We start from the raw sequence: 72,089 nt of genomic DNA, 5'->3' as shown, positions 1-72,089 counted from the left end.
AGACGGGAAAACCACTTTCTTAAATTTTGCCGGTTTCAAATTCTGTAATGGGAAAAAAAGGAAGGTATGGGCGATAATTTGGCTCACCATTATCTGGTCTATTATGGAACTGGATAGCAACCAGTTGGTATTTCACTCATGCAGCCTAAATGTGAAGGATATTTTAGAAATTAAAAAAAAAATTCAGCTCATGATTGTGAAGGCAAGCTAAAGTTCCAGAATATTTTCCGTCTTTTTTACAGTTAGAACTTAAATCCTTATGGTTATGGGTGCTTGAACTGTTTAGGTCACAGCTCTTGGTACTTTGCTCTTACTGATCTACTGGTTAATATTTAAATTGCGGACCAATAATTGCGGGCAGCAATTCGAAAGTTTTCAAAAAAAAATTTATAATCCAAGAAATATATTGAAAAGAAGTATAAACCCATTAATATAAGGAGAAAAGATAAACAGAGTCATACAAATCATAAATATCTTTACACAAAGGATGCTCCTAAAAGATGAAACTTTAGAAAAGATGTCTCATTAAAATCTTATTAAAATCATTCAATTTAGAAGTTATGTAACGGTTTTAGGACTGCAATTACGGCCGAATCAACATTTCTTTGTGACATAGCCGCAATCATAACCGCGACCGCAATTTAACAAACTTGTTGCACATATGGAAAATACAAGAAGTTGCTGATCTTCTTTTGTTGGTCCCTTACAGTTTCATGCATAAATTATTCAAGTGTATAGGGGGTTTGGTGTGGGTGGCGGATTATATGGTGTTTGGCCTTGTCTTTCTCTTGTCAACTTGTTATTGTTTACATGGTCAAATATGTTTAAAATATGTTCGAAATATAACTATTCATATTCATGTGACATTTACTTAACAGTATAAATTTTTGGAATATATATGATTGGATTTAAGAAATGTTGGTGTTGTTTTTACTCAACATGTGCTCCTCCCTCCGTTCCATAAATATTGTTGTTTAAGATTGTGACACAAACAGTAAGAATGTAAGATAATAATTATTGATAATATAGTGTTACTAAAGTACTCTTATTTAATCTTACCAGTTCCATGTGCTATTATTAAATTATACGTAAAGAGAGAAGATTAATGTAGTTGATAGAGAAGAGTTGTAATTGATTAATATTTTTTTTTCAAAAATGAAAGATATATATAAATATAAAGTTGAGAATTAACCCCTTTCAACATAGGTATAGTGACCTAAAACTCAGCCGCTACAACAAAAAATCCCTCCCAATGACCTCTTAAAAAACCCCCACAAAGATGCTTTAAAGTCAAACCAAAACCCTTGCATCTGCAAAACTGGGACATCTATTTGAAGTCGAAAAAACAGTGACAAGAACAAATCCTATCAGCCGCATGACACCCGCAAAACGGAGACTCAGCCGCGCAAAACAAAAGACCCAACACCCAAAACCCACAATAACGGTATAGAGCTGAGATACAAAACCTTAAAGAAAGCAAAAACGAACAAGACAAAAAGCCGAACAGATAACCAACACACAACATTGCCCACAACGACATCAAACCATCGGTCCTGCAGCACCATCCGCCGAGGAGAAGACGTTGAGGCCGGAAGGGGACCATAGCCTCAATACCCATCAAACCATCGATCCTGCATCAGCATCTGCCAAAGAGAAGTCATTGAGGCCGGAAGGTGACCGTAGCCTCAACAACCATCACTGAGACGAGAAACAACACCAGGAATCATAACCGCACCGCATCCAACGTCTAACAATCAACACCATAGCCTCGTCCTCAAACACCCAAACCTGAATCAACATCCGCAGAAGAAAACCCCAACCACCATAAAAAACCCACCAGACATGCCAGCCACAGATTTGATCACAGCATGAAGAAAGAAGCTCCAGAGCACCACCGATTAAAGGGCTTCAGGCGATCATGTACGACAGTACGAGCATCCTGATTGATTAATATAAAAGGTGATAAGTGAGATAAAATTTATTAAATTAAGGTATAGGTGGAAAATTAGCAAAAAAATCAATTGACTTTGTAAAACAATAAACATTTTGGAACATTGAAAGAATGCTAAAATGAAGGGAGTATTATTTGGTCAGGTAGGTTGAGACCTGAGACTAACCAGCAGTTTAACTGTTATGTTTCAATCAAGGTTGTTTAGAGTGTTCTTAGTGTTTGTTCATTCATTGTTTTGTTCTGACTTTTAGAAGTTTAAATCCGATGTTAGCTTTCTACTTTATGTTGTATTAGAAAATTTATCTGAGTTTGTTCATTTTGCACTTTGACTTTATTATAAAAAATTAAAAATAGATAAATTGTGGACGATACTGTCCGTTTTGGAAATAATTACCAACGGCTTTTTCATTAATTTCTCAATGGCTACAATGGTTGGTAAGTTATCGATGATCAATGTCCTCCGTAATTTTAATATATTATATTGAATGAATTTTTTTTTCTTGTGAATGATACGTTAGTTAACCAATATGATCTTAGATGTATGATAATATGGAAACCACTTCCTAAAATGTGATCAAATCCATTTGTACAGAATATAAATCTTGACAAATCAATCTATCAAAAATGTGAAAAAAGTCTCATGCTCTACTTAACTTTCATTATCATTAGATGCATCATTCCATAAGTCAAGGGTGAAGCATTTCATGATGAATGAAAGGTAATTGAAACGTGCAACTTTTTTTAAATACAAGATGTCAAGATTTGTGTTTCCGCAAACATATTTGACACCATTCGAATACTTACCGAGGGATTTGTGGTCATCGATAATAGGTCTTCTGTAAATGACTTATTTCTTGTATTGGCATTGACACGAAGTTTATACTAAAAAAATGCAATATGCATAGAACAAGAGTAAAAAAGCGAAAAAAGATCGAAGAATTACCAAAATCGAAGACAGATCAAAGTCTTGGAGTAGAAAATTGCTCGTGCGCCCTGAAACAATGACTGACTACAATTTCCAAAAAGAGATACTTAGAAAATATGGAAAAAGTTGAAGGAGAAATGAAGCTCAATCTCCAAATTTAAAGAATGTAAATCGGGCGTAAAGACAACTTGCTTCCCAAGCGAAGGCAAAAATGGACATTTTGTCCTTGCGGCTAATCGTTACGTGTTAATTGAGAATTCAAGTGTGAGTAAAAAGTCTCACATTGGATGATTAGAGGAATGATGAACACTTTATAAGTGAGATAACCCATACATATAATGTCTTAAGGTTTTGGGTGAAAGATGTGGTGTCCAATCCACTTGTGTTTTGCTCATGTTAGCCCAATGTGGATGATCCCCCAGAGTTTTAAGCCTCTTGCGGCCCAACAGTGTTATCAGAGCCGATGGTTAGTGCGACCATGATGAAGACTCCTTGTGTTGAAATCCTTCCTAGTAATGGTGGCTATGCAGCGTGTCCTGTTGATGTTGATCCAACAGCGATGCAAGTAATTAGAGGCTTCCGCTTGAGATGGAATCACACTTGAGGGGGAGATTGTTAATTGAGAATTCAAGTGTGAGTAAGAAGTCTCACATTGGATGATTAGATAAGTGAGATGACTCATACACTTAATGGCTTAAGGTTTTAGGTGAAAGATGTGGTGTCCAATCCACTTGTGGTGTGCTCTTGTTAGCCCAATGTGATGATTCCATGGTTTATCCTCTTGCGGCCCAACATTACGCTACCTTTGAAAAGACGCGCCAAATCAATCTTCGCTAATCGTGTTAGGAAATAACACATCTGAAGAAATAAAATAAACCAGGAGCACAATCAACAACACAAGAATATAACGTGGAAACTTCAAAATCGGGGAAAAAACCACGGCCGTTGTCAAAACCGACAACTAGAGAATAAACACTATGTGAAAATTGTTACAACACATAAACTTCACTCTCAACCAACCCATGCCCTCAGTACACCCACACTCTCCAAAGTAATATTTGAACTACATCTCACAATACTCTAAAACAAGAGCATAAGAGAAAAAGAAAACAAAGTGTATGAGTCATCTCACTTAAAAAGAAAATGAGCGATCGGGGCCCCCGTGTTTAAACGTAACGGTCAGGCACCCCAACGTTTCAAAAACGTGCGTTCCAAGTCCTTATGTTAAGTGCCGTTAGTTTCACCAAACAGAGCCAGTGACGTGGATTTTCTTTTTCATTTTAACACTATCTTTTTTACCCCAAAATTTCCCCCCAATTCACAAACAAGATTCTCCCCAATTTTTACCCTAATTTCATCTTAATTTAGCAAGAGAAGAGAGATTGAGAGGATATTGTTGGTGCGGCTTCAACCCCTGAAGTTCTTGGGTTTCTTCGAGCTTCGAATCCAACGGTGCTCAGCCAAAGATGGTGCGCGTGGCATGGAGAGGGAGAGGTCGTGGACGGGGAGGATCTTCTGTCGCAGGGAATCCAAGGCAAACGCTCCCTGTAGCTCCTGTTGTGGTCCACCAAGTCACTCCTCCGAGGTACCTTTATGGCATTTTCTCTGTCGTTTTCTACATAGAATATGTTGGTGGTGTTAATTTATTGAAGGTCTTTACTGTGGTTGTTGGATTCTAGGTACTTACCTGTAAATATTTTTCATGGAGGGAAGTTTGTGACTCACCCTAGGTCTGAATATATTGATGGGGAATGTGTGAAGCTCGAAAAATGTGATATTGATACCCTAAACTCAATTGGGTTGAACAATATTGCCAAGGATCTAGGTTATAGCTCATTTAAAGTCTGGTACCTTCAACCTGGGTTTGGGCTTCAAAATGGTTTGAGACTCTTTGTAGATGATGCAGATGTGTTGAGGTTCTTCAAAGAGCACAGTGGGAGTGATATTGTCAATTTCTACATTGAGAAACTCACTGATGTTCCTAGATCTTTAGATAACCTGGTAATTGATGATGATGTGGTGTATGATGAGGTTGAGATAGTTTCTTGCTCTGTTGCTCAACCTAGTCATCTTGAGCCTGAATCTGAACCAATATCTCATGCCCCACCTGAACCTGAACCTCAAAGTGAACCTGAAGCTGTGCTAGCTGAACCTCAAATTGATGTTGAACCTGTGTTAGCTGAACCTCAAATTGATGTTGAACTTGTGCTAGCTGAACCTGAAGCTGAACATGTGCCAGTTGATGCTGAACCTGTGTTAGCTGAACCTTGATAAGTGTCATATTTACCATGTTTTACATTATATTCTAGGCACTTATTTATTTTAATAATGAGAAATTTCTTATAAGTAACTCTCTTTTAAGTTGATTATGCAGAAAATGATTCCAATCTCAATTTGAGTTGTAGGTTGAAGAGTATTTGAGAAAGTGCATGATTTGGATGAAAGAAAGCTTGTAAATGAAGAAATACACTTAGCCTTGAAGAATCCCACTCAAGAACTTTAAAAAACCACAAGAAAATCAAGCTTGTTGTTCCAATCATGCTTAGCATGTGTTCCAGGGTGCTAAGCATCATCTGGCAATGAAGACTCCTTCAGCATGAAGTAACAGGATGCTAAGCGTTTAAAGTGGAGTGCTTAGCATCATCTGGCGGTGGAGAATCCTTCATAATGAAGAAACAGGGCGCTAAGCACCAAAAGTGGAGTGCTAAGCACCCTGTAACAGATCTGCAATGCTATAAAACTCAAAGTTCAGCACAGAAACAGGGAGAACGAGAAAGAGGACAAAAAACTCGAGAAAAGGAAGAGGGATAGAGAGATTGGGAGCTTTGTTACCTTCCGTCGAGCTGGGAACACTCCGACGATGGCAAATATCATCCATTTCTTCTCTTTAACTCTTGTAAGCGTGAAAGCTTCCATGGAAATGGATAGCTAAACCCTTTTTGTGTTGGGATTGGATGTAATCTTTTGATTTCTATGTATTCATCTTGATTCTCATATATGAATTCATGTTTTATGTGATGATTTCAATGGGTTATCTTGCTCTTAATGCTAGTTTTAGATTGATCAACTAGAGCTTGATAATTGATTTGATTGCTTAGTGGAAACTTTGTTCTTGAATCTGAAATAGATAAACCCATCTCTTGAATCTAAGTTCTAGGAATAGAGTTAGTTCAAGAGTCAAAGAACACCTAATTTTAATGCTTATTGCTTTCTAATTTATTCAAGGAATTGATGGTTAGGAAGTGATTTGATAATCTTTGTCATTAGGGAACTATGATGAAGTTAGGAAATGGTGTGATGAAATCAATCATAAATCATGGTTTGCATATGAAATCATATAATACAGCGAAGTTGATTGATGAAACCCGATCCCAACCATTTTCTCAACTTGTTTACAATCCTTTTTACTATTGTTTGTTGTGTTTTTCCATATTGATCGGTAATCAAAACAACCCACAATCAACATTTAATCCATTGTTCAAGTAACTCAACTAGAGAACGACGCTGTATTTTCAATTCCATGAGGACGATAAAAACCCTTGTTGTACTACAATCGAATTTTGAGGGATTTGAAAGTGGTTCGGTAAAAATCCTTTCAACAAACCTGAATGTGAAAATCCATCAAGTGAAGATGAAGATTACCCTGGTAATTCAGATGATGAGGATGACAATGAAGTTAGCCTTGATGACAGTGATTATGAAGAAGGCTATAACTGGAGTCCAGTTCTTCCTGTGAATTACAAAGCTCCTCCTGCTGTTTGCCCAAGCAAAACTGTTCTTTATTTTGAAGATGAGAATGAGAGTTCTGAAGACCTAGAAAGTCCATATGACAGTGATGAGGATTGTGAGAAGCTAAGAAGGAGGAAATTTCCAAAATTCAAGGTAGGGATAATGGTTTTGTGATCAAATTTGAGGTGGGCCATGTATTTACTAATCCAAATTTGTTTAGAAAAGCTGTGAGAGACTATATCCTGCAAAATAAGAAGGATATTGTGTTTAAAAAAATGAACCTAAGAGGATTGTAATCAAATGTCAGGAAGGGTGTCCATTTTATTTGAGGGCTTCCAATTGTCACATTAAAGGATGAGCACACATGCTACTTGAGTAATAAAAACAGACAAGCAAGGCCTTCCTTTGTTGCTAAGAAATTTGTTCCCATTCTAAGGCATACCCCTCACATGAGATTAAAAGCATTGGGTGAGGAAGCTAGAAATAAGTGGGGTGTGAGACTAAGTAGGTTTCAGTTATCTAGAGCTAGAGTCAAGGCTCTGAAGATGATTGAAGGGGCAACCTTAGAGCAATACAAGCATCTCAGAAGTTATGGTGAAGAATTGAGAAGAAGTAATCCAGGGAGCACAGTGGTGATCAAAACCATGGCAGGGGCTGGTGTAGCTGTATTTGAGAGGATATATGTATGTCTAACTGCATGTAAAAGAGCTTTTGCCACCACATGTAGACCTCTAATTGGTTTAGATGGATGTTTTCTCAAAGGTGTTTATGGTGGGCAACTCTTAACTACAGTTGGAAAGGATGGTAACAATCAGATGTATCCTATAGCTTATGCAGTTGTGGAGGCAGAGACAAAAGACTCTTGGGACTGGTTTCTGGATTTGTTACTGTTTGACTTAAACAGTATTCAGAACAAGAGATGGTGCTTCATCTCTAATCAACAGAAGGTGCTTATTTTACCATATTTAAATTTTATTATCCCTACTGTTATTGTTATTCCTTACTGTTATTGTTAAGTCTTACTGTTTCTTGATTGATTGTTTTTTAAGGGACTTGTTCCTACACTAGCAGAAATGGATGAGAATGTTGATCACAGATTCTGTGTTAAACATCCGTATGCAAACTTCAGGAAGAAATACCCGGGGGATGAAATGAAATGAGCACTGTGGAATGCTGCAAGGGCATGTACTGTCACATGGTGGGAAAATGCCATGCTCAAAATCAAAGAATTGAATGAGGATGCTTGGAATGACCTAAAGCAGGTCTCTATGAAACAATGGAGCATAGCTGACTATAACACATACCCTGTATGTGACTTGCATGTTAATAACATGTGCGAAGCCTTCAACAGAGCAATCCTAGAGTATAGGGATAAACCTATAATCAACCTACTCGAAGGATTAAAGTTCTATCTCATAAATAGGATTGTGAAGCAAAGAGATGTGGTTCTTAGGTACCAGGGAGAGCTATGTACATCCATTCATAAGAAGTTAGAGGTGTCTAAGAGAGACTCTGCTGCCTGGCTTCCAGTGAATGTTGGTGATCAAAACAATGCTTTGTTTGAGGTGACAAATGACACATGGAAGTATGCTGTGAACTTGGCTGCAAAGACTTGTGCATGCAGAAGGTGAGACCTAACTGACATCCCTTGCTGCCATGTTGTTGCCTGCTCATGGTATAACAACACTAGGCCTGAGGAATATGTTGACTCCTATTACTGGTATATGCATTCATTTTGCTGCCATGTTGTTTTGCAATTTGTACTTGGAGATGCATACATTTTGTCTTGTCTAATCTGAGAATACATTCATATGTAGGAAAAGTACATTTTTTAGGACATATGAGAATATCATATTGTCATGCAATGGTCCTGACTTGTGGCCTAGCCCAGGGGACAATGTCTTGCCAATTGTACCACCACAAATAAGAAGGGCACCAGCAAGGCCAAAGAAAAAAAGGGTCAAGGCAGCTGAGGAGCCAAGAGATCCACATAAGCTTAGTAGAATTCAATCCACAATATTATGTGGAAACTATAGAAGGTCAGGCCACAACATCAGATCATGCAGGGCTAAAACAGCTGCTGATATTGTTATTCCACCAGGAGGGAATAAGGTAATCTTTGGTTCAGTCTTTCATCTTTAGTTCATTCATCTTGTTAATCTATTTAACCTTGATTTGCATGTTCACAGAAAAGCAAGAAGAAAACTAATGGGGCAAGTGGCAGTGGAACTGCTCCGGGAGCACAAGAAGGACAACCTCAGCAAGGACCAAATCAAGCATCACCTCAGCCACCAAACCAAGGAGAATCTCAGCCACCAAACCAAGGAGGAAATAAGGTAATGGATTTATCTTGGTGCACTTTATTTAACATTGGTTTAATTTTATTCAATGTTTTGAACCTTGGTGGTTGCATGTTCACAGAAAAATAAGAAGAAAAGTAAGGGGGCAAGTGGCAGTGGAACTCAGGGAGCAAATGAAGGAGGATCTCAGCCACCAAATCAGCCACCAACTCAGGGTTCTGTGTTCAATGATGGTGTATTGAGTAACCAAAGATCATCACAAGCAGGAAGTGCAATAACTGAGGGTGGAAATGAAGGGGAAACTGGAGCATTAAGGACCAGAAAGAGGACAAGAACATCATTGGCTGCTGTGGGAACTCAATTAAGTCTGACTTCAAGAGCATCATTTGTCTAAGAACCTATTTTTTTGTCTAAGAACTTGCAATTTATTTTGTAGTTTGAACCTATGTGTATTGACTGAGAAGTTACTCATGTTGCGACAATGTCTAAGAACCTGTGTGATGTTTTGAACCTATGTGATGTTCTGAACCTATGTGATGTTCTAAACCTATTTTGTTGTGTTGTATTGAATGATGAGTTAAGTCAGGTTGATGTTATAATTGTTGTAATGTCTAGTTTGTGTTCAATTGTCCTGATGTCTTAATTGTGACATATTGCATTATGTGAAAGGAGAAAGAAAGGAAAGCAAAGCAGGGATAGATAACATCATAACATTAGATGGCAAACAACCTTTCTCATTGCATTAGAAAATGGACCCATAAAACATAACATATTCTTTCTCATTCTCCTTACATTTCATCATTCTCTTTCATTCCTAGCCTATGTCCTATAAATTTTCACCAACAACATTACAATGACAAGCAACAAAGCTGCACAAAGTCCTCACCCAATTACACAACACCTAGTCAAATACATCTCATTCTTCTTATGCACTTCAATCTTGCGGATTAGGCCAGAAATAACCTTCATTTCACATGCATTGCCTTCCCCATCATACCACTGAAAAAATCCGCACATCCTCCTCCCATAAACCTGAAAATTAAACCCAGTGAACCAAACTCAGCGAATAAAATGGAAGATGTGAAGAAAATGACAGTGAAGAAAATGTCAGTGAAGAAATTGACACTGGAATTCTTAGTCTACTCACATGATATTTGCCACAACCATATAATCGACGCCCAGCATTATCACCCACCCAACATGTAACCAGCTTCGACTCGACACCACAATCACAGTACCTTGTTCGAACAGAGCCATGGGTGTTGGAGCTTCCACTTGCACTTGACATTTGAATCGAACGAGCTTCTTCTTCGTTTCTTACTCTTCGCGCTTCTTGTCCCCTTCTCTTCGAGCTTCTTCTTCTTCCTTTCTCTTTCTTCTTCTTCTTCTTCCTTTCTCTTTCTTAAATTAGGTTAAAATTGGGGGGGGGGGAATCGTGTTTCTGATTTGGAGGGGGGAAATGATTTTGGGAAAAAAATGTTAAATGAAAATAAAAAGTCACGTCAACTAATGAAAGTGGCTCTGTTTAGTCAAACTAACGACACTTAACAGAAGGACTTGAAACACACGTTTTTGAAACGTTCAGGTGCCTGACCGCTACGTTTAAACACGGGGGTCCTCGATCGCTCATTTTTGAAAGATCAGGGGCCCAAAATAAAATTAAGCCAAATATTTATTTCCCTTTAGTCTAGAGTGCTCTTCAGTGCCCAAATTAGAAAGAAAGAAATCACTTGAGGAATGAGCATCTCAAATCATTGTAAACATATCAGACTCAAGTTCAAGTTCGATGTTCCCTTACACTAACATTAGAGTATAACTTCAAAATTATATTTCAATCAACTTGAAGGGATTAAATGCTAGTACTGTACTATAACAAATAATTTTCCCACCATACTAAGGATACCGACTTCCTTTAGAAGTATTCGAGAATTATCATTGCAAACCAATTTTTAGACACTTCAATAATAATAACACCTTATATATTTAACACTGAATCCTCCACAGCATCTCTATCGAACCTCCCTCAACATCCTTTTAGCCACTGATATGTGTATCAAGTGGTTGAGATGATTGCGATTGAATCCTTAAAAAACCAATAAATTTATTTAAATACTACCTAGTTATTTATAGCAACAATGATATATACACACCTCATTTTCTAAACACTTCATTTCCACACATTTTTTATTTTCTCTCTCTTACTTTTTCTTTTCTTTCTATCTTTCTCCTCATCCACCTCTCTCTACCTCATATTAGAGGTGTGAACATAAGATTATCCTATTTATAGTGCTTGGACCCTCGTTCAGTGTAGCTTTATATACACTTTATTCTTCTTAATTATCTCTTATTTCGTATCCCATTTTATTATTTATACAATGTTTAAATTCACGTTTAAATCTTCTAACTTTTGTCTCTTATCTCTTCTTATTTATCTATAGATGTGAGTACTGAGTATACTAGCCATGTGAAGATATAATTTTTCAAAATCACAAAAAATTTACTTATCGTTATTAAAAAATAAAGTATTATTGGACCTCACAAGCGGCGCCTTGCATTTCCTTTTTTGATTTTTTGTTTGTCCCTGGTAGCACCCTTTCTGATGGGCTCACTACTCCAGCTCTCTCTAGGCTCAAGAGAACAGTAACAAGGCCCAAGTGGTGGAACCATTACATAGTTCCAGAATAATAGATTTAAAAGAGAGCATAGGATTATGACAAGTGTAAGGCCAGTAGTAGCCATAGTAAACACTCATATATGAGCTGTAATAGAGATTCCAAAAATCAATGAATATTCTCAAGTTTATCTTCTTTCTTGCTTAGCATTTATTTATCTGATAGGGTTTTAGTAGAATAGAACAGTAAATTGTAGAATTAGCCACCATTTTGGTGCTTTCATCTTGCTCCTCATGCCTCCTACTGACTCTTCACTTTCCCCTGAGGTGTTGGCTGCCATTGATGGCAAGCTAGCTTCTATTGCATCTTCTCTCCAACCTGATATGAAGACAGCAATGGATGGGTTATTTGAAAGGGTTTCCCAGCTCAACATTCATCAACCCCAACCACCACCACCACCACCACCACCCCCTCCCCCTACTTCACCCTTTCTCACAACCTCCACTCACGCCATTTTGCAGCAACCACCACCACCACATTTCCCTCAACCACAAACCCTACCATTTCCCCACACACAACCCCTTCCCTTCCCACACCCGCAACCTCATTTCTCATCCTTCTCACATTCTTCTCCTACCTTCACCACCCCCACGCCAGTGGGTTTCATTCCCCCTCCTACTGGGTTTAACGCCCCCCCACAAACCAACCCACAAACCCTTCCCAAAAGCCTTAAACTACAACTTACCTCTTTTGATGGTTCAAACCCTTTGGAATGACTTTTCCATGCTGAACAGTTTTTTCAGCTTCATCAAACACCTCCAGCACAACGTTTGGAGTTGGTTTCTTTCTATATGCACGGAGATGCTCTTAGTCGGTACCGTTGGATGCACAACAATTACCAACTCTCATCTTGGGAAGCTTTTACTCGTGCTTTGGCTGTCCGTTTAGGCCCTTCTTCTTATGAGAATCACCAACAAGAGCTCTTCAAGCTCCAGCAAACTTCAACCGTGGCTGATTACCAAACCAGATTCGAGCGGATCTCCAATCAGGTTGTTGGGTTGTCACCGGAAGCTGTGTTGGACTGCTTCGTATCCGGTTTGTCACCTGCAATCAAAAGGGAATTAGCAATACTCAAACCTTATTCGGTTTCACAGGCTATTGGCATAGCAAAGCAAATAGAAGCAAAAATAAATGAGTCAAAGGGTTTTCCACAGCGGGTTTATCGTCCAAACCCTTCCACATTTACCCATTCTCCAACCCCACACGTGCCCACAACACCCCCCATTCGACCTCAAGCTTCCTCCTCTCAACCACCCAGACCCACGACCCCTTCCACTCTCCCTATTAAACGGCTCAACGCTACCCAAATGCAAGAGCGTCGAGCTTTGGGTCTTTGCTTCAATTGTGATGAGAAGTACACCTTCGGTCTCAAGTGCCAACCCCGATTATTCTTACTCATGGGTGATGATACCCCCGAGGGTCAAGATGTCATTGATTCTTCTACTGTAGAATCCGTGTCTATTGTGGAGGAGCCGGTTCCCGAGGAAGCAGTGCATTTTCAGCTCTCTGATCAGGCCTTAAAGGGTGAGCCTTCCCCCAAAACTTTCAAATTCATGGCCACGGTCAAGGGCCAACCTGTTGTGATTTTGATTGATACGGGTAGCTCCAACAATTTTGTTCCCCCTCACACGGTGTCCTACTTGTGTTTGCCAGTAATTCCCATCCCCACATTTCCGGTGATGGTTGGCAACGACGCACACTTATCTTGCTCGGGTTATTGCCCACAAACAGATGTATCATTTTCTGGGCATACTTTCCACATTCCTTTCTATGTGATGGACCTCCATGGGGCAGATTTGGTGCTCGGCTTGGATTGGCTAAAAACCCTGGGTAAGGTCATTTATGATTACAGTATTCCTTCCATGTCATTTCAAGTTAATGGTTCCACTTGCACCATCCAAGGAGAGGCCCTAAACCCTCCTTCCCATGCCTCATTCCACCACATCCAACGCCTACTACACACAAATTCCATTGCTGAATTTCACACTATCACCTTCATTACACCACCCACGACCCCATCCCTTCCCCAATTTTTATCCATAGATAACCTAAACACTTCCCCACCTGAATTTGATTCTTCCCTATGGGAGCTTCTCCAACGCTATGACATTGTTTTCTCCACTCCCCACGGCCTACGCCCAATACGCTCCTATGACCACCACATCACCCTTCTCCCTAATTCCCCGCCGGTGAACGTAAGGCCTTACCGGTACCCACATTCCCAAAAGGAAGCCATGACAACTATCCTTACCGACATGTTGCAAGAAGGCATAGTTGTGCCTAGCACAAGTCCTTATTCTTCACCGGTGCTTCTTATTAAAAAGAAGGATGGCTCTTGGCGTTTTTGTGTGGATTTCCGGAGCCTCAACTCCATTACTATTAAGGATCGGCTTCCAATACCAACAATTGACGAATTGTTGGATGAACTTGGTGGTGCCACACACTTCTCAAAGCTGGATCTTCGCTCGGGCTTTCACCAAATAAGATTGGCCTCCGAAGACACCCACAAGACAGCTTTTCGTACTGTTGATGGGCATTACGAGTTCTTAGTGATGCCTTTCGGCCTCACCAACGCACCATCAACCTTCCAAGCGGCCATGAATGACCTCTTGCGACCCTTCTTACGCCGCTTTGTCCTTGTGTTCTTCGATGATATTCTAATTTACAGCCCCTCCTTCTCATCACACTTGGAACACCTTAGGGCAGTTTTGGCCGTGCTCCTTGACCACCAATTTTATGCCAAGTTGTCAAAATGCATTTTTGGGGTGACATCGGTGAATTATTTGGGTCACATCATTTCAGCCTCAGGTGTAGAACCTGACCCTTCCAAGGTGCAAGCGATAGTGGATTGGCCAGCCCCTAAAAACCTCACGGAATTGCGTGGTTTCTTGGGACTAACTGGTTTTTATTGCCGATTCATCAAGAACTACGCTGCACAAGCTTCACATCTTACTGATCTGTTAAAGCAAGGGTACACCGACAAGCATACCTTGCTGCCATGGACTCCTTCGGCTGCTGCCTCCTTCCAGAAATTGAAGGATTTAATTGCTTCAGCTCCTGTTTTGGTGCTGCCAGATTTCTCATCAGTGTTTGATATTGAGACGGATGCATCCGGAGTTGTAGTGGGTGTCGTGCTCTCCCAAAAGGGTCATCCCATATCGTTTTTCAGCAAGAAATTGACCCTGCAAATGCAACATCAGTCCACTTACGTGCGAGAGATGTATGCGGTAACCGAAGCAGTAAAAAAGTGGCGCCAATATCTGATCGGACACAAGTTCCGTATTTTCACAGATCAACAAAGTCTCAAACATTTGATGACTCAAAGGTTTCAGACTCCAGATCAAATCAAATGGGCAACCAAGCTTCTGGGTTTTGACTATGAGATATTTTACAAACCTGGGGCGGAAAATAGAGTTGCTGATGCTTTATCTCGCCGCCATTTTTCTGAGATACCACTACTGGCTGCCATTTCCTCACCAGTCCCGGATATCATATCTCAGCTCCGCAAGTATTACACCACTCCTGAGGGTACTCAGCTCATTGTGGACAAGTCTTCTCTCCAACATTTCAGTATCAATCATGGTATTCTTTATTTCATGGGGGGGTTATTTATGCCTGACCAAGAAAACTGGCGTGCCGCCATCATCTCCGAATACCATGATACACCAACAGCAGGTCATTCCGGTTTGAAACCAACCTTGGCCAGAATAATGTCATCCTTCAATTGGCCTGGAATTCATTCAGACACAAAGGCTTTCATTCAAAGGTGTCTTCCATGTCAATACAACAAATATGTTCCAGCAAAGAAAGGAGGGTTGTTACAGCCTTTGCCTACACCGGCACAAATTTGGGAAGACATTTCAATGGACTTTATCACAGGGCTCCCTCCATCTCATGGGCACACGGTGGCCTGGGTCATTGTTGATCGGTTGTCCAAATATGCTCACTTTGTCGCTCTACCCACCAACTTCACAGCAACTTCTCTGGCTAACCGGTTCTCCAGCGAAATCTATCGCCTCCACGGCATACCACGCTCCATAGTCTCTGACCGCGACAAAATTTTTCTAAGTCACTTCTGGCGTGATTTGTTTCGCGTGTACGGCACCAAACTGCGATTCAGCACCGCATATCACCCAGAGACTGACGGGCAAACTGAGGTAGTAAACCGTGGGCTCGAAACTTATCTCTGTTGCTTTGCCGGTGAGCAACCTCGATCGTGGTTCAAGTTCTTACACCTTGCAGAGCTGTGGTACAATACTAGTTACCATTCTTCTGCAGGAATGACTCCGTTTCAAGCGGTATACGGTCGACCCCCACCGTCTCTCATAGCTTACGTCCCTGGTAGCTCTGCCATTCAGTCCTTGGACGAGTCCTTGCAACAGCGAACACAAATATTAGAGTCCTTGAAGGCCAACCTCCACAGAGCTCAAGCGAGGATGAAATTACAAAAAGACAAGGGAAGGAGAGAAATTACCTTTGAGGTTGATGCCTGGGTCCTTCTCCGTCTTCAGCCTTACCGTCAACACAGCCTTGCCCTCCGCCTGAGCAACAAGCTAGCCAAGCGGTTCTATGGCCCTTTCCGCGTGCTCCGCCGCATCGGACCTGTCGCCTACGAGCTGGAATTGCCTCCAACAAGCCGCTTGCACAATGTCTTCCATGTCTCCCTGTTAAAGGCTTTCCATGGAGACCCATCAGCACACTTTGCCCCTCTTCCCCCACTGGCTCGAGACATACTCGTTGAAGTACCAGCCGCTGTCGCCTTGCCACCGCCCCTAGAGGTGCCTTCCCCATCGCGCTCGCCGCCCACCACCACAGTGACACTCCCCGAGGCTATGCTCCCACCGCCTGTGGACCATCACGTCGGATTTGAAGTTGAGTTAGGAGAGGACGGTGCTCTCTCTACGCTACCAGCACAAAAGGAAAGGAAAGGTGTTATTCAATCTAAAGGGAAGGCAATTATGATGGCACATGAAGACTCTGACGTTGAGACCAGCTTTAAAAGCCCTTGTCTCATTCAATCAGACACACCTTCCCAGCAATCCACCCCCACGCGCGCGCCAATTCCAAACCCCTCTAGCTCACCCGCGCGTGCCTGCCAAACTCCAACGACTCCACTTAGTCCCCTGGTCAAAGACACTACTCAGCATAGGGCTCTTCCCCAAGCCACGTTGGAGTCCTCTCGACCACCCCTTTTACCCCACGTGATTTCACCAAGACTTGAGGACAAGTCTCCTCTTGAGGATCAAGGGATTGGTAGCACCCTTTCTGATGGGCTCACTACTCCAGCTCTCTCTAGGCCCAAGAGAACAGTAACAAGGGAGAGCCTAGGATTATGACAAGTGTAAGGCCAGTAGTAGCCATAGTAAACACTCATATATGAGCTGTAATAGAGATTCCAAAAATCAATGAATATTCTCAAGTTTATCTTCTTTCTTGCTTAGCATTTATTTCTCTGCTAGGGTTTTAGTAGAATAGAATAATAAATTGTAGAATTAGCCACCAGTCCCTTATTCAATTCATTTCTTGATTGCTATTATTTTGAAATTGTGATTGTATCGTTTATAGCTAGGCTAATCTATTGTTGAAGGCCACAACAAGAAGAGGGGAAGGATGGAGGAGGTGACCGTTTGGAAAATCGAGTGGGCTTGTGAGGGCAGGAAATTAAGTTCCTTTTATTTGGTATGTTGGTCCGACCGAATTAAAGTGTACTCTGGTGGTTGAGGTTGTCGTCGATGTTGCAGGAGTTGGCCATGATGTCATTCCGTTCATTGTGAAGACAATGAATTTTGTTTTTCTGATCTCATTGTTTGATATGCTCGTCCAACCGAATAAAAGTGTGCGTGTGGTCCTACAGTGCTTCGCTGCTGCCGTATGGGTTAGCTATAATGTCTTTGTTGTGGCGCCTAAAACAATGTTGCGTTATTGATTGAAGATCAAAATTCTGATTGCGTTTTTGCGATTCTGGTTGATTTCAAGTTGTTGGACGTTGCATTGGTTAATCAAAATTGATCGGTTTTTGCGTTCTTTTTGTTTGTTTTCATTGGCAGGATCATTATCCTACTCGTTTTGTACTTAATCCTTCATCAAGAAGATTTGTAACTCGACTCCCCTTGAATTTCATACAACTTTTGTTTTTTTAAAAAAATAAAGAGTTATCATTTGTAAACATCGTGCAAACATCTCATATTAACCACTTCTCCGATGTCATTTTAAGGTATTAAAAGTTAAAAATTTATGACTTTTAACCTAAAGTATAAGTAAAAAGAAACATTAAACAATCAACACTAGAATAAGAAAATTTAAAATGACTTGCAACTTGTAAACTAGGCAAAGATGACATCATTATACATGAAATCTAGTGGTATGTGGTATGGAAGAAATATCTCCTTGATAAATCCCACATTTTTCTTAATCTACTCTTTTCTTAACATGTCATATTATATTTTTTTGATGGATAAAAATTTGGATGCGTTCAGCTTCAATAACGCCTATGGGTCAGAGCATGCTTCCGAAATCAAATAAATGCTTCCGGAATCAAATGTCGCTTATAAAAGTACTGAGAGATAATCACCCATCAACATCTTACTCACATCAACAATTGGAATGGAATACACAACTATATGAGTTATTCTTACCAACCGATCCCATATAAGTTGATATCGACATATAACAGTACATTTTTCACCAAAAATATATCTGATTTAATACTTCTCAATCTTTTATTCGTTTCTCACGTTGTGTTTGTCTACCCAAGATTTTCTAAAAACCAATAAAAATATGTTAAGTGTCGTCTGGTGACAAGAGTGAGTCTCTGTACATATATATTTAAAATAAGCAACTTCGTTCTTGTTCTGCGAGATTGATTGAATGAATGGCTCACTCATCTCATCATCATCATCATCTTCTTCTTAACCATTTGACCATTTATCTTTCCCAATCAATCCCTTCTTCTTCTTCTTTGTGATCTTCAGTGTTCATCAGAACAGAGCAAAACAGAGCCAATGAAGATCCAGTGCGATGTTTGCAGCAAAGACGAGGCTTCAGTATTCTGCACCGCCGACGAAGCCGCCCTCTGTGATGGCTGCGACCACCGTGTCCACCATGCCAACAAACTCGCCTCTAAGCACCAACGCTTCTCTCTTCACACCCCTTCTTCAAAGCAACACCCTCTCTGTGATATTTGCCAGGTATTTCATCAATACCCATGATCGCATCTTTGTCTGTTTATCTATCTATGTATAGTTGCACATGAGGTGTCTGTTTGAGCTGTTTTTCTTCTTGTAGGAGAGAAAAGCTTTCATGTTCTGTCAGCAAGACAGAGCGATTCTGTGCAAAGAGTGTGACATGTCGATTCACTCTGTCAATGAGCATACCCAGAAGCATGATCGGTTCCTTCTCACTGGTGTGAAGCTCTCTGCTACTCCTAAGCTTTATTCTTCTGCTTCTACTGCTTCAACACCCTCCAAGACCAAATCTGGTTTAACCAATTCCTCTGATGCTAAGTCAAAACCTTCCTTTTCTTCTTGTTCTAAATCTAACCTTTCACATCAAGGTTTGATTGCAAAGACAGTTCCTTCAGTAGAATCAGTACTACCCCATACTACTACCATCAATAAAGTTGGAGGAAGCTTGGTAACCATGGCAGGAACAGGTTCCACTAGCAGCATATCTGAGTACTTGATAGAGACACTCCCTGGTTGGCAAGTTGAAGACCTTCTTGATTCATATGTTGTTCCCTTTGGTTTCTCTAAGGTTTGCAATTTTGTTATAAACAATTGGTTTGTGGTTTGTTCTGTTTATACTTGGATCTGGGATTTGTAATCTGTGATGAAACTGCAGGGTGATCATGACATATTGCAACAGTTTGATGATGCTGGTATTGAGGGGAATCTGTGTTCATTCTCACCTAATAACAATGGGATCTGGGTTCCTCAAGCACCACCTCCTCTGTATTCTTCTCAGATGGATCGTGTGTTTGGGCAAAGTGTGACAAAAGAAGGTGGCACTACCAACATCAAAGGTAGCAGCAGATCAAGGTTGAGGGATGATGTTTTCACGGTTCCACAGATTAGTCCTGATTCCACTTCCAAGAGAACCAGATATCTATGGTAGAAAAATAAGCCTCAAATTCGAAATAGCCTCAGAATTTCAACACCCTTGTTGTTTGTTTGTATGTTTTTTGATCCATTCTCTCTCTCTCATTTGGTTTTGTTTGACTGTTTTTCTCTTTTCCAATTTCCACTGTCTTCTGAACTCAACTCTGCTTTTTTGATATATATATATGTATGTGCATCTTTCTCCCTGTGAGTGTAAATATAAAACTTCTCATAGGATTCCAAATGCAGTTTTTTTTTTCTTGTATACATTGTGTTTATATTGGTGGTGGCAATGGTAACTCCATAAACTACACTTTGTAGCTTCCTGAGAAGTGATTTTGATGCTTAAGTGTGTGTTTGGTTTCAAATCTGGAGAGGCCAAACGTGGATCCAGAAATCCAAAAGCAACTATTTATTGCTTCTGCAAACGTGGATCAGGGCCAAACGTGGATCTGCAGAAGTTTTCCAAACACACACTAAACATGCTATTTTAGAATAGAAACATGACCTACGTGGAGAGATTAGAGGGTTTTGTTTGTTATGTTGAATAATTAGTGGTAATGCAAAAGCAAGAGAAGTTTATTCATCTGCTTGTTTAAGTAAAATCAATTCTGGTATCCAGAAACTAATTGCATAAGCTTTTCCCATAACTAATTTAAGGTATAAATCAATTTTAGATTAATTTTTAAACATGCTATGGTTAGCTTCTTGATGTCAGAAATAATTCTGAAGAAAGAAAAACTGATTCGAACATGCTATATGCGACAATGTAAGCAATTATAGAAGCTTTTGTAGCAGTTTGAAGCAGAAAAACTGCATTAACTAGTATTGGTCCTTTTGTTGATGGGGGCTGGTGGGTATGTGTTGGGTGTAGGACAAACATTAATCAGAGGAAAGGGGTGATGGAGAAGATGATTTGCACATACGAATATGATGATGGTGATGGAGGGAGGACCATGAGTGGCAAAAAGGGTTTGAATGGATGGATGGCATATATTATGGGTTTTGTCTGGACCTAGGAAATTCATTTGTGGGGGCAACTGTACCCATCATCATCATTATAATGCTTGTTAGCGTTTCAAAGAGGAAATTAACATGCTACATGGCTTGTACCACCTTCTCAGTTTTCTATTTTAGTTTTAGGCTTCCCCCATTATAGGGAGAGGGGACTCATTATGCTACAAGCCTAATTGCGCTAGCAAGGAGCATATATAGTACTTGCTAATTGGGACAGTGTTGAGAGTTTTACAATCTGGAGTAGTTCTGCTCAGATGAACCTACCTACAGCTATAAATATAAACTGCTCAGATGCATCCACCAATCATCTCAAGGAAAAATGATCAGCTTTTAGTTCAGATATAAAGAAGTTAGGGTGTTAGTTTGAAAACTGATTTTTATCTCTTATAAAAGAGTTCATTTGTTATTTTTTTGACTAGGAGTGCTTAAATCTGTTTCAACCGATTACAAGACATATTTACAATTCACTAATACCATGAAAATTGAAGAATCATGATATACACAAATGCACGCGTATACAAGTAAAAAAATTAATCGTGTATGTATGAGTATCTTAAATAGTGGTGTTAGGTTTTGGTCCATCGGTGCACCAGATGTTATTTTGGACAATTTAGATACCACCTTTCTACCCCCTACCCCCCCCCCCCAACTCGTTTACGTCACTGAGAGAAGATCGACACTCGAATCTGTCACCATAGAGAGAATCCAGCTTCCTCTGTTACCGAATCATCTAAGAGACTCTCAAGTTTCCAGCAAAGACAAGCCTAGCGTGACCAGCGAAGGTGAGTATTTGGTGTACGCCAATTGGGTTGTGGTTTACTCAACCCATCTCAAATCGGGTCTGACCCGTAGGCTCACCCCTCACAGAGTCGCTGATTTCAACCCAACCCTTCTGGCGCCGCTGGCTGGTCCAGCTAGATTATTCTGAAACAACCTGCTACCATTTCAACCCAATCCCTCCCTCACCCCAAAGCCCAGATTTGAGAATGCAACGGAGGGAGAACAAGATCGGCGAAGGCGTTGCGTCGTAGTTTGAAAGGGAGAAGATTCGACGGTGGTTGTGGCAATGTGGGTCAAAATGGCGGCGGCCTCGACGTTGTGGGGTTAGGATCGCGGTGGTGGTTCTGGGTGTATTGAGAAAGACAGAAATTGGTCATGCTAGTATTACAATCATACCCTTCTGACACTAATTCAATCCTAACCATTAAGTTTTTAAATATTCTTAGATTCCTTCATCTAACGGTTCTAAGCTTGGGACCACGGGTAGACCAAAATATAAATGGCTCACCCTAGTGGGCACCCTAAAATAGATCTGGTATAAAATATCTTACTCTACGCGTGACAACCAAATATTGATAGTATTGCTATAACTTTTAGACATTATTTTGCGGCGATTTTAACCAATGTATAATTTATATAGTGATAGTATATTTAATTTTGGTTTCCTTTGACAATTAAATTTCCTTAATTATTTCCAATACATAAATTATGATAAAACATACTATAGTTAAAGACATCCATCTTCAACGAGCTATCCTGTCAAGACATATATTGAAACCTTAAAATGTTACTCAAGTTCAGTTATTGTACGATTTTAATGACATTTTTCAAAAGGTCAACTTGTTGAAGTTGAAGTCTAGATATTTAATTTCCTTGCTTGATATCTAATTTTCCGTCGTATATTAATTCAACTACTTTTGTTTTTTTTAAACGAGTATATTAGTGCGTGTTTGGATTTCAGTTTACAAAACATAGTTTGAGTCAATGTGGGTTTGCAAAATAGAGTTTGGATGAATGTGAGTTTGTTGTAATGTGATTTATGTTTGAATACTTTTATTTTAAAAGTAAGTTTGATAAATTAATTTTGTTTGGATAATATTAACCAAAAGCACTTTCATAGTGTATATAATTACTATAAAAGTTCAATATCAATATACCAACCAACTTTCATCTAAAGTAGAAGTGAAGATTGAGTGGAGTTGAGTGAAAGTGGGGTTTGGACACAAAGTGGGTTAAGGTTAATGTGGGTTGGAGCCATCCAAACATAGTGGCACATTGTTCAATACAACCCAAACCCACATTGAGGTGTCCAAACTGAAAAACAAACATAGCCTTCAACTACTTGCAACTTCAAAATGGGTTTCGAGATCACAGACCCCTTAAAGCAATAAGACAACACTTTCTAAAAGTTGTGTAAAGGGGGGGCAATATAGAAAATAATGTTATGGGGAAACTCCATATATATGACTTACCACAGTTATCGATCTATACTGGTGGAACTGTTTGTGCGCATCTCGAAGGAAATAAAATGAATATTAATATGTTATACAATCTTCTAGTTGATGTATCTATTCACACAATGTCTTATCCTATAGGCAATCTAGTATTATAAAACTCCCAAAGTGGTATTGAAGATGCTTTGCCCTTTTCAATCATCAAAGGAAAGGAGGTCACGGTTGCCAAAAAACGGAAGGGTTATGATCGGTGAACAACTCACAATACACATATATCATTTGAATATCGCATTTTCCTATCAATCTTTTTTTTTTTTTTTTTGTTAAAAAGAGGGCTAACCGCCAAACAGAAAGCTAAATAAGAACAGAACGCGGGAGAGAAGCTCCAGCAGTATCAAACAACAACAGGCTTGAACAGCGAAAAGGAGAGCCCTCTAACAAATGAAGCCCAAGGGAGAGCGCATGAGCCATGCTAGCAAGAGCATATATCATATATCATATTTACCGTTTATCTTTTATTCTTTTCTCAATGAGTATCTACATCTATTACATATTTACTAAATATTTTCTAAGTGATCTTAGATATGATTGATACACACTGTTATTTATAATTTGAAATAGATAATTTTTGATAGATTGATCAATTTTCTAGGTTGAGTCTAGAGACCTATAATTAAAGAGGTGTTTACCAAAATCAAATAGTAAGTATTAAATTAAGAAGATCCTAAAAGAGAGTGTAGAGTTTTTCACTGTACCAATAAATACCTCTAGTACTTGGCATTTCCAATCAAAGCATTTTTGAGATCACATTGAAATCTCTTCCTTTCCTTTGACAAAGAGGTTTCAAGAGCTCGGTTTGATATAGAGTTATGAACATAGAGCTTTGAATGGCGACCAATAAGGTCCGTTTAGGAAAATAACTTAATTAAGCGCTTATGGTAATGCTTATGAGATAAATGTTTATTCATCAACTATTTTAAAACATTTATTGGAAAATAAGACTCTGTTTAGATAAACAGCGTAATTAAGCGCTTATGGTAGTGCTTATGACACAAGTGCTTATTCATAAGCTATTTTAAAGAATTTATTGGAAAATAAGACTCTGTTTAGATAAACAACTTAATTAAGCGCTTATGGTAAAGCTTATGACATAAGTGCTTATTCATAAGCTATTTTAAAAAATTTATTGGATTAAATTGAAAATAAGCTATATATAAGCATAAGCTTTTTCTTTCATAAGCTATCCTGAGTAGCTTATGAAAATAAGCTCAAAACAGCTTATGGTAGGTCATAAGCTGTTTGCATAAACTCTCTCAAACACTTACATAAGTGTTTATTGTAACACCCCAATTTCTCAACTGAGGAGTCACATTAGTAACCTAACAAAGTCTAAGGACCAATCTGCAATCCCTAAAAACCAAGGGAATTTTTTTTCTGTAAAACAACTAAACACTTCGGCTAAAAGGTTGGAAACATACCATAACTTTATTTAGATAACTTGTTTCCCGATATACAGTAATAATAGTTTACAATACCATAAGTAAGGTTCAGAATAAACATGCGCACTTTAACAGTGGCGGAAGCAAGACTTTAATAACAGAGTTCTCATAAAGTAAAAGAGACTCCAACATAATCCACAAGAAGAGAAGCAAAGCTGCTTCTCATACCTCTACTCCACCGCTTACAACTCGATCTCCAACTCGAGTAGCTATGCCTCGGCGGAAGGATCTCCATCGCCTAATAGCGTTAAGCGCCCAAACAACAAGTAGCAAATAGAAAGGGTTAACTTCATGCAATTACCATGTATAAAAGAGAAAAATCATGCTGTTCGAATTTAATTACCTGGCATGGTAAATAACTAGCAACATAACTCAACTCATATATCAACAACTTAAACATAAATCGGACTCAGATAATAATAACCTCAACAATGTAACATCAAATCAGATATCAATAAACCAATACGAAAATCCAACAACATAGGGTCAGGTGTTAGTTCCCTATAATGCAACTATATGCTGCTAACAAAATGGATCGATCAATATCGTCTCTCAAGACGGGACAATGATAGGACACACCTCCTCATCGCCACTTATAACGTCATACATGACGGGACAATCATAGGACACACCTCCTAATCGCCACTTAACGTCACACAAGACGGGACAATCATAGGACACACCTCCTGATCGCCACTTAGCACCTCGCAAGATGGGACAATGATAGGACACACCTCCTCATCGCCACTTGACTCAAGCCCTATATGCCAAGTCAGACAATAACAAAGCCCACCCAAGGACCAATCCAAAGTAACCACATGTTCCATCCACTAGGAAGCAGTAACGACAGAAACCAGTAAACGGCCGAAGCCTCTCAGAAAACATTTTCCAAATTCAGCATAATAATCATAATCATCTGCCAATCAATATAAACATCTTCATCTCAAACACAGGCAGTGCGATAAAAGCATGCAAGACTCAAAGACGCTCTAAAACCGAGTTACCCTTACCTTCGTGAGTAGAAGTTGGGCATGGAAATTGCGAACCTAGAACAAAGAAAACACAATCATCAACACAAGCTTCACTAGGAGCAACACGATCTACTAATACTAATCGAAATCGTAAAGAAAGCCTCTAAAGCTTCAGAGTTCCTATTTAGGCACAAATTGACAACGGAGACTTCGTTCGCTAAAACGAGCATAACTCGAGCTACAGAACTCAGAATGACACGAAACCGGCGCCAAAATTTCGACAATTGAAAGAGCTACGCAATGGCTCAGGTCATAGAGACCCAAAAATTATTTTTGGACACGGTACCCAAGCAATTAGGTTTCGGCCACTATGGAAAATAGGGTTTTCGAACTTTTTCTTCGATCTAAATCAATTCACAAGGTAGTTTTAGGGTAAAACTAAGGCAAAGAAATTGTCGGAACAATTTTCGGACAATCGGGTCGAAATACGACTATCCAGGGGCATTTTGGTCCAAAATAAAGGCTCAAAACTTCAAAGTTATCAGTTCGGAAAACAAATTTGACAGCATTGATCCTCATGACATCCGTGACAACAAATCCTAAAGGCACGAAGTCAGATTACAGCTTTTCGACAATAAAGTTTCGAAATGTGCGACTAATGGGGTTTTGAATCAATTTTTCAGATCTTGGACAACTGAATCGCAATCGGCGATTACTGACAGAGGTTTTAGACTCATGGGAACATAAGGAACATAACCCAACCAAGAAATCAAGGAAATCGGACAATTTTAGAAAAAGCTCAAAACTGTGAGCACAGAAACGACTTCAGAAACGCAACAGAAACAGTAAACAGAGGTAGGATTCATGCTAGTTACCTCAATACCTAGAAGTAGGGACGAACTGCACGAAGATTGGTCAAGTTTTCGTGAAAATTTCTCCTCTCCTCCTCTCTCCTTGCTCGCGGCCTTGAATGGGTGAGAATGAAGAGATTTTGCTTTTTCGAGCTATTTATAGGCAGGTGAAATCGCGGGAAAATGAAAATTTCGCGATTCCGATTTTTGCAGCACGTCCACCGAGGAATTCTAAGAGAGATTCTGGCGTCAGAATTCCAGAACTCAAAACAATTATCTATGATTTGGGAAAAACGATATCTAAAATCCCAAAGGCGGTGTAAGTTAATCTGTCCCGTTAAACTACTTTTTGCTGTGATGCTCAGACGACAAAACTTCCTTCTGAAGAAAGATTGGAAATGTCGAAACAAATCTGGCAACGCGGACGGAAACTTCGTTAGAAGTCCCGAATAGAAAAAGTCTTCATCCATCGCTCGAATCTAGGGTTTCGAAGCAAGGAAATTAGCGTCGTCGGACTTCCGAAAAGTGAATGCTATCGTGCGTACAGTCTAGAGTTCCGAAATGAAACGCTGGTCGAAGGAAAAATAAAGAAAATCTTTAAATTTTCCAAGGATTCGAAATCTCACTTAAAACGTTGCTCTAAAGCGAAATTAGCCTATTCTGGACACGCTTGCCATAAGGCGGGTGTGCAGACGACTCGCTCTAATTCCTAAAATGACTACGCAACATTCCTCAAGCAATTCCTGAACTTTCTTCTTCATTAATCTTTCTCAAATATCAAACTCCTGTCACGCTTACACTGATTCTACGCGTGAGTCGGAAATTAGCTTGTTCTGAAAATCCAGGTCTTACATTTATGCTATCATATAAGCTTAAATAAACTCTCTCAAACGGGGCCTAAATGCACAAGTTTCCAATTTTAAAGAGAATTATTGAAAATGGTGTCTTCTATGAAAGCATTGCTTGGACTTCAAGGTGAATAACAGATCGTAGACAAAGGCAATGGGGAGCCACAAAAATGAAGAAATGTTCTCTCAAATTGGGAAGGATACCCTGCCAAAGATAAGAAAGAAGTATCAACAAGCCCTCACTCTCATCCATCAATGCTTGGATGACTACATGTTTAGAAAGTTATCTATATGCTAATTCCTCTCAAAAGAAGCTTGAGATTTTGGGTAAAATCCCTTCAAGACGGCGACAAAGTGAAGAAGCTACGACTTCAATCACCAATGTGATTTTGAAGCTTTGAAGGTGAAGGAATCCGAATGGATTTTAGACTATTGTTGTTTGACCCGGGATTATAATGATATTTTTCTTGTGTTTTAAATTTGTTCTATTTTATTTTTAAATTATATTTAATATTTTTAATCATAATCTTCATGGTTAGGATTTTGTGATTTTTATGTTTTTTTTATTGGTTTGGGTTGCATATTTCACTCAAGTAACACAGTTTATTCTTGCGTGGACTCTTACTCATTGAAATACATATTCTTGACAATCCAATAGCTCAAATTCAAAATCTATATGTTATAAACAAGTGAAACTAACATCAACGGTGGTAAGTGGCGCAGTTGCGCCAAGACATCATATTTAAGCTCTGTTTTGCAATTTTGAGGGTTTTATCTTGCACTACTAAGCCATTTTTGAATTGTTTACTCTAGTGACTTTTGGAGGCATTGCTAGGGCTTGCTCCGAAGATTCTAGGATCACATTTTCCTTGATTTTGATCATGAAATCCATGCTTGGATAGTCCTTTTACGGTATTTGGAAACTCCTAAGCTCACATAGAATCACAAGTATAACATGAGAGGCAGACCAAACATCATATTGCTTAAGGCTAGAGAACTATCTCGGATCTTGACATTTAAGCATCCTAATGCCTCGAATATTCTGACTGGTATTGAGTAAAATAATAGGCTTAATAATGACAAAGCCATACACATAATGAGAATAAGGATTCTTAATTAAGGTAATACCTCCGATGACCAAATAATATATGTTACATAACGATATCATATCTCCCCATGCCTTTTACAACTATGCGTGTATATATACACGTTAAGGGGACATCATTTCAATACACGCAATCTGTTCAATAATCATTATTTCTCTTCAATCTTTCTGACTTGAGTGTCAGAGTGCTTTGTATGAACTCAAATCTCCGGTGCCCACCTAATTATTGAATACGAGAAAGATGATACCCTTAGAAAGGAGCATATCAAAATAAAATTATACGATCTTACATATGTCTCGTACTTAAGTTTGGCAATCTCTTCCCAAAGAGATAATGAACATAGGCACATAGCCAAACACACTTGATAGATAGCATTAGATAACAAGATTATATAGAATTAAAAAAGAAAAAAAATATGAGAGTTCTAAATCCATAAATTCGAAAGTTTGAAAATGAAAAAAAAAAAGTTTTTAGTACATAAGAAAAGTAAACAAACAAGAAAAACAAACTATAAAGCTAATGGGTCCCTAACCATAATGGGGACAAGTTGTTGAGGGCCCGCAAGATAAAAAGTCAGTTGATTGAACAGGTTAATTAGTTTTAATTTAATAAAATAATGCAAGAATCGAGCCAATTATGATTAAGAAGTTGTTCTGTATGGCTGGGAAGCTGGGTTTGGGGTAAATTATTAGATTTCTTTGTAAACTTCCTTGAAATTTTCCTCTTAACTTTTTAAAATTAGTACTATTTCTCCTTGCTAGGTTTTCCTAAGGGGATTTCATCCTAGTAAGGTTTTTTAATGAGACTTGTTTTGTTAAGTTTATTTTCAAGGAGGTATTAATTGGGGTAGTTTCGACACTTTTATGGTCTTTTGTACATGTAAGTTTTAGCTTGTCTCTCCTTCTTTCTCTTTGTATTTGGTTGAAGTACCCCTTGTATTTCTATTCAATATATCTCTTATTGCCCATAAAAAAAAATTGTTCAAACTTTAAGAAAAGTGAATCAATTACACAAACTACTTGGTAAAATTGGTTTGGTAATTAAATTAGAGATTAATTTCTATGCACTGACGGTCTAAATAAGTTTTACACAATTATTTAATCACATCCCTCCATTTTGTTACTCATAATTAATTTTAAATTTAATAATATTTAAAATAGAAAATTGAAGGTTGTGATTAAATGACTGTGTAAAACTTTTTACACTGATAGTGCATAGAAATTAATCTCATTAAATTACCAGGTTCATTATGTCAGTTTGATCTAACGACCACATCGATTACTAATCACAAATGCAAATATTATGCATATGTATAAGGACATAAAAAATTACTTCCAACGATTTTGTGGTTATGCAATATTTTTTTTAATAGCTACTTTATATTTTCCCGCTTCCTTTTTCTCTATTTTTACCATCCATCGACACATTTAATTATAAAGGGTGTAATAAAAATGAGGTATAAAACTTAGGTGCCCACTAGGGTGGACCATTAATATTATGGTCCACCGATGAACCATTGATAAAAACAGTTGGATGCAAGAATCTAAGAATATTCTCTAAATCAATGGTTAGGATTAAAAGAACAATAAAAGGGTATATACGTAACTGGACTTCTTCCAAGACTCAACCTCTCCATCAGTATCATGATTCTGGGAAAGAGGCAGGCTTTCTCACCAGATCTATCACTGAGCATTTTTGCTTGCTTTCTTCTTGACCAACCTCCATTGATGAGACTTGAGTTGAATTGAAAAGATAACAGAAGAAAAATCCACATCACATGGAAGATATAGCTAAATACGCGCACAGTCCTGCTCAAGTGATAGTTGCCAAGTGCGACCACGCCGCGCTCCGCCGCCTCGTCTCCACCATCCACGGGTCACCGTAGCTCAAGTCGGCGGTCTTAGGACGCACACCAACGCTCCTCCTCAGTTTCTCCTTCGCTTCTCTCTCTGTTTCAACCTCGCCACGCCGCGCATCCACTCCTCACCACGATCTTCAGCCAAGGCCACCGCGCCGCGCGCCGGAAACACTGTTGATCTGTTTCTGCTGTTCTCTCTCTCTTCCCCTGTTTCTTCTTCATGGGAACCTGTTTGGGAAGCATAGGATCCGTTTCTTTTTTTTTTTCCTCTTCCCCAGCACTGTGTTTGTTTCTTTTTCTGAAAAAAAGGTTCGGATTTCTTTAATTGAGAAAAAAGTTTCGATTATTCTTGTTCTCCCCTTTACAGATCTAGGAACCCAGAGCTTTGACAGAGGGTCTATTGTGTTACCTTTTGCTGCGTTTTTGGTGGAAATAAAACCTAAGGTGGGATTTTGTGGTTGTCACTGTTTTTGCTGCAACATTTCTAGTTCGATCAAGAAAAATGGAGGTAGCTGATTTTGGGGCTGTCACAGTGAGAGGGGGGAAGGGTGGAAAGGAAATAAGGGTGAGGGTGAGGGTGGGGGATAAGAGGGTCGTGGCGGTAGTCGGCGGCGGCGACGAAGAGGTCGGTGGTCTGTGAGAGAACCATTGTTGCGGAAGATAGAACATCAAATGGTGATTTTGGAGCAGGTAGGGAGGGGACAGGGGAAGGGAGAAGAGAAAGAGGGAAAAGTCAAAAATACCCTCTGGTGCACCGGTGGACCAAAATAATAATGGTCCACCCTAGTGGGCACCACAACGGATCACCGCTGCTAAATGGAACAGAGTCCAAAGAAATTATGCAAAATACATGGCCAATTACTTACAGAAACAGACACATGAAGACATGTATTTTTGTGGGAGTTCATTCATTTTCAACAATACAAGACTGATGAAGTAAAATGGAAAAAAGAAACATAAAAATAGGATAGAAATAACAGCTTAGCAATCAGAATTTAGAAGTACAAAAACCACTCTTCCAATAACCATTATCAACATACTTGTCTCCGTTACTAATTTTTTGTGTGTTTGAATTTTTGTTAATAAGGCTTAAAAGCGATATTAAGAGAAATTCATGACTCACAAGAATTAGAATAAAAATGTTTATAAGTGAATGTAACGGAAATTCAAACACACTTGGCTAGCTTATCGATTCATTTCAGGGTTGGCCGGCGACAATGAGCTTTGCACATATGGAAGCAGTCATAGAAACAAGGACCACCACAGTGAAGAGGACAATCCAATCTCATGCCAATGCACCTTGTTCTTGCCATGCATTGTGCAAATTCCCCAATCCTATACTCCTCCTTAGATGAATGATGATGGTGCTTCATTCCCCTCACTCTATGCTTCCTTTTCACACCATGTCTTGGTTCTCCTCTACACCCCCATTTCCACCCACCACCCCCTCCTCCTCCCCATCCCCATCCACCGCCACCTCCACCTCTACCACCACCACCCCCTCCTCCTCCACCACCACCCCATCCCCATCTAAAGCTTCCCCCTCCTCCTCCTCCTCCTCCTTTAGAATACCAATCACCTTTGCTTGTGTTGAACAAAACTCCATTGGAAGAACTGTCATTAAGTTTTCCTTTTGTTTCTTCATTCTTATGAGAGAGAGTTACCAAAGTAACATTGCCTTGACCGTCATGAGCAGTGACATTTTTCAGCTCTTCTTCACCTCGAACACCAACAATTACCAAAGCAAGGATTAAGCAGAAAACAGGGAAATTTCTCAAGATCTCCATCTTTTGGCACGCTGAAAAAAAAAATGGAATGTTAATTGGATATGATCTATAGTATAGTTGTCGTGACTATTTAATATTGGTTGAGCCATCAACATGGTTAACATTCTGCATCGATCCCTAGCTACTTGATTGGATCTATAATAAAAATCAAAGCACTTATTCAGCTCTGAAGTAGTAAAAGTTGAAATGCATTACCCTTTACTTTGTCCCCACGCTTCCCCGTTTACAGTGCATGCGCGCCTCTTGGCATGAGATGATTCATGGCTCCCCCTACTTCTCTAATGATATTCTAGCACACTCTGCTGATACACATTGCCTCAAACTTAAGGTTTTGTAGTGATGTGTGAATGTGACTTATAATTCTATCATGTAGCAACTGAAATTAACTTGCTAAGTACTAGGAGCAATTCTTGTTAAACTGAAAATGCAGCTTAGATTGCGTATTTTCATTGGCTTGGCATAATAAAACTTTTGCAATGATATTAACACATAAGGTTGGAAACAATCTTTCTAGTTTCATAAAAAGGGAGTCCAAAAGTGACACTTCCTTTTAGCAAACTGGCACTAATTACTTTCTTTTTTTTGATATGATAAAGTTCCCATGATCACAATTACTCAGAAAGTCACAATCATCCTATGAAAATTTCTCCAGAAGTCTGTTCATGCCAAGTTTTTAAATTTGATATTCAAATAAGATTTTGATCTTCAAACTGAGATATCCACAAATGGTATCTTAGTTTCCTATCTTGCGTACCAAAGAAATATAATTTTGTCACATTAATTAAAAATTACATGTAAGATGATAAATGTCACATTCATATATTTTTAATTGACATATGACATAATTAATTTTATTAATTGGTTAAGAGTTGACCTCATACGGTTGTGGATATTTAGAACACGAAGAAGATTGACTCTAGTGGAGTATATACATGTGTTAGATAATATATATATATATATATATATATATATATATATATATATTTTGATCGTTTAAGCGAGGCACAGTAAGAAATAAAAATTAAACCAAAACGTTTAAACGTGCCATAAAAAAAATTATTTTATTTGACACTACAATAATATATATGAAAATGTTAGGTTGACACTATATATGGTGTAGATACAAGAAAAAAATATGGATGTTATATGAGGATTGTAATATATAATCTTTACATGTTTTTTTTTCTAAATGTATAATCTTTGCATGCTCATAGACCTCCGGATTTGGATTACATGCGATTAGCATAATTCCGCATTTATGCAGTTAAGTATTTTGAGTCATCTAATTAGAGATTTGAAGGCTCACATCCTGAGTTACTATTCTAAATTACTAATTATAACCTTAATCATTGAATTGTTTATGTGAATATGGGATTTTCTTGGGCGTTGGGAATTGAAATCCCTCTAATCAAAGCAACAGGGGGAATTTGGCAAATAGAATAATGCATCCATGCATCAACCATCAAGTGCAAACGACAACAAGTCCATGGGTAGGATGGACCCTCAGTCCACTAAATTATCATGCACCATGATCAATGACTAACCGCATCAACTATACGATCCTGAGTTGCTTTTGCTTGGCCTTTAAGCTTAAGACTCCGGAGAACGTATACCAAAAGAGGTACAGTAAAGATGGATGGCTATACGATATATTGCATATACCATCAAAGCTTAGATATTTCACTCTAATCATTATTTCAATTTCAAAATATACATGTGCTTCTACACTCCAAAAAAAGGTATATATATATATATATATATATATATATATATATATATATATATATATATATATATATATGCTTCATGCCTCCGACCATCCATGTGATATATCCATTATCAAGCTAACCAACCATGATGAACTTTTCGGTACAACCATGATGCCTAATTCATATATCTAATATAAGCACCTTTGTATCTTCACAATATGCAAGTATAGAATTCAGAAACCATTCCCAACATGCAAGATATTTTGTTTGCTGATTTATGCACACAATGATCATAATATAATCTTATCATGGTATTGGGAATGAAAGTATTTTTTTCAGAAAGTATTATTGGATAGTAATAGATTTTGAGATCCTCTCAAGTAAGCTATGTATGATTCTCCTAAGACATTGACACCCAAAAATAAAAATTCCGTGAAACATTTCAAACTTGACAAAGACAAGATATTAATAAGAAACCCATAAGTTCATTTCAAACTTCAAAAAGCAACCAATTGCATCATCCAAACATGAGCTCTTGATGTTTCAACCAAAGCATGGATCAGACAAAAATGAGCCAGCAAATTAGGTTTGGCAAAATGAGCTAGCAAGCAGGATTTAACAAAATGAGTTGGTAACAAGGATTCGACAGAATGAACAAGATGATAAAAATAAGCCAACAAACTAGATTTGTTAGACACAAACTTTTATGACAATGTCAAGTGACATAGAAGTGTCTGTATCCGCATCCAAAAGCAGACAATTAACCATTTCATCATTTAGTTTTCATCTTACATCTTTCGTTTACATTTAATTTCCGGATTTCTTAAAAATTGCAAGTAAATAAAGGGGTTTGACTTCATAACTGGATGATTATTAGATCAAATACCGTGAGTATTTACAGCTTTGACTACATATGTGCTTGAAAAGTGCACCATCATTCAAAAACAAAAACAATAGGATACATATAAGACAGTGGGGTTGATTGAAATTGAAATATCTGGAGCTAAAATATATAATCATGACTCGAGGACAGCTCCTTCAACAATTTTCCACCCTGAACCTGAAAAAGACATCTCATATCTTGTTGTGTAGGTTCTGCTGTTGGAAGCATCATGTTGTGGATGACCTACAGCAGTGAGGTGTGCTGACTCTGAGAGAGTTGTTTCCACAACTGCACGCCGCCCATTCTGTGATATAGTCACACTATCGATGTTGAGATCCTCCAAGGTGTAGTCATAGGACCAACCACGCTCGGCAATCTCAGCTGCACGGTCAGTCCATATCTTGAGCATTTCACCATCCAAAACCTAGCAGATCTTAACTTTAGCAAAACTTCATACATGAAAGGATTTTAATTCACCAAATAACACAGCTTCAAGACTTGTTCAGGACAAAGAAAAGCTTTAAAATGATGTAGTATCATACAGTTCACTCAGAACTCAGAAGTTGCTTCTCAATAGCCCTCGTACATAAGGTTACTCAGCCCATATGTGCACATGTATAAGAAAACTACCAAATACCAATCGCATGCAAAGGCTCATGCCCTACTGGACAGAATTTGATCTGAATTGAGAACAATACTATTTAATATAAAGGAGTTCTAGAAACACACTCCTCCATATGGTTGGTTTTCATTCCCCTACCTTCAACTCCTAAAACATAGCTAAATGGTATCCCATCGTACCAAATCAGGATTCAATAGGAAAAAACAATAAACGCTAGAGATACAAAATTGCTCAAGAAAATGCATGATTGCATAATAACTGGATTTAACATAACCATAGAAGAAAAATATTTTATTGGTGCACTGGATCATATTCAAACTAAATATTGGAAGAGTGTAATTACCATCTCCAATCTCAAGAATTGGCTAAATTCCTTACCTCCTGCAATCTTCCCAGGCAATGGTCAGGTCCAAAAGCTTGGGATTTAATATTCTGCCACTTGCGGACTAGAGCTTCAGCAACCCTTGCATTCATTTTTGGTAGTTCCTCTGCTAATTCTTCATCTCCTATGTGTTATTTAAATATGCAAGTACAACAAGCCATTATTGCTATAAGTTTACACTATGAACTTATAAAACCTAATTTCATGACAGTGGTAATTGAATCATTCTCATGAATAAGAAAATATTTGTACTATAGTGCACCAAATTGGAAATGTTTCTAAAGCCCATACCTAGTTTGATAGTATCTGACGCCATTGCTGAACCAGACACTTTGCGTAGGATGGGTGAGCTGTTCCTTGCAGGTAAAAACTTCAGACCAGCCAAAGTTACTAGTCCTATTACAGCACCAGCACACATGATCTTCACACTTGCATATTTAATTTCATCAGTAATAAGTTTACCATCATTTATCTCAGTAGTATTTTTTATTCCAGAAGCCTCAACATTGACTGAAGTATCCTGATCTGATAATATCGGAGGATTCTCACTATCAGATAGACTAGAATAATTCTTCTCACTATTTTCTGGATGTTTCACAATTTGATCATTGGAGGCAACAGGAAACACCTTCTTCAATGCGTTTATTGCACTAGCCTGGACATGACCAATAGCAGCAGTAGCCTCCTCAGCTCCAATTTTTACTATGGCTGCTGCAGCAGCCAAAGGTGAACGGCCAACACCCTCCAGCCTTTCTAGATATCTCAGCACTTTAGGGTCATCATAGTAATCTCCAAGCTTGAATCCTGAGTCCTGAGTATCTCTAAACCTGGGGAAAACCACCTCCATCAACCATGTCTCCAACAATTTACAGAGCCCAGGAAGATCACTGTCTTCATCACCCTTTGCATTTTCCAAAATAAAGTCTATAATAGATGGGTTTCTATAAGGAGAGCTATCACTATCTAGTCCCAACCAAGTCCGACACTGATCAAGCTCCCCAACAAGCAATGCACAGAGGCCCCGTTCTAAAGCAAAATCAACATCTCTCCTCTCATTGGGAGTATGAACGTCAGAAGCATTCCTCATAGCGGTTACCTTAGTTTGTTGAAGTTGTTGGAATAAGTTATCAGCATCTTGGATAAGATGTGGCTTTTTACCTACAAAGGCTTGTGCAACCAGTGCAAGTGCCACTCCATACGCTTCAAAGCTTTCAGCTGGAATATTACTTGGTGTGGCTACAAAAAGTTCAACCTTCAAAAGATGGTTGAGATTAAGAAGAAAAAAGTAAATGTAAATTCTTGATAAACAAAGACTAAAGGAAAAAGTCACAAAATTAACAAGAACAAAATAATCTATGAACACCTGTTCAGCTGCTGTCATATGTAAAAATGCCTCGTTCATGAAATCTTCACGGGTGAAACCACCACCAATTGCAGCTGCTCCCCCACCACCAACAGCCCACAAAATGTTGCGGACACCGTGGAGACCTTCCTCTCTCCGTGCTCGATGTTCATCACCAAGAGGCAAGGCTAAGAGTTCCAAAACACAACGTGGTGTTATCTCTTCTAGTGTCTCATCAATTTGTGCTTGTAAATCTGGTGCTAGGCTGCTTGCCCCTTCTTCCTACATGATCAAGTAAATTATTGGAAAGCATATTGCATCATAACTCTAACTTAAAAAGTCTTTAAGCTATATGATATGCACATTATGACTGCACATTAAAAAAATAAGCAAACAAATCATAATGTAGTTTTTGAAAATGCAAAAATAGTAAGTTGGAAAGGAATAATTATATGCTACCTCCATCCCCATTTACCTATCCAGGGAGAAAAGAAAACACACTGACCAAAAAAATACAATTAGTTTCTCGGAATTATGTTCAAACTTCTTATTTTATCATTTGACCTTTAGAGTTTAGACCACGCAACAGTGGAGACTTTATTGGGCTTGAGAAATTACTAGGTGAGCATAAGAATATACTTGAGAAAATGATAATTCATGTTATCTTAAACTAATAGCAAATTAGGAATAAATAGCAACGGAGGTAGTAATATAGTGGACAAATGTTTTTCATTCACAACTTTCACCGCTAAGTAAAAAAGATTGCTTTGACATGGTTAATCCTACAATAGCACTAAATTAACTAATTTTGGCTTATTCGTGATGAGTATGACTGCATAACAAAGTTGCCATAAAAGATTGCAAAAATTTATACCTAGTAACTATTCTTTAACTACTTAGTATTAATGATAGTGAATTATACCAACACCACACCTGCAAAAGCCTCAATGCCCTCTCGAGCATCTCCGACGCCACAACAAAATCGGGCGGGGACAACGCCATTGCATCCCTAGAGATGTCAACAAAGGCGAGCGCCATGGCCAGCACAACATCTTGCTTAAAAGTCTTGGGCAACCTCTCTCTAAGCAAACCCTCTCCAACCTGAAGCACTAGCTCCGTCTCCCCAGCTTCCTGCAACGCACACAGAGCTCCAGGAACCTACAAAAAAAATCACCCATCACACACAGAGCTTCATTTCCTGTAACAATGGTTGAATTGAACAATAGAACGGAAATTACCTTGTCGAATGGGACTTGTGTGAGAATGGCAGCGTCCTCATCATCGAGGAGGTGCTGATTGTAGTCTCGTCGTGAAGCAGGGTCAGCTAGGGTTTCGCAAGCGGCTTGGAGGATTTGGCGGCGGCTGATTAAGGCGTCGTTGCTGAAAGCATACTGAGGAGGCTTGGAGAATTTGGCCTCGTACGCACGGCGAATGCCGTCGCCGAGGAAATGGGACTCGGCGCCGAGGAGACGGTAGAGGTCGAGGGGGATGGTGACTTGGCGCTCCAGCGGCGGAGGAGGGAGGGAGGGAGGGTTGAGAGTGGCGGCGGAAGTGGAAGAAGAAGAAGTGTCGCCGAGGAATTGGAAATCGGAAATGAGGCGCTCCGCCCATTTGCTGGTGGCGGAGGCGGAGACGGAGGAGTGGAGGTGGAGTTTGTTGGTTTTAGGTTTTCTTGTTCGAGGATGGAGATAGTGAGAGGGTCGAGGGGTGCAGAGGCCAAGTCCAGGGAGCACTGCATCCATTGTTGAAACTTTAGACCCTCTTCTCTCTCTCTTTTCCTATTAATAAAATGGTTTGCCACTATTTTTGTTTATACATATTTTGGCATCTAGGAAAAAAAAATTATGTGATTATAATAGTAGATAACTTGACTCTTTAATAATGTAGAGTTCGATCCCAGAGTGATGTGTATGAAGAAGATCAGTTGGAAATATCTACCACTTAATATGATCTGAGAGTCTCAAGGGATTTATTCTCATGACTACTTCCGGTTGTGGTATACATAGGGCAAATAAACAAAAAAAAGTTAATACAATGTTAATCAATTTTACTCTATTTCTTTTACCTGAGTTTATCTTATTGATTCTATTTTCTTAAGTTTTTTAAATTAGCTTATGTGCATCCATAAGCTATTTTCAACTTTTTCCAATAAATTTCTTAAATGCTTACGAATAAGTAGTTATGCGATAATATGAAGCTTTTTTTCCCACAATCTCATTGTTAAATCGAACCCTCCTCAAGGTCCTGAACCTATTTTTTATCTTTTTTTAACATGGTCTAGAAACTTGAGCTTTTAGGCAAACGAACTATAAGTTTCAAAAGCCACTTACATAGCATCTGAAACTATGAGCTAGTAGAACTAATATTCTCCACACTATGTCTCTCAAGTACTGACTCTTATTTAGTCAATGAAAAATAGTTATCTTGAGATGAATTAATACAAGTACTTCACTTACCGAAAGTTTTATCCATGTCAGCAGAGCAAGAAAGAATCAGGACAAAAGGTTAAATTTGTAAGACTAAATTTTCATCCATAGCACAAAATAATACAAAAACCAATTACATGTTTTAATTAGCACATGTTACACACATCAAATTTATATTACAGTTGGTTTTTCTTTGAATTGCTCTTACAACTTACAAGACTAGAATATGGCTTGATTAAATTATGGAATTTTATTTGTCAAAAAAATGAAAAATAAAAAATATAGACAGCACTACACAAGAAAATTATACTCTATGCAGAGATTAGCCCTTCAGGAAGGGGTTCATTGTCAGGATCAGGACTCAGAAACCTCCGGCAAGCATGAAACACAGCTGAATGGAAGCCAGACGGGTTTTCGATGAACACAAAATGCCCGGCCTGCAACAGGTTATATAGATTGTTATTTCAAATAAGATTAAAGTGGCTTCAACTATATTAAGGCAAAAAGTAAAGTGAACAGAACTCTTTTTAGGATTGGAATGAACATCTGTTTATACTCAATTCGTATATGAACATACATTTCACTGTTTAGTGGAATTGGATAAATTGGTACCTGGGGAACCCTAATGATTTCACAGGGAACTTTCATATGCTTGCGAGCTTCTTGAGCCCCTTCATAATTCATCCAGTCTTGGACACCATATATGAAAGTAGTGGGCACCTTCCACTCTGAGGCACTGCAAAACCAGAGAGAAATGAAGGTTAAAAACCTTACACACACAAAGTCATGAGAACAGGTAGTAATCAAATCAAAGAGGAGTGGATATTTGAACCAACAGAGAAATAAAGTCTTAACATTACCAACATGCACGTCAGTACAAAAATCTTTGGTCACACCTTTATAGGTCAAGAATTTTGGATGTTCACACAGAATTTGATAACCATATATGGCTATGTTTGATATTAGTTGGCACCAATGTAAACAGATGTTAGCACGTACTTCAAGATAAAAAAAAATGATTGAAGCTCTTTTATGGATTGGGATGAAAGTCAGTTCATGATAAACTCAACTGGTATCCTGACACACATTAAAACTTAATTTTTCACTCTTAATTTTTTCCCTCTAGGAGTTCCTTTTTAATTGGTTGAATGCTAATTGGACATTTGTAAGAATGTATTTGGTTCTGATGCAACTCAGCAACTAGAAACGAGCCATACGATGAAAAACCCAGCTGTAGTGCTCCATCATATATAAAAACACTGAATCAAGACATACTATGACATGGAAAAGAACATTGCTACATTACATACTGAAGTGAGAGAAGCGCTGCACAAGCTTTATGTTACGAATCACGATAATCTTCGCTCTTTTCTCTCATTCTCTCTTTCCTTTCTTTTATATTTTCCTTCTATCACATATGGCTGTTATGTTAGTCTCTTTCTGATGATTTCATATCGAGTTACAGTAAGAGCATTATCCAGGTCTCCAAAACATTTTTTCAGCAGATGTTCCACCCACTATTGGACTAAGCTGGACATAAAATCGGATACCAAACAAGCACCATTTAACAAAAACAGCATGTCTAAAGAAGTGGAGCTTTCATAAATAAAATTAAAGGAACAAATTATGACACTAGATCACTTTAATCTAAAAGTAGTTACCATCTGAAATCTGAGTAACATTGTTTTTACTAAGGACTATCAGACAAATGGTGATAAATCATAGATTGATGTATAAGTGAAAAAATTGAACTGTTAATTAAATAGTAATCAATAGCAGGAGAATGATCACCAAACCTTTGAAGAAGGGGCAACTTGGTGAATGCTCCAAATGAAAATATATAGTTTAAGCACAGCTCGCCACTAGGTTTGGCAGCTGTTGTGTGGTAAAGATAATCTTCAATAGAAAAAAACACCAGTTAAAAATATACTCAAGCAGCTTAACCATGTATCAATGGGTTATCTCACCATACCTGTCAGCAATGTCGATTCAGATTCTGTCAGCATTTCCCCAGTTGAAAATCTAGCACTTGTATACCTGCGGACCAAATCAGGACCCCAAGGACCTAATCCTCTGCGCAAAGATATGTGGACAAATATTAAACAGAGACAATTTTATATAAACAAGTTTTTAAGTATATCAAAAAAACACTAATATTAAGAATAACTAAGTAAAACATTGAAACATAGTGCTCGACTAAAAAAAGAACATTTGGGGCAGCCAGAAACTAAAAAGACAAGAATTATCACTTATATCTCCTTCAAGTAATCAGGAATCAGATTCCCAAACCCCTCTTCATTACAACCTACCAACCAGCATACTTTATAGGGATATTACAAATGCAACGGTTCGTAACTCCAGCTACAGGCTCCATATACCGGTAACTAGATTGAAAGAAAATGTTTTCTAGGAAATGATTCCATGCATATCTTAGGAATAATATAGAACAGCCGTCATGCAACGAAGAGATGATACAAACTCAAGTCAATATACTTGTCCATTTCAGTAATAAATAAGACTGGGATCAGAAGTACTAACGAGAAGATGAGAATAAATTTATTGCGTATATTAACGAACTATCATTTCAATGACAACTTATTTGAAAGATTTTAAGATTTTCTTGTGTATGCATCAAGTTTCCTTCACAATATCATAACCCAATAATCAGACTTAGTACTCAAACTAACTTTCAAAACCCAATCATTTGGAGATTATAAACAGGGCTGATAATTTTACCTGATAATTTTCATAGGTGTGAAATTAGAATCCCATATTTGCTTCAGGATTGATCCCTTCCAAGTCGATAAGAACTTAGTAATCCTCTCTGTTTCTGATGAAAATCCAGCAGATCCCACCAGAACCAAGTGTTGTACATGCTCTGGGTGCTATACATAAATATCAAGAGATAAATGAGAACAATAATTAATTTATAACAAGTAATTTTAATGCACTGAAAAATGACATTCACCTTAAGTGCATATTTGGAAGCAACATAACCCCCAAAAGAATGCCCAACCAGTATAAAATTGCTCAGGTTTTTGGCTTTTCTCCATTCCTCAAAGGAATCAATGAACCACGCCTCAGTTTCTGCAGTATCAAGTATCAACAAGAAACTTAGAATTTTGCAACAGGATAAAACTTTCCCAACTCCAAACTAACTCTATAGCATTGACCTTCAGTGCTTTTGCATGTAAAATCAGGCCTGCTAGATCCACCCCAACTGCAAAAAGAATTTTCAACAAAAAGAAATGAGGACAAAACAATACAAACTGACCACAATTAGACACAGCCTCACATATCAAATTGAATCAAGCATCCATGTTGCATGCACGCTGCACTCCCCTTACACAAAATAATTGCTTTTAATTTGAAAGTTTCTTTTGACTACCGTTTTGGAAAGAAACAAAACAATAGATAAATATAACATCAACATGTACAATGTCATCTAACATCATGTGTCATCATTTTGGTGAAGCACTTATATACTACAGCAGGACTGTCCCCGAAGGATAACTCAAGTGGTAAGAGCAAGGGTTGGGTGGGATGAAGAGTGAAAAACATTACTAACAATTAACATTTGTCTATCAAAAAAAAATACTACAGCAGTACTAAAACTTTTCGTTGAATGAAGAGAAGCAAAACTCACCCAAGTTGATCAATAGCAATGACTCTGAAACGAGAGGCAAGAGCATCAAAGTTGCGGAAAAAGAAACCCTGTGACGCGGCATATCCATGAACCATCACCAACGTAGGAGCGTCATCTTTACTTTGAAACGTGACGGTGTTGATAAACCGTGGCTCGTTGCTCGCGGAACGGAACCACCTAACTCTAGAATCTGGTGGTCCAGAACCTATATTAACTTGTTCCTGAACATACGGAGTCCTGTCCCCAAAAAAACACACCATATCATACAAATATTCAAGTATCTCAACACTTAAGTAACAAATTATAAGCAACATAAACACAAACTAAATTCAAACAAGATATTGGCACATTGAAATGAATCAGGTTTGAGTTCAATTCAACTAAGATCGAAACAAACATTAAATTCACTATCCATTTGAATATTTCAGATCAAACAGACAACCTTAATCGGAGTTAATAGAGGGAAATTAGGGTTTTGTTGAGTTGCATAGCATACTTGACAAGAGAGAGGAGGCGCTTCTCGGCGTTGATGATGTGGTCGGTGGAAGTTGGGATCCAACGCAGGACAGAAGGCAAGAAACGACGAAGCGAGGAAGATGTTGTTGTTGCAGAAGAAGCAGAGGTTTGGAGATTGGTTTTGCCAATGTTTTCTGCCATTGTCGCCAACCAACGCGACCGAATTGCGTTCATGGAGCAGGATTAACTAACTATGTTGTCTCTTCAAATTTGTGAGCATGATTAGAAGCGTGTAGCAATTGCAGACAGACAGATAGAGCATGGAGGAGTGAAAATTGATGATTGATGAATGGGTGCGACGCAAGAAAGAATAATACAAACACAAATGCTCAACTGCTTACGCGAGTAATGACGCACCTACTCATCTATACTCTTCTAATTTTATCCTCTAATTTTGTAAAAATGTTTTGCTAAGAGCAACTACAATACAATGAAATGCAAGTGTTCCTTATTTGGTTCCTTACACACTATTTTGCACTATTCTGCATTATTCTTGTGGGTCCGTATTGCCACATCAAACTTAAGTAACTACTAAGAACATCTTTATTCATCACATTTACTAAAGTGTCTACACTTTATTTTATATTACTTTTTACAATTTCTCATAGTACTATATCATCTAAACCACTTTACTAATTTTTTACTCCAACCCAACAACTCTTAAAAGTTTCTCTAGTAGACCTCACAATCAACACCAAACCACTTTTACTTCACTATAATAATAATAAATTTTTTATTTTTTGTGCACAATGTGAAGAGACATAGTGTCTTGTTGTAAACACTAATTTTTGACAGTATGGAGATCTCATTTGCTCAAATGGTGTGAAACACTCATCTTCAAGTGTCTTAGGCAAGAGACACTTCCATTGGAGATACTCTAAGGAACTGAAGCAGATTTTGCTTAAACACATAGTTCCTTATTTTACTATTACTGGGTCCTACCATAGCACATATATTTATAGTTTTTATTCCACCTAATTTAGATTTAAAATTAAACGAATACTATAATTAAATATTAACTTTATTAATTTGTATAAAAAAAGCAAAAAAAAAAAACAAAAAAAAAACAAAAAAAAACGGTTGATTGGAGCCCAAATGGTTAAAAACCTGGGCCAACAGGTCAAAAGGAGCCCAAAAGACCAAAAAACCTGCTCTAGCCGGTTTTAGAGCAACCCTAACGTTAAGAAACCTGTTGAACCGGTTATCTGCTATAAAAAAATTTCCTCTCATCCCCTCACGCGTTTCATCTTCTTCATTCTTCCTCTCTTCTCTGAAACCTTCTCTTTATGTGTAAAGTTTGTTTTTTAAATGTAAAGTTTGAATTTTTTCAATAAAATTTTTATTTTTGTGTTCTGTTTATGTCTCTGTTGATCTTACTTCTTCAATTTCTTCCTTTCTGTTTATTCCCCCCCTGAAAGCCGTTGAAGAATATGTGAGAGAAAATATTGTATTTTAATTAAGGAACCAAAAAGCAAAGTTCCTTACATAAGGAACTCTGGGCACTGTTCAAGAATTAAGAAACCTGCTCCAATGCATAGGAAATTGTCCCTTGGTTTCTTAGCAACTACTGCTGGGCTAAGAAAACAACACTGGAGTTGCTCTAAAAGCATCTTCAATCATAGAATGCTAGTTGGGTTGCTTAAAAACTATTTTAATGGATTTAGACTATCACATAGGATTTAAGAAATTCATAAGTAGCTTTTAGAGCATCTCCAATCATTGGGTTGTTAGTTGAGTTGCTTAAACATTATTCTGGTGGGTCCAAACTGTCACATATGATTTAAGCAAATCATAACTTATACAGATTTCGCTATAACCACGGTTTTTTATTCCACCTTTGGTTGGATCTCACTATATCTCATATATTTATACTATTTTAAAGTCATGACACTATTCAATGGCATAAATGAAAAAGAAAGTATATTTTGTTAGTCAAAAAGCAAGTAGAAAGAGAATAAGCAACCAATTGTTGCTTAAATAAGCAACGTTGCTAAAATTTAAGCAATAAGAACTGTCATGTCATGTTGCTCCAACAATATCTCAAAATAAGCAACGTTTCTTAGGTGCTCCAACTAGGTTAAGAAATTTGCATTGGAGATACTCTAACTAACGAGACATGAATAATGTTGTCTTGACCTCTCATTTCCACCTTTACTTTAGGTAAATAAGAAGAGAAGACGGAAAAATGTGTGATATGATTTGCGATGTGACACAAAATGCAGATAGGAAGAAAAAATGTGTGGAAATTTGATTGAGAGAAATTGAAATGTGTATGAATCTGTAACACCCCGATTTCGGTGGCGTCACTTTAGTAACCAAAAGTAAACTTAATGCGGAAAAACGTGAATATTTTTTTTTGTCGATAGTAACTAAGACAAGACTGAATTAAATGAAACGCAAATGCGAAAAACAACAGAACTAATGTACAATATATAATACAGCCACCGCTGTAAGTAACAACCTCGTCACGAGTAACCTCCAGTGACGGAAATAAAAGTGTAGCGCCCGAAGGCAATATGTACAGACTGAAAGTAAAGGTGAAGTGTCCGCAACACCATCCCTCAAAACTGAGAATCAGCTGGCCCATCGGCCTGAAGCAAGACCTCCTAAGTCCAACCAACTCTCTGTGATTCCTGTAAAGAAACCACACAAAAAGCTATAGGTGGGAAACTACCCTGTCCCAAAAGAAACAAATGATGTTCAGAGCTAAGACTCTACTCCTACACTAATCCCATCTTGAGGAGCTCACACCAGCACTAAAACCTACATGCTAGCATGATCGTCGTCCGAATTCGAAATCCAGAACGACCTAGTCTATGTACACCATCCGTCATCCTCTCGCTACCGCGATGCGCTCTTGTTCCAGCATCTCAACTCTAGTTCCCCCCGAAGGGTGAACCATCATGATCTAGTCCGCCAAAGACATCTGACAAAGGGCGTTTGTCCGCCAAAGCACACACAGAAGACGCGAGGGTCAACTCCAAAGAATTACGTAAATAGTAGCACCAATAGATATAGATAAGAGAATAGCCACTTAGGCTTATAGCTAGGGATAACATCCTAGGGTTGCATACTCCATAATGAACTTAACAGCAATAATAACAATTAACGTGTTCCAAATAGGATTAACAAATAACAATCACATTCGACAACTAAATTAGTATGCATGTTGCATGATATGCAATGCAGGTTAACCCAGTCAACCAATATGCATTCCGGAACGGATGGACATCAACGGATCAGCCCTAGCACCAGCCACGGTGGGACCATTTCGGCCCGCGTGCCTCTTACTCCAACGACAGCGGTAGTCAGATCAGCATAAAACCCGAAGGCCTGCCATTTCGGTCTGCTACTAAGAGTCACCTAGCAGTGCTCTTACGCGGAAATCCTGGTCTTATGACCATTTTGGAATCCGACGAGGTCCAGAGTACGTCCTGTGTTAATACCTCATTAATGTTGCATGAATGCAGGATGATTAGACAAACAACGTCTCCGAATCTCACTCGACACGTCGCCACGTGTTCTAGGTAAATTAAAGTCTCTAAAAGCTTACCCTAAGGTAAAGTCGATTCTGCGACAAAAGACACACCTTTCAACAACACACAACTCATGATGATCTCCAAATCATCCGACTCATCTCAGTCCGATGGTCGTAACTGCTCAACGAGCAAGAGTATCACATACTCGGAAACTATCAATTTCCCGGACTTATCCCCAGGATAACCCAACAACGCATAGCTACTCCAACAGCACAAGAGCATCAACATACTCAACACTTCTCAGCTTCCTCAACGATTGCATCCGACGACACTTCTCGTTTTCCAAAGACTAAGATTTGCATCCGAAGCTTCCTTTCGAGTTTATTATCATTAATTGAAGATTTAGAGGTTGTTTAATGTCTTATGAGTTTTCTTTTCAAAATAATATCCTTTTTAGTCTTATCGCAAATCCTATAAGTTCTCGGGATCTCCTAATCCCCAAATGACACCAGAGAATGCCTCGATCCATGAAACACCATAACAAGGTCCGAATCTCATTCGTCCTATCAAACTTTCTCAAAACTCTCAAAATAACTAGAGATTCAGTGAGAAGCCCTCACCTGTAGATTCTCCAGGACGATCTCCTAACACTTGTTCACAATCAAAGGCTTGCTCCTCTGGGAATTCCTCAAAATCACCTTTAGAGCAAAACCACAGAAATACTATCAGAATCTATCGAAAACTAAGCTATCGATACTTACTAAGGTTACTCGAAGTAATCTATACTCTAAGGTACGATAATCTAGCGCGAAAGGACAAGTTTTCGGAAAAGGAAATTTCCTCCTCCCCCCTTAATAGGTTCGGCCACTTTAGGTAATTAGGGGACTCGATTTTTCTTCGATCCAACTTGGTTCCTATGCTATCATTAGCCGTAACTAAGGGTATTCTGAACTCGGAAAAATTATCGGATCAAAAACTGTCGCAGGGGTATTTTGGTCATGATTTTTAACTTAGAAATTTCCAAAACTAAAATCCCAAAAACCAAATTTTGCAGGGACGTCACCAATGACGTTTATGACATCTAATCCTACTAGCACTAAGCTAAGGCGATAGTTTTCAGCCTAAAGGTTGAAGCTTTACTCCAAAAACTCCAAAAATGGGTATTTTAGGCTAAAATTGATTCCGGCGGAATTCCGGCGACATAACGGAAAATCTAACCCGGCAGAAGTGATCTTGGGCACATAAGGAAGAGGTTTAGAATCAGAAATGAAATATTCAGGATAGTTTTGCAAAAACCCATAAACTATCAGCTCAGAAAAGTCTACAGAAAAGCTATGGAAAAGCGATCAGAGGTAAGGATTAGCGACTATACCTCGAAACCTTGAAGCAGCAACTAACGGATCAACGATCAAGCAAGTAATGAAGAAAATTCTTCTTCCTTCTTCCTTGGTGAAGCTCGCGGCCTTGAGGAGAGAAAATGGAGGAGTTTTGTGTTTTTTTCTCACTTGTTTGCTATATATAGAAGATGGAAATTCGCGGGAAAATGAAAGTTTCGCGAATCTGATTTTTCTGGCTTCATTCTCCATGAATTCTAAGATATGTTTTGGAAAAAGAATTCCAAAACTATAAAGAGGTCTCCTTGTATTTTTGGCGACTAATGCATAATCGGTATAAAACTATTTTACTCGATAAGTTGCTTTTTGCATCGAATGTCGGAATGGAAAACTTCCTTCTAAAGAAAGATTGAAATCATCAAGAGAAATGGGTGTACGCGTGTAGAATCTTCATTTGATGTTCCGAATAGAAAAATTCCTCATAGTCGGGTGATTCTAGGGTTTTGAAATACCAGGGTTTCAGTTTCGGCAAACTTCCGATGATTGGAATCGGACGTTCGTAGATCCTAGAGTTTCGCCTCGAAACGATTTTGATATATGGAAAAAGAGAAGTTCTAACATTTCTCTGAAGATTTTTGGAATTAACTTCCATCGGGCCTATAAGTGAAAACTAGCTATATACTAGGGTTTCTGACCTAGGTTTAAGCGTATAACGATCGTGCTATAACTTAAATCGACTTCGATAAAATCCTTTGACTTTTCCTGAACTTTCTCCTTCATAAATCTTTTTCATTTGACAAACTCTTGTTCAGGTTTCCTTTCACAATACATCAACCCTAATCGTGAATAAGATTTTATTCACTTAGCATACGCTTAAAAACTTGGGCCTTACAGAATCATTACTCAACGAGACATGCTTCGGTCAAAATTCGGAGCTCACATTAAGTAATTATGTCTCCCCCAATAAATTATTATTTATACACACCGTTCAAGAAAGAATCGAATCATATACTCCCCTTGTTTCAATATAACTGTCAACTTAGAGAAAAAATATTTGTTTCATAATAACCGTCCACTTGGAATTTCAAGGTTGCACTAATTGATATTTTTCCATATAATACATCTATGAGAACAATAAATGAGGAGAGATAAAAATACAACTTAAGAGGAAAACTAAGAAAACAAATAATATATTTTAAAAAGTTAATAATATTTATTGCACTTCTTAATATGTGTGCATCTTCTCTAAGTTGACACTTATTATGAAACGGAGGGAGTACTATTTAAATAATTAAGGATCACAATTATCCGTTAGCTGTACTTTACGTTATTAATGTATACCAAAAAACAATTCGTTAATGTAGCCCTCACTCCTTTGTAAAATAAGAATAAAAGTAACAATGTTGATAATTTTGAAAAATGGGAACTAGGCCTGTCCAGAACGGGCCGGCCCGAACCGAAACCGGCCTAAACCGACGTTTTTTTGTCCACTCGGTCAGGTCGGGTCGGTTCTCGGGTTCACGGGTGTAAAAAAACGGTCCTGGATGGTTTGGTTCGGTCGAGTTCGGTTTAGGCGCTGGTCCGACCGAACCAGAGATATATATAAAAAAAAAATTTAACCCTAGCCTCATTTTCTCTTATTTTCCAACCCTAGCCTCCTTCATCTATGCGCCTCCTCCTTCTTCTTCTTGTACTTCCAGCCTTCTCCATGCGCTACCACCCTCACCCACACGGTTTCGAGCCTCCTTCTTCTTCACTCGACGCCACCCTCGTCTCTCCCACTGTCCAATCTTCATCTGAAGCTGCCATCGACGAAGAAGGAAGCGCACGAAGCACGTTTGGTTGGAGCAGATATGGAGTGCGTTTGGTCGCCACCATCCAACGTCGTCTCACCACCAACCTCAGGTCTTTGCTCTCTGGCTCTACCTCACTCGATCTGCTCTCCCTCTCACGATCTGGCACGATCTCCAGAAGATGGTGAAGAGAACACCGTTCATGGCCTCTCTTGATCTGGTTGATTTGGTGATGGTTTAATTTCAGTGTAAAATTAGGTCTTCTTCTTCTCTTCTCTTTTTGTCTGTAGCAAAATGTTGATTTCTAGGTTTTATCATGTCCAAAATTTTGGATCTATGTAATATGCATGTTTTGGAATTGATTGTATTTTTTTGAAAATTTTCTATCTTTGCTTTGAGGGTTTGGGTTTCTGTCTTGGATCTTCTTCTGTTTTGGGGATTTTTTTTTTAATCAAGAACCGACAACACCGACCGACCCGGCTGTAACCCGACAAACCCGAACCCGACAAACCCGATGTTGTTGGACGGTCGGCGGCGGGCCTGATGGTTGGGCGTTTTTCACCCGCCGTAACCGACGCCGGCGGCCCGAATCCGACCGTACCCGACCTATGGACACCCCTAATGGGAACAATGGGCAATACATAAGCATGTGTCGTAATATAAATGGAAGGAGTATTATTATTTAGCAGGTGCGCAACAGTCGAGTTTGGGTCTGAAAATTCAAAACTAACACAAATTGTAATTTGATATATGCAATCCGATAGCGGCTGTTTCATGCCTCGGTTGAATTGGGTTACGATTAGTTTGGGTACTCCAATGGGTAGACATGATTTTGAACTAGTTATATTTATTCTCTTTAGTTTGGTTGAAATCTATGCACTAAAATGGAGAAAGAGGGTGCGCGTGAGATTCCTTGAGGGATTGCAGGCACACTGCTTCCGTTTTCATTTCAGTTTCTGTCCTTATGGATTGCCCATCTTTTCTATTTCAGTTTCTGTTTTATTGGGGCATCTTATTTTAGTTGTTGTATCGGTTGGCTGTGTGTTTCTCCCAAAGTCATGGCTTTTTAGGATACTTGACCTGTATTTGGATCTATTATCTCAATATATTATATTTTGATCTTTCAAAAAAAAAATGGAGAAAGAGAAAACGAGTAATGACTCATTCACACTTCTCTTTCTCTCTCATCTCATTTTCACACATTTATTTTCTATCACATATCATTTAACTCATTTCTCTTTTCTCCTAATATTTATCAAGGTGGAGGTAGAATAGAGATGTTTACAAAATATTATTCAGAAATAAAAACGCGCAAGAGAGAAAGAAATTAGAAATAGTGTTGCTAAGTCACACAAAAGTTATAGTTTTTCTCCAATAATAATGAAATCGGCCAGATAACAAACTCATATATGGAACAAGCGACTCCAAGGTTGAATAACCCGCCATGAGTAACAGAAAATCCACAAGCTCCCTTAAAAGATTATGCGCAAATTTCTCCTCGTTAAAAGACAACTTAAAGTTCTTTTACTTCACTTCCTCCACCCTAAATCCTTACATCATATGCTAGCAAGAGCAGTGTGCAACGACTCCGCGTGAATTGGTTTCCCAGTCCCAATCTTCTGAACCACTTTGTTCGTGTACCCTGAACTGCCTCCTCGACATCTCTTTCATCAAATAGGACAACAAGTATTTCATCTTCCACCTGCCTTCCATATTGCTGCTGCTTGTGGATTATTCTGTACACTAATGAAATAATTGAAAACAAAGAGTTCAGCGATGAAACAAGCTCAAACGATAGCGGGAAAAAATCACAATTAATGGATTATGGAACACTATACAAGGTGTTGGGAAATCCGCAAGTATACGAATCCACTCGGTTTTAATTATCGAACCACAGGGATTGTGAGTGAATAAATTCAGCTTAAGCCTTGAGTTTGAAGGTTTGTTTTATTGAGATAAACATATGTCGAAGTAGTATTAAGGAAAAAGGAAAATAAAAAGACAATTTAGAAAAGAAAATGCTTTGGGTTTCTCAACTAGTCAATTCAAGCACATCATTCTATGCACATGTTCTCATGAATCTCTCCTTGATGCCATATCCTAAGCAACTACCTATCGATGCATCGCATAGATAATCCTTTCAAACCAAAAGATAAGCCCAATTTCTTGTATACTTAAACATTTGTTTGAAGCATAAAAATTACAAAGTTCAGGCCAACGAACCCCAACCCTTCCTCTATTCCTAGTAGCCAAGATAGAAGGGGTAATCCCAAATCAGTTCCCTAATCTATAACAAACTTATGTTCTGATTATAGAAAAGCATACAACAAGCATGCATTCAAGCTTAGATTAAAATTCAGAAAATGGGATTCAAGAGGAGAAGAAGAACATGTGGGAAAGAACTTAAGATTATAACTTAAATATGAAAAGTCTTACAAGAAAACCAAAGTCATAACCATGCTTGGCTAAGAACCTGGATTACAAGCTTGGAAGAAGCTCTCCTCCCCTCTGAGTCTTCTAAATTACAAGAGTTTATTCTCCAAATGTTATGAAACAAAACAACTAAACACATATTTATAGGCAAAATGGGTGAGTTTCTACTGTGTCGGGCGCTCAGGCGCTCTTTGATCATGCTCAGGGGAGTTTCTCGCTGGAAAGTCCCTTGATCTTCATTTTTACTCCACTTTAATGCCTCCTTCAAGTCTCCAAGCCTCTATACCTTCCATCTTCAGCTGATTCAACCTGAAAACTTGATGAACTAGCTAGGAAAATATCTTGAAACTCAAATGTTAGTTTTGCACAAAGGCCCCAAAACAAGTGGAAACTACCTATGACTCCTAAACTCTAATAAAATGCAACTAAAGTCCCTAAAAAACCATGAAATTACCAAAACAAAGCAAAAACACAAATAAAGATAAAAATGTATGAGAATGCATGAAACACTACATGAGACACAAGAAAAATACTCAAAACTAACAACTAAATAGCCCTAAAAACAAGAGAGAATCCCGGTCATCACAAGGAGGCTTTGGAAGAAAATTCTAGCAGAGAAAAAAGAGGAAGGAGGGCTGGAGCTCCAGGGGTTGACATTCACTTTATCTAGGATATTTGTATTCTATTTTAGGATTAATGTATACAAAACTTTGCCTTCTACATGTGTTTTTTGATTGATTTTTGTATTGTACTTCATACAATTATGGATAGGTGTTTGGTTTGATTGGTATGGATGTTATTTTGATTTGTGACAATTATGGATTATGTGTTTGGGTGCGGCCTTCGTACTTTAAAGTGTGTGGTGGGTCAGGAAATTAAGAGTGCTATGTATCATACTTTAAAATGCATATTAGGTACAAAAACTAAAATAAGACATGATAAAAACATACTTCCTCCGTTCCTAATTATAAGACCTAATACAAAAAATTGCGCCTATTAAGGAAGCATTAAATGTGTCTAATTAGTGTATTGGTTTTACAAAAAAATGCATACATTCTTCCATATTTACCCATTGTCATTTTCTCTCACTAGTAATCATTGTATTAATGGTAGGTGGTAATTAAAATTTTGAAAATGAAGACACACAATTAATGTCATATATTTAAGAGCATGCAAAATGTAAAACTAGGTCTTATAATTAGATGCAAAACTAAAACATGATACATGAGCAGTAATTTATTAAACAACAAAACATAATTACAATAGGCCCTAAACCCTAAACCGGTAACTCAAACATAGTACAATAGAAATTATAATAAATACTAGACTATAAACTCATGTAGCATGTTTTGGCAAATCTTCCTACTCTTGAGCTCTTGAGTTTGTGGATCCAGGTCATCAAGTTCAGAGCATACATTATTTTGTGGCTGTTTAGGCTATGCAAGTGATGCGGGCTGATGAGGCCACATTTATGGGACCAAAATTTTACCAAATACCTTCCACATTTTTTACTTTGAGAACTCAAAATAAGGACAGTCAACTCGTACATTAGCTACTTTGAAAGACTAAATCTAAATATCCAAATCTTCATATAATCTTCACATAATTATTCTTCACATAATCTCCATATAACATTTCTTCTACAACTTAAATCTTAAAATTGCAGAAAAAATGTTAGTTGAGGAATATGTAAAGACCAATAGGAGTTGGCTCAAAGTTGTCCAATGGTTGAGTGAATAACAATTTTTTTATATTTTTGTCCTGTTCTTCGCCTTTTATTTTTTCTGGTCCCATAACCATTTTGAAATCAAACAAAGAACAAGAGTTTCATTTTTTCTAGTGCTTCAATTTTTGTCAAATCAAACGCTCCAATATAACTTTGCTTGTAAATAAATTTATAACCTGGCCACAATTGTCATATGCAGAGGAATATGCTAGTAGGCAACTAGGCCAAACCGTAGATCCATAAAATAATCAATCTAAGAAGTCTTGGGTAATCCTAGACAAAGCTCTGTATGTACTAAGTACAGACATAGGAAAAACCACCCTAAGTTTGGTTCATTGTTAACTAAAAGAATCAAACAACAAGATTGTCTTTGAGGCCGGTCAATCTCCAAACGCATGCCTGTAACCTTAGCTACTGAATCATGTACCAGCTGATCGACTAGTGGGTATAAACCTTCACCAAGCATCTAGCAAAACCACTCATGAATGGATTTCAGTAGGAGGGTGAATAACACAAATATAGGTGTAAGTTGAAACAATGAAAGAAAACAAGGCTTACAGTTCTCTATTGCTCAAGGGGAGCATTTGCATTTGCTGGAGCGATAGACAAAGCCTGAATGAGCATAGGGACTTGCATGTTACGACCAGGGGGTAGCGATAAACATGTCCCCTTGGAAGCGCCTAAAGATAAAAAAAACATAATTCTAAATATCAATCCGACAATACAACAAAAATGAGGGGGAGAGTTAAACTAGATATGTGCATGAGCAGACCTATTGTTGCATTATAGGCATTGGCTGCAGGGGTTGTTGAACATGACCTGCTCGACATCCCCTTAGGCGTTGGCCTTGTTGCCCCTGCAGAACCATTGGAATAAATAGGGTTGAGCATGATTATTTGACCCGACCCAACTTAACCGAGTCCAAAACAACATGAACGGGCGGGTCGGGTCGGATGCATCGGAACGGGTTAATCTGCCATGGTTCCAGATGGGTAGATACGGTCGGGTTCGGGTTGAATAATTAAAAACCCTCGAAACCTGACTCGAACCGCATATGTCAGAATCAGATGTTTTAGATAGCAGCTCGCCCATTTTTCTCTCACATGCAAGGAAAATCTCCTCCGCTTCTCCCCTCATTTCAGAAGCCTTGGCAGCCAGAGAGGCTCTAATCATAGGTCTGAACATGAATCTAGAGTCCTTCATAGTCAAATCAGATTGTAAAGGTCTAGTAGAGTGTATATGCAATAACAAAGGAGACTGGATAATTTTATCAATTATACAGGACATTCAAAGTATTAGAAGGCAATTCAGAAAATGCAGCTTAAGGTGGACACCGAGAGAAGGTAATTCACATGCCCATGATCTTGCTAAAGCAGCCATATCTACAAAAAAATTCAATTTGGATGAGGAGAAATTGAAGTCTAGCAGAATAGTGGTAGAGAATAGTAAGGTCTGAAAGGTGGAGTAGTTGGTAACCACGGTTAGTCTTTCAAGTGCTTTTTACTATTTTTATATTTTTTGGTTGGTAACCACTAACCATGGTAAGACTACCCCTGGTTCCGATGCCAATAACACTATTTTTATATTTTTTGTAACTTTCTTTGTCTGCTAGTCTTTCTTGGAATGCAGAAGGCATGTGACCATGTCCACTCGTTGTAAATGTTTCTCTTGCGTAATTCCAGTGTTTATTGGGCCCTATGCCACTTGTATATGGACTTGGTCCATTTTTATTTATGAATCCAAGTTCCAGCGACAAAAAAAAACCCTAGATATATAAGTCACACAAATTAGAAATACAACACTCAGCTCCACCGCATCTGACTTCACTGTAATCTCCTTCTTCAAGATACAATACTCTGTTCTTCAAGCACTCCATCTCCACCGCTTCTGACTTCACTGTAATCTCCTCCTTCTCCACGTATATCATCTTTCTCAACTTCTCCTGGACCACTTCATCTCAATTGGTTTTTTTTCTGGCTTCTTTTCACTTGTGTAACTCCTTGAGCTTTCTCCTCACAAGTATACCCGTTATAACCGACCCGCATAACCCGCTCATCGATTCAACCCGCACCCGATCTATCCGAGGCTTCCATCGGTCGGAAATGGTTTCATATATGCTTGATTCAAACCCGTCAAAACCCGATATGATAAACCCGAGCCCGCCCGAAACCGACCCATGCTTAGCCTTAGGAATAAAGAACCCATGGTATCCTAATCCAGCCTGATCATTGGAGGGAAACAAATAAACTTAAAAAAATTTACAAGTAAGTGAAGGAAGTGCAAAACATCCGATAGTAATACTACATTAAGAAAAGAAGAAAACAATTAATATATGTTCTTGAAAATATGTTTACTTTTGACGGCCTCTTTGACTCCAATGCAATCAGTCGCTTGTGGGGTTCACCCTTCCACATAACCTCAAGAGTAGTAAGCTGGATTGCAAGGTCATTGCACTTACACTAGAAAATAACACAAGCAAAGAAAACAATGTAAGGAATTCTGAAAAATATGTGCAAAACAGACTAGGGTGGTTGATGCAATATATTCCAATTTCCTTCAAATTACCTTGATTTCGAACTGCCTCTGAAACTGTTCATATCTTCTTATTGCAACTTGCATGGCTGCAGATTCATATAGGACTTCTACTCTCCTCTTGCATGATGGGTGGGTGGACTATAGATCTAGAAATTCCTCATCGTTAGATTCTTCATCAAAACCCAATGCAATTAAGCATGCAGAAGCCTCCCTTAGATCAAACCCGACAATAGCAAGCAGCATAAGGCTGATCTCGTAAGCCTCAAATTCATTCTTGAAATACTAACCTCAGTTAAAAATTAAGAATATGCAATAATTGAAAATAATGCTAAAGTAATTGAATTACAATAATTGAAAATAACATGACATTAATTAGTTACCTTCTGGATCTCTTCTTCCGATACAGGTCCATTCTATACTTAGCAGATTCCAACAAAGATATCATTTTATCGCCAAAGAAACTTCTATTCCGACCGGAAAAGATGTCCAAGTCTTTCGGAAAATGATAAGCATCCTTAAATGGCTTTTCCTTGGCAAGATGTCGTGCAAGGATGTGCACCATTTCATATCAAATGGTGCATGCACTTCCTATCACCACATCTCTTTTCTTGGTTTGCTGCAAAAACTCCTTACATATGGCTATTTTGCCTCTATGAGTGGAAAATGTCGTCACGGCTGTATTCAATTCTATAAACTTCCATTAGTGTAAAAACCTAGGAAAAGCCCATGGTTTGCTTTTGGTTTCATCCTTAAATTTTGCAAGAAAATGAGCTCCAATAGCATCCACCATCAAATTAGGTATTTTCATTTCTTTGAATTTCCTAAAATCTATTTGCCCCACAATATGATCCCAGAGGATAGGATAGGCCATAAAAGTAGAATAGTTTAGAAATGAATACATACAATTGTAGTACAGTGTTCCCCAATGACTGCAAATTTCAAAATAAAAAATCCTAGTAAGGATGCTTCTTGCAAGTGTCCATGGCAGTTCTTTAATGCCCCTTCTCCCCACAATCTTGAACTGAAAATACCTCCCTAAATTTCGACTGATTGTTCCATAACAAAGAAGCAACCATGTTGATCCCATAAACCATGACATCTTGAGATCCTACGAAAAAATGGAAGTTCACCGAAATATCTGGCTTCAATGACATTTATGACCAAATCAATCACAAAATAAGCAAGAAACTCCTACGATATAGGGGAGAAGATAAGAATCCACCGAAGGGTTTTTTTTTCTGGTAACATACAGAAGCCATTGAAGGGTTTAATGACATGTATGAACCAAATCAATCACAAAATAAACAAGAAAATCCTACGAAAAATGGAAGAAGCAAAGAAAACAATGTAAGGAATTCTGAAAAAAATATGTGCAGGGTCATTGCACTTACACTAGAAAATAACACAAACAAAGAAAACAATGTAAGGAATTCTGAAAAATATGTGCAAAACAGACTAGGGTGGTTGATGTAATGTATTCCAATTTCCTTTAAATTACCTTGATTTCGAACTCCCTCTGAAACTGTTCATATCTTCTTATTGCAACTTGCATGGCTGCAGATTCATATAGGACTTCTACTCTCCTCTTGCATGATGGGTGGGTGGACTATAGATCTAGAAATTCCTCATCGTTAGATTTTTCATCAAAACCCGATGCAATTAAGCGTGCAGAAGCCTCCCTTAGATCAAACCCGACAATAGCAAGCAGCATAAGGCTGATCTCGTCAGCCTCAAATTCATTCTTGAAATACTAACCTCAGTTAATTATTAAGAATATGCAATAATTGGAAATAATGTTAAAGTAGTAGAATTATAATAATTAAAAAATAACATGACATTAATTAGTTACCTTCTGGATCTCTTCTTCCGATACAGGTCCATTCTATACTTAGCAGATTCCAACAAAGATATCATTTTATCGCCAAAGAAACTTCTATTCTGACTGGCAAAGATGTCCAAGTCTTTCGGAAAATGATAAGCATCCTTAAATGGCTTTTCCTTGGCAAGATGTCGTGCAAGGATGTGCACCATTTCATATCAAATGGTGCATGCACTTCCTATCACCACATATCTTTTCTTGGTTTGCTGCAAAAACTCCTTACATATGGCTATTTTGACTCTAGTAGTGGAAAATGTCGCCACGACTGTATTCAATTCTATAAACTTCCATTTGTAATAGTGTAAAAACCTAGGAAAAGCCCATGGTTTTCTTTTGGTTTCCTCCTCAAAATTTGCAAGAAAATGAGCTCCAATAGCATCCACCATCAAATTAGGTATTTTCATTTCTCTGAATTCCCTAAAATTTATTTCCCCCATAATATGATCCCAGAGGACAAGATAGACCGTAAAATAGAATAGTTCATAAATGAATACTTACAATTGTAGTCCCAATGACTGCTAATTTCAAAAAAAATCCTAGTAAGGATGCTTCTTCCAAGTGTCCATGGCAATTCTTTAATGCCCCTTCTCCTTACAATCTTGAACTGATGGTTCCTAAATACCTCCTTAAATTTTGAATGATTGTTCCGTAACAAAGAAGAAAACTATGTTGATCCCTTAAACCATGACATCTTGAGATCCTACGAAAAAATCGAAGTTCACCGAAATATCAGGCTTTAATGACATTTATGACCAAATTAATCACTAAATAAGCAAGAAACTCCTACGAAATAGGGAAGAAGATAAGAATCCACCGAAGGGTTTAACAGTTAATTGTGTTTTGGTGTGTGATAGTAAGAAATCGAGGGAGATTAGGGTTTTGATGAGGGAATTGAGTTGCATTGCATACTTGACAAGAGAGAGGACTTCTCGGCGCTGATGATGTGGTCGGTGGAAGTTGGGATCCAACGCAGGACAGAAGGCAAGAAATGACGAAGCGAGGAAGATATTGATGTTGTTGTTGTTGCAGAAGAAGCAGAGGTTTGGAGATTGGTTTTGCCAATGTTTTCTACCATTATCGCCAACCAACGCGACCGAATGGCGTTCATGGAGCAGGATTAACCACCTATGTAATCTATGTTGTCTCTTCAAATCTGCGAGCCTGACTAGAAGCGTGTAGTAATTGTAGACAGATAGAGCATGAAGGAGTGAAAATGAAAAAAATTGGGTTCATATTTGACAGTTATTATTTTTTTTATTGTTACCAAAAAATAGAAAAGAAAAGAAGAAGCGAGAAGTTGAAACTTGATGATTGTAGAGGGAATGAGATGAGGTGGGATGAATGGGTGCAACGCAAGAAAGAATAATACAAAGATAAATGGTCAACTACTTACGCGGGTAATGACGCACCTACTCATCTATACTTTACTAATTTTGTCCTCTAATTTTGTAAAAATGTTTTGCTAAGAGCAACTCCAATGCAAAGGTTCCTTATTTGGTTCCTTACACACTATTCAGTACTATTCTGCACTATTTTTGTGGGCCCGTACTGCACTATTGCTCTAATTTTGTAAAACTGTTTTCTTAAAGCATCTTCAATCATATATTCTAGTTGAATTGTTGAAACATTATTTTAATGGATTTAGACTATCACATAGGATTTAAAAAACTCATAAGCAGCTTTTAGAGCATCCCCAACCATGAGTTGCTTAGACATTATTCTGATAGACACAAACGGTCACATAGGAATTAAGCAACTCATAACTTATGCAGATTTCGCTCCAACCACGATTTCTTATTTTAATTTTGGTTGAATCTCATTATATCTCATATATTTATACTATTTTAAGGTCATGACACTATTCAATGTCATGGATGAAAGAAAAAATATATTTTTTAATACAAAAGCAGACAAAAAGAGAATAAGCAATTGTTGCTTAAATAAGCAACATTGCTGAAATTTAAGCAACGAGAAACTGTCATGTCATGTTGCTCCAACGGTAGCCCAAAAAAAGCAAGTTACTTAGGTGCTTCAACTGGGTTCAGAAACTTGCATCAGAGATACTCTAACTAACGAGACATGAATAATGTTGTCTTGACCTTTCATTTCCACCTTTACTTTAGATAATAAGAAGAGAAGAGAGAAAAACGTGTGATATGATTTGTGATGTGACAGGAAATGCAGAGAAATATATATCGAAACTCAGAGTTCACACTTCTCTTTCTCTCTCATCTCATTTCCGCACATTAATTTTCTGTCACATTACACATCATACCACTCATTTCTCTATTTTATCTTCATATTTATCAAGGTGGAGGTGGAATAGAGACGTTGACAAAACATTACTCAGAAATAAAAAATGAGCAAAAGAAAATAAATTAGTAATAGTGTTGCTAAGTCACACAAAAGTTATAGTTTTTCTCAAATAATATTGAAATCGACAAGAAAACAAACTCATACATCAAGAGACGACTCCAAGGTTAAATTACAAAAAATCTACGAGCTCCCTAAAAAGATTATTGCGCGTCCTTCTCTTCATTAAAAGACAACATAATGTTCTTCTCCTTTACTTTCTCCACCCTAAATCTTGAGCTCCCATGTCAAAATTTGAGAATTCTTGCCCCGATGATGGATTTCCCAAGGCTAACCTATGCGAATTTGGGTGGAAAATGAGTTTTCAAGGGAAAATCTCAAGATGGAAGGGACTCTTGGTTTGTCACGGCGGGCCTCATTGCCTAAATGGTTTCTCTATGCCAAGGTGCCCCCGTGAGCTCCCATGTCAAAATTTGAGAATTCTTGACCCTATGATAAATTTCCCAAGGCTAACCTATGCTAATTTATGTGGAAAATGAGTTTTCAAGGGAAATTCTCAAGTTGGAAGGGAGAGTTGGTTTGTCATGGCATGCCTCATTTCCCAAATGGTTTCCCTAGACCAAGGTGCCCCCGTGAACTCCCATGTCAAAATTTGAGAATTCTTGCCTCGAGGATGGATTTCTCAATGCTAACCTATGCGAATTTGGGTGGAAAATGAGTTTTCAAGGGAAATATCAAGTTGGAAAGGAGACTTGGTTTGCCACGGATGGCCTCGTTGCCCAAATGGTTTCCCTATGCCAAGGTGCTCTCGTGAGCTCCCATGTCAAAATTTGAGAATTCTTTCCTCGATGATGGATTTCCCAAGGCTAACCTATGCGAATTTGGGTGGAAACCGAGTTTTCAAGGGAAAATCTCAAGTTGGAAGGGAGAGTTGGTTTGTCATTGCATGCCTCATTTCCCAAATGGTTTCCCTAAGCCAAGGTGCCCCCGTGAGCTCCCATGTCAAAATTTGAGAATTCTTGTCCCGAGGATGAATTTCCCAAGGCTAACCTATGCAAATTTGGGTGGAAAATGAGTTTTCTAGGGAAATATCAAGTTGGAAGGGAGAATTGGGTTGCCATGGCATGCTTCATTTCCCTAATGGTTTCCCTAGGCCAAGGTCCCCCCGTGAACTCCCATGTCAAAATATGAGAATTCTTTCCTTGAGGATGTATTTCCCAAGGCTAACCTTTGCGAATTTGGGTGGAAAATGAGTTTTCTTGGGAAAATCTCAAGTTGGAAGGGATAGTTGGTTTATCTTGACATGCCTCATTTCCCAAATGGTTTCCCTAAGCCAAGGTGCCCCCGTGAACTCCCATGTCAAAATTTGAGAATTCTTGCCATGAGGGTGGATTTCGCAAGGCTAACCTATGCAAATTTGGGTGGAAAATGAGATATTAAGAGAAAATGTCTAGTTGGAAGGGACTCTTAGTTTGCCACGGCTTGCCTCGTTACCCAAATGGTTTCTCTATGCCAAGCTTCCCTTGTGAGCTCCCATGTCAAACTTGGAGAATTATTGTCCCGATGATGGATTTTCCAAGGCTATTATATGCGAATTTGGGTGAAAAATTAATTTTCAAGCGAAAATCTCAAGTAGGAAGGGACTCATGGTTTGCCACAGCTGGCCTCGTTGCGTTAATGGTTTCTCTAAGCCAAGGTGCCCCCGAGAGCTCCCATGTCAAAATTTGAGAATTCTTTCCCCGAGGATGGATTTTCCAAGGCTAACCTATGCAAATTTGGGTGGAAAATGAGTTCTCAAGGGAAAATCTCAAGTTGGAAGGGAGAGTTGGTTTGTCATAGCATGCCTCATTGCCGAAATGGTTTCCCGAAGCCAAGGTGTCCCCGGGAACTCCCATGTCAAAATTTGAGAATTCTTACATCGAGGATGAAGTTCTCAATGCTAACCTATGCGAAATTGGGTGGAAAATAAATTTTTAAGGGAAATATCAAGTTGGAAGGGAGACCTGGTTTGCCACAGCTGACCTCGTTTCCCAAATGGTTTCCCTATGACAAGGTGCCCCAGTCAACTCCCATGTCAAAATTTGAGAATTTTTGCCTCGAGGATTTATTTCCCAAGGCTGACCTATGCAAATTTGGATGGGAAATGAGTTTTCAAGGGAAAATCTCAAGTTGGAAGGAACTCTTGGTTTGCCACGGCTGGCCTCGTTGCCCAAATGGTTTCCCTATGCCAAGGTGCCCCCATGAGGTCCAATGAAATAATTTGAGAATTTATGCTCCGAGGATGGATATTCCAAGGCTAACCTATGCAAATTTAGGTGGAAAAAGAGTTATCAAGGGAAAATCTCAAGTTGGAAAGGAAACTTAGTTTGTAATGGCATGCCTCGTTACCCATATGGTTTCCCTAGGTGCCGCCATTAGCTCCCATGTAAAAATTAGAGAATTCTTGCCTCGAGGATGGATTTCCCAAGGCTAAACTATGCGAATTTGGGTGGAAAATGAGTTTTCAAGGGAAATCTCAAGTTGGAAGGGATAGTTAGTTTGTCTTGGCATGCCTGATTTCCCAAATGGCTTCCTTAAGCCAAGGTGCCCCCGTGAACTCCCATGTTAAAATTTCCGAATTCTTGCCTCGAGGATGGATTTCGCAAGGCTAACCCTATGCGAATTTGGGTGGTAAATGAGTTTTCAAGGGAAATATCAAGTTGGAAGGGAGACTTGGTTTGCCATGGCTGGCCTCGTTGCCCAAAGGGTTTCCCTATGCCAAGGTGCCCTCGTGAACTGCCTTGTCCAAATTTGAGAATTCTTGCCGCGAGGATTTAATTCCCAAGGCTGACCTATGCAAATTTGGATGGAAAATGAGTTTTCAAGGGAAAATCTCAAGTTGGAACGGACTCTTGGTTTGCCACGGCTGGCCCCGTTGCCCAAATGGTTTCCCAATGCCCAAGTGCCCCCATGAGGTCCAATGTAATAATTTCACAATTCTTTCCCCGAGGATGAATTTCCCAAGGCTAACCTATGCAAATTTGGGTGGAAAATGAGTTCTCAAGGAAAAATCTCAAGTTGTAAAGGAAACTTGGTTTGCCTTGGCATGCGTCGTTACCCATATGGTTCCCCATGCCAAGGTTCCCCCATTAGTTCCCATGTCAAAATTTGAGAATTCTTGCCTCGAGGATGGATTTCCCAAGGCTAACCTATGCGAATTTGGGTGGAAAATGAGTTTTCAAGGGAAAATCTCAAGTTGGAAGGGATAGTTGGTTTGTCTTGGCATGCCTCATTTCCCAAATTGTTTCCCTAAGCCAAGGTCCCCCCGTGAACTCCCATGTTAAAATTTGAGAATTCTTGCCCCGAGGATGCATTTCCCAAGGGTAACCTATGCAAATTTAGGTGGAAAATGACTTTTCAATGGAAAATATCTAGTTGGAAGGGACTCTAATTTTGTCACGGCGTTCCTCGTTGCCCTAATGTTTTCCCTATGCCAAGGTTCCCTTGTGAGCTCCCATGTCAAAATTGGAGAAATATTGTCCCGATGATGAATTTCCCAAGGCTAGCCTTTGCGAATTTGGGTGTAAAATGAGTTTTCAACGAAAAATCACAAGTTGGAAGGGAGAGTTGGATTCTAATGGCATGCCTCATTGCCCAAATGGTTTCCCTAAGCCAAGATGCCCCTGTGAGCTCCCATGTCAAAATTTGAGAATTCTTGCCCCGGTGATGGATTTCCCAAGGCTAACCTATGCGAATTTGGGTGGAAAATGAGTTTTCAAGGGAAAATTCAAGTTGGACGGGATAGCTGGTTTGTCTTGGCATGCCTCATTTCCCAAATGGTTTCCCTATGCCAAGGTGCCCTCATGAACTCCCATGTCAAAATTTTAGAATTCTTGCCCCGAGGATGGATTTCATAATTCTAACCAATGCAAATTTAGATGGAAAATGAGTTTTCATGGTAAAATATCAAGTTGGAAGGGAGACTTGGTTTGCCATGTAATTCCTCGTTTCCTTATGCCAAGGTGCCCTAGTGATATACCATATCAAAATTTGAGAATTCCTGCTTCGATGATGGATTTCCCAAGGCTATCTTTGCGAATTTTGGTAGAAAATAAATTTTCATTGAAAAACTCAAGTTTGAAGGGAGAGTTTGTTTGTCATGGCATGCCTCATTTCCCAAATGGTTTCCCTAAGCCAAGGTGCTCCCGTGAACTCCCATGTCAAAATTTGAGAATTCTTGCCCCGAGGATGGATTTCCCAAGGCTAACCTATGCAAATTTAGATGAAAAATGAGTTTTCAAGGGAAAATATCAAGTTGGTAGGGAGACTTGGTTTGCCATGAAAATCCTCGTTTCCTTATGCCAAGGTGCCCCCGTGATCTCCTATATCAAAATTTAGAATTATTGCCCCGATGATGGATTTCCCAAGGCTAACCTATGCGAATTTGGTTGTAAAATAAGTTTTTAAGGGAAAATCTCAAGTTGGAAGGGAGAGTTGGTTTGTCATGGCAAGCCTCATTTCCCAAAGGGTTTGCCTAAGCCAAGGTGCCCCCGTGAGCTTCAATGTCAAAATTTGAGAATTCTTTCCCCGATGATGGATTTCACAAGGCTAACCAATGCGAATTTGGATGGAATATGAGTTTTCAAGAGAAAATATCAAGTTGTAAAGGATAGTATGTTTTTCTTGGCATGCCTCATTTCCCAAATGGTTTCCTTAAGCCAAGGTTCCCCCGTGAACTCCCATGTCAAAATTTGAGAATTCTTGCCCCGATAATAGATTTCCAAGGCTAACCGATGCAAATTTAGATGGAAAATGAGTTTTCAAGGGAAAATATCAAGTTCAAAGGGAGACTTGGTTTGCCATGAAATTCCTCGTTTCCTAATGCCAAGGTGCCCCCGTGATCTCCCATATCAAAATTTGAGAATTCTTGCCCCGATGATGAATTTCCCAAGGCTGACCAATGCAAATTTGGGTGGAAAATGAGTTTTCAAGGGAAAATATCAAGTTGGAAGGGAGACTTGGTTAGCCATGAAATTCCTCGTTTCCTTATGGCAAGGTGCCCCTGTGATTTCCCATATCAAAATTTGAGAATTCCTGCCCCGATGATGGATTTCTCAAGGATAACCTATGCAAATTTGGGTGGAAAATGAGTTTTCAAGGGAAAATTCAAGTTGGAAGGGATAGTTGGTTTGTCTTGGCATGCCTCATTTCCCAAATGGTTTCCCTATGCCAAGGTGCCCTCATGAACTGCCATGTCAGAATTTGAGAGTTCTTGCCCCGAGGATGGATTTCATAAGGCTAACCTATGCAAATTTAGATGGAAAATGAGTTTTCAAGGGAAAATTCAAGTTGGAAGGGATAGTTGGTTTGTCTTGGCATGCCTCATTTCCCAAATGGTTTCCCTATGCCAAGGTGCTCTCATGAACTCCCATGTCAAAATTTGAGAGTTCTTGCCCCGAGGATGGATTTCATATGGCTAACCTATGCAAATTTAGATGGAAAATGAGTTTTCAAGGTAAAATATCAAGTTGGAAGGGATAGTATGTTTGTCTTGGCATGCCTCATTTCCCAAATGGTTTCCCTAAGCCAAGGTTCCCACGTGAACTCCCATGTCAAAATTTGAGAATTCTTGCCCCGATGATAGATTTCCTAAGGCTAACCTATGCAAATATAGATGGAAAATGACTTTTCAAGGGAAAATATCAAGTTGGAAGGGAGACTTGGTTTGCCATGAAATTCCTCGTTTCCTTATGCCAAGGTGCTCTAGTGATCTCCCATATCAAAATTTGAGAATTCTTGCCTCGATGATGGATTTCCCAAGGCTATCCTTTTCGAATTTTGGTAGAAAATAAATTTTCACTGGAAAACTCAAGTTGGAAGGGAGAGTTTGATTGTCATGGCATGCCTCATTTCCCCAATGGTTTCCCTAAGCCAAGGTGCCCCCGTGAACTCCCATGTCAAAATTTGAGAATTCTTGCCCCGAGGATGGATTTCCCAAGGTTTACCTATGCAAATTTAGATGCAAAATGAGTTTTCAAGGGAAAATATCAAGTAGGAAGGGAGACTTGGCTTGCCATGAAAATCCTCGTTTCCTTATGCCAAGGTGCCCCCGTGATCTCCCATATCAAAATTTTAGAATTCTTGCCCCGATGATGGATTTTTCAAGGCTAACCTATGCGAATTTGGTTGTAAAATAAGTTTTTAAGGGAAAATCTCAAGTTGGAAGGGAGAGTTGGTTTGTCATGGAATGCCTCATTGCCCCAATGGTTTCCCTAAGCCAAGGTGCCCCAGTGAGCTCCCATGTCAAAATTTGAGAATTCTTACCCCGATGACGGATTTCACACGGCTGACCTATGCGAATTTGGGTGGAAAATGAGTTTTCAAGGGAAAATATCAAGTTGGATGGGATAGTATGTTTGTCTTGGTATGCCTCATTTCCCAAATGGTTTCCCTAAGCCAAGGTTCCCCCGTGAACTCCCATGTCAAAATTTGAGAATTCTTGCCTCGATAATAGATTTCCAAGGCTAACCGATGCAAATTTAGATGGAAAATGAGTTTTCAAGGGAACATATCAAGTTCAAAGGGAGACTTGGTTTGCCATGAAATTCCTCGTTTCCTAATGCCAAGGTGCCCCCGTGATCTCCCATATCAAAATTTGAGAATTCTTGCCCCGATGATGGATTTCCCAAGGCTGACCTATGCTAATTTTTGTGCAAAATGAGTTTTCTTTGGAAAATCCCAAGTTGGAAGGGAGAATTGGTTTGTCATAAAATTCCTCGAAGCCCAAACGGATTCCCTATGCCTAGGTGCTCCCATGAGCTCCAATGCAAAAATTTGAGAATTCTTGCCTCGAGGATGGATTTCCCAAGGCTAACCTTTGCGAATTTGGGTGTAAAATGAGTTTTCATGAGAAAATTTCAAGTTAGAAGGGAGATTTGGTTTTTAATGGCATGCCTCAATGCCCAAATGGTTTCCCTAAGCCAAGTTGCCCCCGTGAGCTCCCATGTCAAAATTGGAGAATTCTTGCCCCGGTGATGGATTTCCCAAGGCTAACCTATGCGAATTTGGGTGGAAAATGAGTTTTCAAGGGAAAATTCAAGTTGGAAGGGATAGTTGGTTTGTCTTGGCATGCCTCATTTCCCAAATCGTTTCCCTATGCCAAGGTTCCCTGGTGAGCTCCCTTGTCAAAATTGGAGAATTATTGTCCCGATGATGGATTTTCCAAGGCTAACCTTTGCGAATTTGGGTGTAAAATAAGTTTTCAAGGGAAACTACCAAGTTGGAAGGGAGACTTGGTTTACCATGTAATTCCTCGTTTCCTTATGCCATGGAGCCCCCGTGATCTCCCATATCAAAATTTGAGAATTCTTGGCCCGATGATGTATTTCCCAAGGCTAACCTATGCGAATTTGGTTGTAAAATAAGTTTTCAAGGGAAAATCTCAAGTTGGAAGGGATAGTTGGTTTGTCATGGCATGCCTCATTGCCCAAATTGTTTCCCTAAGCCAAGGTGCCCCCGTGAGCTCCCATGTCAAAATTTGAGAGTTCTTACCCCGATGACGGATTTCACAAGTCTAACCAATGCGAATTGGTGGAAAATGAGTTTTCAAGGGAAAATATCAAGTTGGATGGGATAGAATGTTTGTCCTGGAATGCCTCATTTCCCAAATGGTTTCCCTAAGCCAAGGTACCCCCGTGAACTTCCATGTCAAAATTTGAGAATTCTTGCCCCGATGATAGATTTCCAAGGCTAACAGATGCAAATTTAGATGGAAAATGAGTTTTCAAGGGAAAATATCAAGTTCGAAGATAGACTTGGTTTTCCATGAAATTCCTCCTGTCCTAATGCCAAGGTGCCCCCGTGATCTCCCATATCAAAATTTGAGAATTCTTGCCGCAATGATGGATTTCCCAAGGCTGACTTATGCAAATTTTGGTGGAAAATGAGTTTTCAAGGGAAAATCTCAAGTTGGAAGGGAGAGTTGGTTTGTCATGGCATGCCTCATTGCCCAAATGGTTTTCATAAGCCAAGGTGCCCCCGTGAGCTCCCATGTTAAAATTTGAGAATTCTTGCCCCGATGATGGATTTCACAAGGCTAACCAATGCGAATTTGGGTTGAAAATGAGTTTTTAAGGGAAAATATCAAGTTGGAAGGTATAATATGTTTGTCTTGGCATGCCTCATTTTCCAAATGGTTTCCCTAAGTTAAGGTTCCCCCGTGAACTCCCATGTCATAATTTGAGAATTCTTGCCCCGATGATATATTTCCCATAGCTAACCTATGCAAATTTAGATGGAAAATAAGTTTTGAAGGGAAAATATCAAGTTGGAAGGGAGACTTGTATTGCCATAAAATTCCTCGTTTCCTTATGGCAAGGTGCCCCTGTGTTCTCCCATATCAAAATTTGAGAATTCCTGCCTCGATGATGGATTTCCCAAGGCTAACTTATGCAAATTTGGGTGGAAAATGAGTTTTCAAAGGAAAATCTCAAGTTGGAAGGAAACTTGGTTTGCCATGAAATTCCTCGTTTCCCAAATGGTTTCCCTTTGCCCAGGCGCTCCCATGAGCTCCAATGTAAAAATTTGAGAATTCATGCCCCTAGGATGGATTTCCCAAGGCTAACCGTTGCGAATTTGGGTGTAAAATGAGTTTTCAATGGAAAATCTCAAGTTAGAAGGGAGAGGTTAACTGTCATGGGATGCCGCATTGCCCAAATGGTTTCCCTAAGCCAAGGTGCCCTCGTGAACTCCTATGAAAATTTAGATGGAAAATGAGTTTTCAAGGGAAACTACCAAGTTGGAAGGGAGACTTGGTTTGCCTTGTAATTCCATGTTTCCTTATGCCAAGGTGCCCCCGTGATCTCCAATTTCAAAATTTGAGAATTCTTGCCCCGATGATGGATTTCCCAATGCTAACCTATGCGAATTTGGTTGTAATATAAGTTTTGAAGGGAAAATCTCAAGTTGGAAGGGAGAGTTAGTTCGTCATGGCATGCCTCATTGCCCAAATGGTTTCCCTAAGCCAAGGTGCCTCCGTGAGCTCCCATGTCAAAATTTGAGAATTCTTACCCCGATGACAGACTATTCAAGGCTAGCCAATGCGAATTTGGGTGGAAAATGAGTTTTCATGGGAAAATATCAAGTTGGATGGGATAGTATGTTTTGTTAAGTTCAAACGCATCATAACATTTTTTAAATCTTATTTTGATCATAAATTTTTTATAGTAGAAGTGTAAGACCCAAGTTTTTAAGCTTATGCTAAGTGAATAAACTTCTTATTCACGATTAGGGTTGATGTATCGTGAGGGGAATCCTGAACAAAAGTTTATTAAATGAAATAAATTTATGAAGGAGAAAGTTCAGGAAAAGTTTAAGGATTGCATCATGATCGACAAAAGTTATAGCACGATCGTTTTACGCTTAAACCTATTTCAGAAACCCTAGTAAATAGCTAGTTTTCATTTAAAGTCACTATGGAAGTTAATTCCAAAAATCTTCAGAGAAATGTTAGAAGTTCTCTTATTCCATATATAACAATCGTTTCGAGGCGAAACTCTAGGATCTACGAACATCCGATTCCAATCATCGGCAGTTTGCCGAAACTGAAACCCTGGTATTTCAAAACCCTAGAATCACCCGACAATGAAGACTTTTTCTATTCGGAGCTTCAAATGAAGATTCTACACGCGTACACCCATTTCTCTTGATGATTTCAATCTTTCTTCAGAAGGAAGTTTTCCATTCCGACATTCGATGCAAAAAGCAACTTATCGGGTAAAATAGTTTTACACCGACTTTGCATTAGTCGTCAAAAATGCAAGGAAACCTCTTTTTAGTTTTGGAATTCTTTTGCCAAAACATATCTTAGAATTCATGGAGAATGACGCCAGAAAAATCAGATTCGCGAAACTTTCATTTTGCCGCGTTTTGCCAACCTCTATATATAGCAAGAAAGATGAGAAAATATCACAATTTCCACCATTTTCTCTCCAAGAACCCGCGAGCTCACCAAGAGGAAGAGGAAGAAGAGTTTTTGTTCATTTCCTGCTTGATCGTCGATTAATCAGTTGCTACTTCAAGGTTTCGAGGTATAGTCGCTAATCCTTACCTCTGATCGCTTTTTCCATAGCTTTTCTCTAGGTATTTCTGTGCTCATAGTTTTGAGGTTTTTGCAAAACTATCCTGAATATCTCATTTTTGATTCTAAACATCTTCCCTACATTCTTCTGAGTATGTTTAGCTAATAATACTCCGCAGATTCTCGAAAAACTACCGTCGATTTTCAATTCTGGTGAAAATACCCATTTTGGGGCAAAGCTTCGTCCTTTGGGCTGAAAACTATCGCCTTAGCTTAGTGCTAGTAGGATTAGTTGTCATAAACGTCGTTGGTGACGTCCCCATCCAATTTGCTTTTTGGGATTTCAGTTTTGAAATTCTAAGTTAAAAATCATGACCAAAATACCCCTGCGACAGTTTTTGATCCGATAATTTTTCCGAGTTTAGAATACCCTTAGTTACGGCTAATGATAGCATAGGAACCAAGTTTGATCGAAGAAAAATCGAGCCCCACAATTACCAAAAGTGGCCGAGCCCTATAGGGGGGGAGGAGGAAAATTTCCTTTTCCGAAAACTTGTCCTTTCGCGCTAGATTATGGTACCTCGGAGTATGTACTACTTCGTGTAACCTTAGTAAGTATTGATAGCTTAGTTTCCGATAGATTCTGATAGTATTTCTGTGGTTTTGCTCTAAAGGTGATTTTGAGGAATTTCCTGAGGAGCAACGCTTTGCTTGTGAGGAAGAGTTCGAAGATCACTCGGGAGAACCTACAGGTGAGGGCTACTCACTGAATCTCTAGTTAATGCTTAGGGTCGATGCTTTCGACATTGTTTACTGTTTATGCACTTGTTTGTGTTTGTTTGGAAAAATGTTTTCTGAGGCTTCGGCTGACAATGTAGATGATTCATCTACTACTATGTTTTTGAGATTGACTTACATGCTATGTGCTATGTGGGTAATCTAGGATGTGTGGTGCATGCTTTATATGCTAAGTGCTACTTGTTTATTCTGAGATGCATTGATATATGACATGTTTGAGGACTGTGATGTTTTAACTATGTCTTGCACTCATATCTGTGTTTCTGAGGAGTGAGAATAGCGGGCAGGTCATGCCGATTTTATTTTGAGAGTTTTGAGAAAGTTTGATAGGACGAATGAGATTCGGGCCTTGTTATGTTGTTTATGGATCGA

General features: G+C 38.7%; 4 protein-coding genes across 4 annotated transcripts; 1 reads left to right on the top strand and 3 right to left on the bottom strand.

The window, feature by feature from the left end:
• Window positions 1-18,332: 18,332 nt before the first annotated feature.
• On the top strand, window positions 18,333-19,921 carry LOC130720454 (B-box zinc finger protein 21). The gene is made up of 3 exons (XM_057571099.1): window positions 18,333-18,764; window positions 18,862-19,329; window positions 19,417-19,921. Exons 1-3 carry the CDS (start codon window positions 18,579-18,581, stop codon window positions 19,687-19,689), a joined length of 927 nt encoding a protein of 308 aa, XP_057427082.1. The 5' UTR covers window positions 18,333-18,578; the 3' UTR covers window positions 19,690-19,921.
• Window positions 19,922-30,959: 11,038 nt separating this feature from the next.
• On the bottom strand, window positions 30,960-31,958 carry LOC130720260 (glycine-rich RNA-binding protein 1-like). The gene has a single exon (XM_057570888.1). It carries the CDS (start codon window positions 31,842-31,844, stop codon window positions 31,251-31,253), a length of 594 nt encoding a protein of 197 aa, XP_057426871.1. The 5' UTR covers window positions 31,845-31,958; the 3' UTR covers window positions 30,960-31,250.
• A 2,444-nt stretch (window positions 31,959-34,402) lies between these two features.
• LOC130717796 (protein ACCUMULATION AND REPLICATION OF CHLOROPLASTS 6, chloroplastic) lies at window positions 34,403-38,560 on the bottom strand. Its single transcript, XM_057568161.1, has 6 exons — window positions 38,021-38,560; window positions 37,716-37,940; window positions 36,804-37,064; window positions 35,732-36,692; window positions 35,437-35,564; window positions 34,403-34,860 (listed from the first exon to the last, which is right to left on the bottom strand). Exons 1-6 carry the CDS (start codon window positions 38,522-38,524, stop codon window positions 34,570-34,572), a joined length of 2,370 nt encoding a protein of 789 aa, XP_057424144.1. The 5' UTR covers window positions 38,525-38,560; the 3' UTR covers window positions 34,403-34,569.
• Window positions 38,561-39,292: 732 nt separating this feature from the next.
• On the bottom strand, window positions 39,293-43,721 carry LOC130720337 (probable 1-acylglycerol-3-phosphate O-acyltransferase). The gene is made up of 9 exons (XM_057570965.1): window positions 43,351-43,721; window positions 42,855-43,091; window positions 42,382-42,428; window positions 42,177-42,295; window positions 41,945-42,093; window positions 41,181-41,281; window positions 41,005-41,104; window positions 39,821-39,944; window positions 39,293-39,645 (listed from the first exon to the last, which is right to left on the bottom strand). Exons 1-9 carry the CDS (start codon window positions 43,542-43,544, stop codon window positions 39,520-39,522), a joined length of 1,197 nt encoding a protein of 398 aa, XP_057426948.1. The 5' UTR covers window positions 43,545-43,721; the 3' UTR covers window positions 39,293-39,519.
• Between the last annotated feature and the right edge of the window lie 28,368 nt (window positions 43,722-72,089).

The sequence above is a fragment of the Lotus japonicus genome, chromosome 5 (genome assembly GCF_012489685.1).
Source record: "Lotus japonicus ecotype B-129 chromosome 5, LjGifu_v1.2".
Classification (NCBI taxonomy): Eukaryota; Viridiplantae; Streptophyta; class Magnoliopsida; order Fabales; family Fabaceae; genus Lotus; species Lotus japonicus.
This window is presented reverse-complemented; position numbering and strand designations above follow the sequence as displayed.

What these genes read in the sequence shown, in the direction of transcription:
- LOC130720454 (XM_057571099.1), top strand. Translation starts at nt 18,579, where the DNA reads ATGAAGATCCAGTGCGATGTTTGCAGCAAAGACGAGGCTTCAGTATTC. An exon ending in CTCTCTGTGATATTTGCCAG is followed by an intron (nt 18,765 to 18,861) that starts GTATTTCATCAA and finishes TTCTTCTTGTAG; the next exon opens with GAGAGAAAAGCTTTCATGTT. An exon ending in TTCCCTTTGGTTTCTCTAAG is followed by an intron (nt 19,330 to 19,416) that starts GTTTGCAATTTT and finishes ATGAAACTGCAG; the next exon opens with GGTGATCATGACATATTGCA.
- LOC130720260 (XM_057570888.1), bottom strand. Translation starts at nt 31,844, where the DNA reads ATGGAGATCTTGAGAAATTTCCCTGTTTTCTGCTTAATCCTTGCTTTG.
- LOC130717796 (XM_057568161.1), bottom strand. Translation starts at nt 38,524, where the DNA reads ATGGATGCAGTGCTCCCTGGACTTGGCCTCTGCACCCCTCGACCCTCT. An exon ending in GGGCATTGAGGCTTTTGCAG is followed by an intron (nt 37,065 to 37,715) that starts GTGTGGTGTTGG and finishes TTGATCATGTAG; the next exon opens with GAAGAAGGGGCAAGCAGCCT. An exon ending in GTCAGATACTATCAAACTAG is followed by an intron (nt 35,565 to 35,731) that starts GTATGGGCTTTA and finishes AATAACACATAG; the next exon opens with GAGATGAAGAATTAGCAGAG.
- LOC130720337 (XM_057570965.1), bottom strand. Translation starts at nt 43,544, where the DNA reads ATGAACGCAATTCGGTCGCGTTGGTTGGCGACAATGGCAGAAAACATT. An exon ending in ATTGCTATTGATCAACTTGG is followed by an intron (nt 42,429 to 42,854) that starts GTGAGTTTTGCT and finishes TTCTTTTTGCAG; the next exon opens with TTGGGGTGGATCTAGCAGGC. An exon ending in AAATCATTAGGGTTCCCCAG is followed by an intron (nt 39,646 to 39,820) that starts GTACCAATTTAT and finishes AACCTGTTGCAG; the next exon opens with GCCGGGCATTTTGTGTTCAT.